Source organism: Homo sapiens, chromosome 10 (genome assembly GCF_000001405.40).
Source record: "Homo sapiens chromosome 10, GRCh38.p14 Primary Assembly".
Lineage (NCBI taxonomy): Eukaryota > Metazoa > Chordata > Mammalia > Primates > Hominidae > Homo > Homo sapiens.
Window position 1 is genome coordinate 31,593,824 of NC_000010.11, and position 71,459 is coordinate 31,665,282.

General features: G+C 43.3%; 1 protein-coding gene, 1 long non-coding RNA gene and 1 pseudogene across 3 annotated transcripts, besides 3 other annotated features; 2 read left to right on the forward strand and 1 right to left on the reverse strand.

Annotated features, from left to right (window-relative positions):
* Positions 3,176 to 3,225: a silencer, noted in NCBI's record as "silent region_2277". NCBI's record gives its function as "represses an Ori minimal core promoter by ATAC-STARR-seq in GM12878 lymphoblastoid cells {active_cell/tissue: GM12878}" and the evidence as "EXISTENCE:reporter gene assay evidence [ECO:0000049][PMID:35858748]".
* Positions 9,039 to 12,395, forward strand: LOC124906892 (uncharacterized). Its single transcript, XM_067756347.1, has 4 exons — positions 9,039 to 9,496; positions 10,433 to 10,591; positions 10,808 to 10,904; positions 12,103 to 12,395. The coding sequence occupies exons 1-4, from the start codon at positions 9,199 to 9,201 to the stop codon at positions 12,257 to 12,259; spliced, it is 711 nt and encodes a 236-aa protein (XP_067612448.1). The 5' UTR covers positions 9,039 to 9,198; the 3' UTR covers positions 12,260 to 12,395.
* LOC105376484 (uncharacterized) lies at positions 9,211 to 27,150 on the reverse strand. 2 transcript variants are annotated; one of them, XR_930803.3, is made up of 3 exons: positions 26,957 to 27,150; positions 17,130 to 17,214; positions 9,211 to 16,473 (listed from the first exon to the last, which is right to left on the reverse strand). It is a non-coding gene; the product is annotated as an uncharacterized LOC105376484 (long non-coding RNA). The 2 variants fall into 2 exon arrangements; XR_930804.3 differs by lacking the exon at positions 26,957 to 27,150 and adding an exon at positions 20,769 to 20,897.
* Positions 9,451 to 10,040: a silencer, noted in NCBI's record as "silent region_2278". NCBI's record gives its function as "represses an Ori minimal core promoter by ATAC-STARR-seq in GM12878 lymphoblastoid cells {active_cell/tissue: GM12878}" and the evidence as "EXISTENCE:reporter gene assay evidence [ECO:0000049][PMID:35858748]".
* Positions 23,344 to 23,473: an enhancer, noted in NCBI's record as "active region_3241". NCBI's record gives its function as "activates an Ori minimal core promoter by ATAC-STARR-seq in GM12878 lymphoblastoid cells {active_cell/tissue: GM12878}" and the evidence as "EXISTENCE:reporter gene assay evidence [ECO:0000049][PMID:35858748]".
* On the forward strand, positions 23,788 to 24,378 carry GLUD1P5 (glutamate dehydrogenase 1 pseudogene 5; annotated as a pseudogene).

Below are 71,459 nucleotides of genomic sequence, written 5' to 3' on the forward strand. Positions count from 1 at the left end.
GGGACGAGGGAAATGATGGGGAAGTATGGGGGCTACAGGAATCAAGGGCTAAGAGTAAGGAGGGCTTCTCAGCATTGGTGGCAAGTGATAACTAGGCAGATGAAGATGAATGGGAGGTAATCAGGGGAAGTATAAATGTGTTTCAGGCAGAAGAAAAATATGTGCAAAGGCATAGAGTCAAGAGAGGGTACAGCATATTTAAGTAACTAAAACAAGCCCCCTTGGTCCAGCTATTTAAGGTTGTGAGTAGTAAGAGCCAGGAATTGTGAGTAGAACCAAGGTTTAAGCCATATAAAGCAGTTAGAAGTGATCATAAGAGCAATGTAGAGCCCTGAGGGGTTAATAAACGAAGTACCATGAAAGGACAGGGATTTTAGAAAGATTTGTTTGGCTGCCTTGTAGATAATAAACTCAAGGTTAGTTAGGAGCTGTGACAGTAATGGAGACAATAGAAGGTGGTGATGTCAACTTGGATAGTGACCATGAGAATAGGGAAAAAAACCGAATGGAATAATTAAGAGACTGAATACATATTATGGAGCTTGATTGGACTGGATCGAGGGTTGGAAAAAGGAAGGAGACAAAAATGATCCCTAGGTTTCTAGCTTGAGCAACTGGTAGACTGAGGTGCTATTTACTGAAATCATCTTAGGAGCTGCAAGTGCTCTGCCCAGATCACTTTACAGGCCAGTATACCCATTTGCCAACTACCAGAGCATTGCCCTCAGCCAAATAGGAGCCAGGAGCTGCTTTGCACAGGAGGTTACACTGCCCCACCCCCACTCCCCAAGCTGCAGCTGATGACCAACTGCCAGGAGGGTGCAGAGGGCTGGCTCCTTTGCTGCAAGGGGAGACTGATTATGTGATGCTCCAGAGCTCCCTGAGGGGTCAAGCTGTATCTGGACTCCAGCTGAGATCACCTCTCTGCTTAAGTTACTTGCTTGGCCCATCCTGCTCCTTTCACTCTCTTTCTCCTAAGTGCACTCCCTCAGTAAATCACAGGCACCCCAATCCCTGCCTCAGATTCTGCTTTTAGGAAACCCACCCTAAGGCAGTTGGTTCCAAGAATATTCTTCAGAGTAAATTCTAAAGGTTGATACTCCAGAGTTGATTGCTTGCCAGCTAGCTGCCAATGTGAACCCCACTATTGGTGGTAGAGTGGAATGTTGAAAGGCCTCAGCCTGATCTAGCAATGCGACTGCTAAGACTTCCACCTGTGGTGAGCTGAAAGGAGTTACAGGTTAAGCTGGGTGCAATGTCTCATGCCTGTAATCCCAGCTACTTGAGAGGCTAAGGCAGGAAGACTGATTGAGACCAGGAGTTCAAGACCAGCCTGGGTAATATAGTTGGACTCTGTCTCTAAATTTTTTTTTTCAATTAGCCAGGCTTGAATGCTTGCACCTGTAGTCCTGGGAAGCTGAGGCAGAATGATAGCTTGAACCCAGAAGTTTGAGGTTGTGGTGAGCTATGATTGCAGCACTGTGCCTAGCCTTGGTGAGAGTAAGACCCTGTCTGGAAGGGAAGGAAGGGGAGGGGAGGGGAGGGGAGGGGAGGGGAAGGGAGGGGAAGGGAGGGGAAGGGAGGGGAAGGGAGGGGAGGGAAGGGAAGGGAAGGGAAGGGAGAAAGGAAAGACAGAGGAAGAGAGAGAGAAAGGAAGGAAGGTAGGTGATATAGGGCAAATTGTAATTATAAGAACTGCAGGAGTGATGACTATTGCTGAATACCACTGATGCATTAAAGAGAGAAAATGACAGGCTCTGGGCAATCAGTTACCAATTCGAAGCAAAGTGTAAGAAGATGCATTTGAGAACCTTCAAGTCCCCGACTGTCTCTGCACTTTTTGGGTTTGCAGAAGTGGTTCACTCCACCACGTTAGAAGAAGCCTCAAACAGTGAAAATGCCCTACAGATCAATGCTTGCTCTCTTAGGATCTTCTCCCTCCATTTTTTTCCTGGCCGCCAGGTCAATAACTAGAATTCAGTCCATGACTAGAATTCAGTCCATGATCGCCCATGTGGCAAATGCTTGGCCTACTAAAGGAGGAGAATTATGTACCAAAGGAGCTGCAGGATTCAACTGATATGTGCTAGCAGGAACTGGAGAAGTATGCCTGGGGTGCATCTTAAGGTGCTGATCAAGGGGGAAAGAATCTGAAAATAGACAAGTTTGTTGATACGGGAGTACTCTTCTGTGACATGGATTTAACATCACGGCAAGGGCCTAGGGGAGACCCACAAAAGAGGGAAGTCCCAATATGCTACTGAGATGGCTCTTAGAAGCTGAGAGAAAACAATGCCAGAATCATCATGCCTGATTATGGAAGAAGGGATCAAAGGCCACAGAAGTGAATGTGCTGGAACAAATTTGCTGAGTAAGACTAGAAAACTCAAGACCTGACTTTATTTTTCTGAAGAGAACCTAGAGGACAAATATCTGTGAAGGTGCTCAGGAGAGTGCTGGTAAGAGGAGCACGAACAAAAAATTTTAGTAAGTAGTGACTTTCTCTGAAGGCTGGGGCTGATGGTAGGGGATGTGGTTACAGACTAGGCTTTTTTAGTAGTAATGAGCACAATACTGCATCCTGGGATAACAGTGGGGGATGGCAGCACTTAATTGTCAAAAATGATATAGGCACAATTATTGTAATAGGGAACAAATTTAGGATGGCAGCCAGGGGTCTTGACCTACAGTGAGCCATGGGGATGATTAATAGGACATGGAGTTCCAGAGGCAAGAGAGATGGGCATCCAATAAAGGTACTGCCTAATATATATAAACAAAAGAGATCAAGAATAGGTTAGCAGAAAACTATCAGTAGCCCCAATGGATAATAAGAATTTCTTGTCCAGTATCCAGACCTAAGCCAGTTCTCAGACCCATATCCATCAACTAAAGAAAAGGGTGAGTCAGTAGTGATGCCTCAGTCCTTCTCCAAAGGGACCTATGGCCATTTGCCCAGGTAACCATACAGTGTGGACAGGAGAATACCCAGATATTTTTAGGGCTGTTAGATACAGAGCATGAATTAATGCACACACCCCGGGATCCTGTTACAGTAGTGTTATGTAAAGATCTAGTAATAAAGGGACTCTTGGCCCTTATCCAACTCAAAGTGGGTCCACCTGTGGTGGTTTCTGTCTCTCAGTAATTTCTGTCTAAGTCTGAAGGCCTGAGAACCAAGACAGTAGATGGCGTGAGTTCCAGTCCAAAAACCATAGGCTCAACACCCAAGAAGAGCTGAGGTTTCCATTCAAGCCCAAAGGCAGAAAAAGACTAATGCCCCAGCTCAAGCAGTCACACAGGAGGAGTTCCTGCCTACTTGCAGGAGGTTCAGCTCTTCTGTTTATTTAGGCCTTAAACAAATTGGAGCAGGGCCACCCACATTAGGGAGGGCACTCTGCTTTGCTCAGTTTACTATTTCAAATGTTAATCTCATCCAGAAACACCCTCACAGACACACCCAGAGTAATGTTTGACCAAACGTCTTGGTACCCCATGTCCCGGTCAAGGAGCTAACACATAAAATCAACCATTGCAGTCACCCAGCTGCTAAGTGGCAGATCCAGGATCTGAATTTCACAGTCAGATGGATATGAAGACCTTAAGATAAGATCTTCAGAAATATCTGGGCTAGAGAGAGAGAGACATTTGGGAGTCATCAACACATTGGTGGTAACTGATGCCATGGGAGTAAATGAGATAACAAAAGAGAAGATGTAGTTTGAAAAGAGAAGATGTCATAGAACAAAAACCCAAAGATTATCAGCATTCAAGTGATGGGCTGAAAAAAAGACCCAGGGCAGAACAGCCAGAGTAGAAGGAAATCTAGGAGAGAAACTAAGAGAACAAGGGTTGTTCTGAGGAAGAGGGGTTTGTCTGCAGGGTTCAATAGGACTCACATGTGGGGAGGGCTACAAAGTGTGCTTGGTATAAACGACTTTGGTGAGGCCATTCCAGTGGTTGGGGTGGAAGTGACATTGCAGTGACTGAGGAACCAGAGACAGGAGAGTAAGTCAAGCTTGGAAGGGTCTATGAGTTTCAAATTGGGTTTGTGAAGGGGAGTCAAGAGAGGGCTGAGAGCTGAAGGGAGACATTAGGGGAGGCTTATCAGTTAGCTTTTCAGGTGGAGAGACTTCAGCATCTTGAATTACCAGCCTGTCATTCCATGGAGAGAATCTCCAGGAAATGAGATAAGCCCACTCCCTCCTCAGGCTGATTATTTTGGCTCTCCAGGCGTCATTTGTATGACAGCCTACTTCACCATACTGTTGAGAGTAAGGCAGAAATGTACGTGGAGGCACCCTGTTGATAATCACCATTACTTCCAAAAGGAAAGGCAAAGGAGATGGCTGAATTAAAGATGACTCCAAGTTTTCAAAACGGAGCATCTGGGAAGCAGCAGTGTGGAAATCCTGGCAGGACGGGCTGAGAGCAGGAAGGACAACAAGGCTAGTTCACGCAGGCTGATGCTGGGGTCGCGGTAGGGCATCAAAAGTGGAAACACTGAGCAGATACATAGAGATGGGCACAGAATGTGGGAGAGAAGCCAGGATGGGCTGTGCACAGTGGCTCATGCCTCTAATCCTAGCAATTTGGGAGGCTGAGGCAGGAGGAATGCTTAAGGCCAGGAGTTGGAGACCAGCCTGGTCAACATAGTGAGACTCTGTCTGTACAAAAAATAAACTTAAAAAAAAAATAACTGAGCATGGTGGTGCACACTTGTAGTCCCAGCTACTTGGGAGGCTGAGATGGTGCACACTTGCAGTCCCAGCTACTTGGGAGGCTGAGGTGGGAGGATTGCTTGAGCCTAGGAGTTTGAGGCTGCAGTGAGCTATGATCGTACCACTGCACTCCAGTCTGTGTGACAGAGCATAACCATTTCTCAAAAAAAGGATGGAGGAGAGCTGGCATGCTGCACTTGAGGTGAGTAGCAAGTCAATATGGGGTTGTGTCATCTTTTGCAAAGTCATTCAAGAACACCTAGAACCTCCATGCATTTAGCAATTCCCTTGTGCCAAGCCTTTTACCTACAGTATCTTCAAACTTCATTGAACGTTTGGATGTTTGTCCCTTCCAAATCTCACACTGAAAGCTTATCCCCAGTGCTGGAGGTGGGGCCCAGTGGGGGGTGATTGGATCATTGGGGTGGACTCCTCATGAATGGCTTAGCACTATCCTCTTGGTGATGAGGGAGTTCTTATGAGATCTGGTTATTTCAAAGGGTGTAACACCTCCCCCCACCTCTTGCTTCCTCTCTCGTCATGTGACATTTCTGCTCCCCATTTGCCTTCCACCATGATTGTAAACTTCCCAAGGCCCTCTCCAGAAGCAGATGCCAGCACCACACTTCTTGTACTGTCTGCAGAACTGTGAGTCAATTAAACCTCTTTCCTTTATAATCTACTCAGGCTCAAGGTTTTCTTTATAGCAGTACAAAAAACAGCCTAACACACTTACGATCATCAGCATTTCACAGTTGAAAACACTGAGGCTCAGAGAGGTCCCCAGCTAATAAATGTTGCATCCCAGGAGCAAATACAGTTACTCTGGCTCCAAAGCCTGCATTCTTTCCACTACTTCATGCTGCTCTGAAGGATGGAATCTTAGGGTAGAACTATGTTTAGGAGATGAAAGGCAAAAGCTCCTTGGACAGAAGAACCATCAGAGGGTGTAATGTTACGGAGGCCAAGAGAAGAAAGAGTTTCAAGATGGTGGAACCGGAAACAGTGCCAGATGCCGCCAAGAGAACAGGGAAAATGAGAACTGGGAAGAGACTGCTAGATTTGGGGAGCAGATGATAATTAGCAGCTGTGGACCGTTGAAGGGGGCTGTGTTGGTGAAAATAAAGGTGTCTGCGTAGAAGCACGACCTCACCTTCTCATGTCCCCAGAATGGTACTCCTGTAGAGAAACTCCTACAGGGTCAACTCAGCCAGTGTCTGACAGTCACTGCATGTGGCTGATTGGGGAGTAAAATTCACAGCCTTCAGGCTCAAGCAGCTAACAACTTAACTGGGGACACTAGCTTTCGAATATGAAGACAACCAGAGAACACACATGGTAAAGGGAATGTGTGCCCCGACATTCCTCCCACTGCCTCAACTTCTGCCAACTTCTAGATGGGTGGGAACTGAGCTCCTGAGAGCAAGCTGGGCCAGCCATCTGTGCAGCATCTGTGCGTGACAGCGGCAGAGGCCATGGTGGCACACTGATCTCTCAGAGATCACGTGCAGCTGGAGAACTCTAAGTGGCTTCAGCAGTTAGGGGATAGGCAGGAAAAAAGTGAACCCCTAATGGACTCTGAGCAGAAATGGCCAGAGGGGAAGACAGAAAGCCAAGACTGTAGGAAGGGAAGAAGTTAGTAGCTGATTGAGCCCAAATGAGGTTCTTCTTTGTTCTCTTCTCCCACTCAACTACTCTTCTCTATTTTTTTTAGAGATGGTGTCTTGCTCTGTCACCCAGGTTGGAGTGTCACTATGATGACTCACTGTGGTCTCGAACTCCTGTGCTCAAGCACTCCTCCCACCTCAACTTCCCAAGCAGCTAGAATTACAAGCATGAACCACTGCACCTAGCCTTCTCTTCCTCTCTTAACAACCCATCTCACTCCTTCTTGCCTCAGTGGCTCATTTGTTTTTTTTTTTAAGAGACAGAGTCTCATTCTGTCACCCAGGCTGGAGTGCAGTGGCATGATCTCGGCTCACTGCAACCTCTGCCTCCCGGGTTCAAGCGATTCTCCTGCCTCAACCTCCCGAGCAGCTGGGACTACAGGGGCCTGCCACCACACTCGGCTAATTTTTGTATTTTCAGTAGAGATGGGGTTTTGCCACGTTGGCCAGGCTGGTCTCGAACTCCTGACCTCAGGTGATCTACCTGAATGGCTCACTTCTTCTTTCTCATTCCCTCCAGCCACAAATCCAGCCCTATATCCTCTTTATTGCTTCATTTTCTAAAATGGCCAGGCCAGCGAGTGTCATCCATGTGAGGGAACTAAGTCACCAGCCTCTTCCTTCCCACTCTGCTTCTGCCTTCATCCTGCATCCTCTCACCTCCTGCTTCTCAGAAGACACACAGAATTTCTCTGCTGGACCAACCACAGGCTTGGGTGCCCCCTGCCAAAAACACCTTTAGCTGCCACAGTGCCTGAAATGCCAGCACTGTCATCAATTCCTTTGGTTTCTGTCTTAAAATATTAATATGCCTGGAAAAATAAAAAATCTTGTTTCTAACATTCTAAATAATTGTTGAGAAGACCAACTACCTCTTTGCTGTGCCTTGGGAACCTTGGCCAGCTGGGGTTGGCATCAAGAGATGGTTTAGGGAATAGGGGGAGAAGGTGGAGAGACTGATGCAAAACTTAACCCATTATGCAATTTTGTCCTGGAGTAACCTCACCCTTGGCTTGGCTTTGGGGAAAGGAGTAGTAATTCCTCTGTGGCTGAAGCTGTAGGTGTTCCAGCTGTGTCCCCTTGGCTTCCCTTAGCATTTACCTGCAGACATTTTTCAAATAACAGTGGGGACAGTCAGAAGACCAGGAGTGGTGATGCCCCGCAGAAACTAATGCAGGACAATCCTGAGGAGTGTTCTCATGGTCTCTCAGAGTGCTCCAGCAATAACCCATTCAATAATGTACCTTTTATTGCTCACTGCTCAGAGCGCTTTCTGTATCACCTCTGAAAAATACGACTCATGCCCAGATTCTTGTTTCACATTTTGTTTCAAGGGGAATCCAAACTCAAACACCATATATAAGGGACCTTTCCCTTTGATTCCTACTACTCATAGGGGAGAAAATAAAGCCCACTGGCTCCTAAAAAATCCACTGACCCAGATTACAGGAATGTGCATTGAAAGTTTAAATGCATATACCCTTAGACCCAGAATCCTAGAAGTTTACCTAAGAAAATTAGCACACTGGTTGTGCAAAACTGTCTAAGGATGCATATCATCACATAGAAGGGTAATATTGGGAAGCCACTTAATGTCCAGCAATACCAAATAGGTTAATCATGGTATATCCCGTGTTGCCATTAGAAATGATGATATAGGCCAGGCGCGGTGGCTCATGCCTGTAATCCCAGCACTTTGGGAAGCCAAGGCGGGTGGATCACCTGAAGTCGGGAGTTCAAGAGCAGTCTGACCAACATGGTGAAACCCTGTCTCTACTAAAAATACAAAATTAGCCGGGCATGGTGGCGCATGCCTGTAATCCCAGCTACTTGGGAGGCTGAGGCTTGAACCTGGGAGGCGGAGGTTGCGGTGAGCCGAGATCGCGCCACTACACTCCAGCCTGGGCAACAAGAGTGAAACTCTGTCTCAAAAAAAAGGAAAAGAAAAAAAAGAAATGATGATACAGATTTTTAGACAGCTTTGCATGTCTGTGGTGCTTATATAAATACACCTACATACATATAGCTACATGTGCACATGAAGAATCTGGAAGAATGACAACGAAATGTTAACAATAGTTATGTCTGGGAAGAAGGATTGGGGGTTGTGGATCACTTTCCTTTTCTTCTTTACACCTTTCTGAATTGGAATATATACATATATAACTTGGGACTTTAAAATTTTTGAAACTTGAAAAAAAATTGTAATTAGAAATCAATGGCCTCGGCGCCAGAGAACTGAATTTCATAGCTCAAACTCGTTCTCCCAACAGGAGCTATTGGTCTCACCACCAAGGGGAGGTTGGAACAGACCCACAGAAGGGAACTGTCCCACTTAGCCAGGCAGTGGCTGTTCTAAGCAAGTCAGCAAACACATCTGCCAACTGGCAGCCATGGGAGAGCATGTCATGTCACGTGTCCAGCATGTGTGGCCCCATCTGACTCAGAGGCAACACGCACAGCTCTGGCGCCATAATCAGGGTCGCGGGTTGGGATCAGCTGTGCCTCCCCATCCCCACCCCCTACAGACCACCTCCCCTTACCCTGCCTGCCTGGAGCCCCAGCTGGCTCTTGGAAGGTCCCTTTCCAATTTGCTCCACATTCGGGAGTTTCTTATTCCCACGGGAAGAACTCGTTGCCATGGCGATGTGCGCCTCCCAACCCTGAAGCCCGCCCTGGAAGCGAAATCCTTGCCTGGGCTCCCAGGCTGAGCCGGAGGACCCCGGGGGTTCACCTAGCCCTCTGGGATAAGGGGCTTTAGTCTCTATATTCTTTGGGCTTGGGGGTTGGGGACAGTGGGAGGATTAATTATGGAGGCAAGGTCAGAGGAAAAGGGAAAAATGGGAAAGATTTTATTTAAAGCCCCTGGTCATTCTTGCCTTTCCGCCCGCCCACCACGACCCCTCAAGCCAGATGCCGTCTCTAGTTCGGGAGCGTTGGATGAGGATGCCAGGCACTCTGCTTTTCCTAAACAACTTCCAAGAACCCCGGAACATTTCTTAAAGTGTCTGGAACGAAGCTTTAACCTCGCCTGCTCCATCAGCCTGGGACGGAAAAGACGCGAGGGGCGAAGAAGAGGTGGGGCACGGGGAGCCCGGGCCGTTCGGCGTAAGTGATCCAGGCTTCCAGCGCCCCGGGCGCACCCCGCGGAAAGGCGTCTGGGAGTCGGGGACGTGCGGGGGGAGACCACCCGGCCAACCCCGGGGGATGAGCTGCAAGGCTGGCCACGCCCGGCAGGAGACTGCGCGCAGAGACCCGCCCGGGGAAGCACGGGAGGAGGGAGGGCGGCCATGTACAACCCCTGGCAGGTGGGAGCCTCCCTGGCGCCAGCTCGGGCAGGGCCACGCCCCTTCCCAACTCCCCGCGCTCGGCCTCCGGACTGCTCAGGGGGCCACGCCCCTTCCGGATTCCCCGCGCTAGGCCTCCGGACCGCTCAGCGGCCCCGCCCCTTCTCGAGTTCTCCGCGCTCGGCCTCCGGACGGCTCAGGGGGCCACGCCCCGTCGCCCGGGGCCCCGCCCACTCCTCAAGCCCCACGGGACTCCCAGCCTACCTCCCTCCCGCTGCCGCACTGGACTCCCAGACCTCGGCACCAACCGTATCTCCTGTTACTCGCCCCAGGGTGGTTGCCCGGGGAAAAACTCCAAGGGTTTCACTGGCTGGCCTGGAAACCCTTTCATCTTTGCTCCATCAGCAGCAGCTCTTTGATTGAGTTCTCCTGGCTTTAGAGCCTCCCACTATGGTCATGCTGCAAATTCCCGTGGCCAGCACCCGAGGCCTGCTGGCTCCGATCTGGGCCACGTGTACAACCAGGTGTGCCCCCTTAGCCTCACGCCCTCCTCCTGTTGCCTCCCCATCCCTCTAGCCTTCGGGACTTGGGGTTGCAATGAATCTTAGGTTTTTTCCAGGAGTCTTTTATTCCTCCAGCGTCTCCGTGCGCCTGTCCGCTCCAACACCTGACATTTTCCTTCAACTCCACCCTCCCCTCCCCGAGTCCACAGACACACACCCACCCACACGCCTCTTCCCTTCCCCTCCACCCTCAGTCAGCGGCAGAGTCAGTCCATCCAATAGGCAGGAGCCCAAAAGACTGTCCACGGACAGCTGTCCTCTCGCCCAGGAGAGTGGGGCTGCACACAGCAGCAGGCCCAGGAGGAAATCGTGCTTTGATAGCCCCAGGCATCGTATTTCATCGTATTTCACAAGTGAGCCAAATGGAGAAGGGATTAGCTGTTTCACCCAATAAGCCCACATCTGTAGTTACATTCTGACTGGGATAAAATTACCCTGGTTATTAATCCTTCTGCTTTAGGGCATAAGCTGATCACCAGCTGGGGTCAGGAAAAAACTCCACCCCAGCTCCTTCCAACTTGCTCCCCCATCCTCAGCTGCTCCATTTCCTGTGGTCTATTCTTGCACAGTTAGGTCTACAAGCCAGGTTCAAGGCCACCAACTGAGGCACCTGTCCCGAGACAGGACCATTCTAATCTGCCCTGAAAAGGACATCCCATTGATCATGTAAGTATGTACTGAGAATCTACTGTGGGCAAGACATTGGTCTTCGCTGTGGGAGATACAAAAACCATTCAGGCATGGCCCTTGCCTTTTTCATGCCAAGAAAAGCTGAAGTGTGTGGTCAGAAATTGCATGTGGTTTCTGGGACTTACTGCCCTGAAGCACCCTGGGTGTATCGGATGGCCTCAGGGAACACAGTTTGGGTATGGGCAGTATTTTCATGCCCATTGCCATTCCCTTCTGCCTCAAGTGTATGTGGGCTTTCCCTGCAGTCAGCCAGCAGGCCAGGCCAGGGTGGCTTTGTTTCTGTCTCTGACCCTTTCTCTTCAGACTCCAAATCTGCAGGTGCTGGAGACTTTGAAGGAGTCTCCGTTTCCCTTGGTAGAAACAAGAGGTAGGAACAAGCAGGTGGAAAGCCAGGGTTACTCCTTCCAGCCAATGGGTCTGGGGCTGCAGCACACAAAGTTGACATCCCGAAAGGCCATTTTCCTCGATCGCTTCAGACCTGGCATTGGGTGGACAGACCACATGATTCAGCATCCAAATTGGAGATCTCTCAATAACAGAAAGAGGTGCCATTGATAATTTCGTGGAACTTTCCTGAGCACACCAGGGTGTGCTCATTCTTCCTGAGGGGTCATCTCCCTTGGGCATCGTAAGAGGCACCACTGAGACACAACAGCTTTTGTCACCATTTCCCAATTGTGTCCCAAGCTCTCTGTCCTCTTCCCTGTGCTGGTCATCTCACAGTCTTCTTCTGCAGGTAGATCCCCCCTACTTCAGCCCTTCCTCCCACCTCAGCTCCTTTGTTCCCGCTGCCATGCCCAGAACAACCTATATTTCCACTCTCCAACCTTGGATCAACCCAACTGTGTTTTCACGCTACTATGTCCAGGATACTGGATGATACTAGAGATAGCCATCAGTAACATTCATTACATGAATAAGTCTGGGTTGATCCTGTGACACAGTTATGCCTTCTACCCTCTGCTGCTTCTCAACATTGCTCAGTCCTTATGTTGGTGTTCTCATTTCACATGATAGAGTTCCAAACCTTTTGTAGCCCGAATCGTCATCTATCCCCTAATTCTTGGAAAAGACCCTAACTTCACCAATAGCAACAACAATCAAAACCAACTGAACAAACAAAAAAATACTTAAGATACGAACCTCTCAGATTTTCTGAACTCTCCACCTCCAGACTAAATTTGTGGATGGATACCTATCTGTTGACCAGACCCTCCCTCTTCAATGAAAACTGCCTCTCCTTCCACTCCATCTGTGAGGCACCCTTGGATGCTGACATGTGCTTACATAGGACTTCCTGTCCACAGCCAGAATTAGCCAGAATTCACTGACCCATGGTTGGACTCCTAAAATACTCAAGATGAGAGACATGTTACTTTTCTTTACTATAGTAACTATCAAATGCATCCCATAACCTTATGTTGTAAATGTCAAATATGCACAATAAAATTTATTTGAAAAAATAAAGCTGGAAAATTGAAAGTAATGAATGTTCAGTTAAAATCTGCAAACAAGCTAATAAATAAATACTCAAGATGGCCCAGTGACAGCCTTTCTCTAGAGTTTTTGATTTGAGGCCAAGAAGGTTAGTGCAGCCTTTCTCCCATGGCTGTCACTGTGAAGATAAACATTTGGGAATTGATGGCAGCCTTGTTTCTCCACCAGGCTGAAGAAACTAGGACCTGCGGGGGCTGAGACTGGAGTGAAACAGATGTGAAGAGAAAAGTCCTGGGTCCAGGTGGTCCTGGGGCCCAGCCATGCTCTTGTTTTTTTTTTTTTGTTTGTTTTTTGTTTGTTTGTTTGTTTGTTTTGTTTTAATAGATTTAAATTGGTTCCTGCCAGGTACAGTCAAAGGCCTTTTTACCTGCTTCTCAGAGAATTTCCCTCCGCCTGCCTGTGGCTAATTCCTTCTCCTGCACCCTTGGTTCAGCCTCACCTGGCGACCCTTGTTCCATCACTTCCACCACTTCTCTAGAATCTTCAGTCATTTCAGCAATACATATGTTCATCTTCCTGCCCAAAAACTGAATAAGCAAAGACTTTCTTTCATCTCTGACCCTCTTCAACTTCTGCCCTTCCCTTCTACTCACTATCTCTATTTTCTCACCTCCTACTTAATGCCCAATCTGCTGCTGCTATCTTGCTCCATTTCTTCTTCCCATTTTCCTGAGGCTACTCTCTTGACAGGGAGTGCATTGCAGAATATGTCCAATTTCTTGTGTTTATGTTACTTGTCTGCAGCATCTGGCATCAGTAACCACCTCCTCTTTCTCAAAACTCCCACTGCACTTGATGGTTTTCCTGCTGGTTCTTGACCTGATGCAGAAAAGCTTGACCTGCAGAAGCTGTACTAGAAGCAATCAGGATCTAAAGCTCTAGACTTTTCCAACCTGCCTCTCATTGCCATAAAAATGCAACTGGCCTGTGTCTCCTCTCCTGGTGCACTGCTAAGGGAGGGCTGACTGATCTAATGAGATTACTGGAGCTAAGGCATTCACAGGTGAGTTATTTTGATATTTTAATAACAGCTCTCAAGACTTAGCTCAGTATCTCTCAAAGTTGGATTACAGTGGAAGGGAGTGGTGGGGAGCCGGTATAGGATGGAAGAAAGGGTTGAGAATATATTGTTGAGAGTCTAAGAGTTTTTGAGACATTTAATTTTTGTATTTTCACTTTAATGTTAATCAGTGCTTGATCATGCATTTTAATTTGCCATTCCACTGGCACCCAAGTAATCACCAACTTTTGGTGCAATATTTCAAAACTGGGGTGTAATCTCAAAGATTCAGATAATTTTTTTCTTCTAACATGAATTGCTTTGTTCCTCAAATTGGGAAGTACTAACTTAAGTACTTAAGGCATTGTAGGAATGCGAGTGTTGTCTATGTATCTGGCAGCATCAAGAGGAGAGACACAGAAATGTAAGACCTAAGTCCTGCCTTCAAAAACCCACATGCTCATTGGAAAAACAACACAGAAACACTTAAAAAATGAAATTCAAGCATGAAGTAACAGCGTGAGGTATGTCACAAAGTGGTATGTTATTATTTTTTTTTATGAGGTGGAATCTCACACTGTCACTCAGGCTGGAGTGCAATGGCATGATCTCGGTTCACTGCAACCTCCACCTCCCAGGTTCAAGTGATTCTCCTGCCTCAGCCTCCTGAGTAGCTGGGATTACAGGCGCCCACCACCATGCCCAGCTAATTTTTGTATTTTTTTATTAGAGACGGGGTTTCACCATCTTGGTCAGGCTGGTCTCGAACTCCTGACCTGGTGATCTGCCTGCCTCGGCCTCCCAAAGTGCTGGGATTACAGGCATGAGCCACCGCGCCCAGCCAGTGGCATGTTATTAAGAGATGTGGATACCAGTTTCTCCAGGAGATCACAGAGCTTTCCCTGTAGGAGTAATCAATGGAGGCATCCTTGTTGGGGAAGGGTCTTGGTGGTAGATGCTGGTCTGAAAATTGACCAAGGCCTTAAGTAAAAGTTAGGAGCTGTATTTCCAGAGTAGAAAAAGAGAGAGACAGAGAGAGAGAGAGAGGGAGATTCTAGGCGTGAAGAAAGCCCAAGAGCTCACAAAATCTTGAGCTTGGGATAGAAATCAGACTGGACCAAGTGGAGGGTTATAGTGGACAGTGCTCATTTAACAAAATATTTTGTTTATAAATTTATTATTTGATGTTTTAAAAACGTATCAAGAAAACATTATGGGCAAAATCAGAACACAGTTGGACTTCCTTACATTTATGTTATTTTTTTTCCTTTTTTCAATTGATACACATATTTGTACATATTTATGGAGTACATGTGATATTTTGTTACATGCATGGAATGTGGAATGATCAAGTCAAGGTATTTAGGGTAGACATCACCTCAAGTATTTATCATTTTTATATGTTGGGAACATGTCAAGTTCTCTCTTCTAGCTATTTTGAACTAGACAATACGTTGTTACTGACTATAGCACCCCACTGTGGTATAGAACATTAGAACTTATTCCTCCTATCTAACTGTATGTACCCACCAACTAAGCACTCTCTTAATCCCCTTCCCCACCAGCACACCTTCGCAGCATCTGGTATCTATCATTCTCCTCTCTACCTCCATAAGATCAACTTTTTTTAGCTTCCATATATGAGTGAGAACTTGCAATGTTTGTCTTTCTCTGACAGCCTTATTTCACTTAACATAATGACCTCCAGTTCCATTCATGTTGCTACAAATGACAAGATTTTATTCCTTTTTTATGGCCAAATAGTATTCTATTTGTGTATTTATATCACATTTTTAATCCATTTGTCCATTGATGGACACTTAGGTTGATCCCCTATCTTTGCTATTGTGAATAGTGCTGTCGTAAACTGAGAGCACAGGTATGCTGTGATGTACTGAACTCCTTTCCTTTAGAAAAATACCCCATAGTGGGATTGCTGGGTCATATGGTAGTTCTATTTTTAGTTTTTTGAGAAATCTCCGTACTGTTTTCCATAATGGCTGTACTAATTTAGATTCTCACCAACAGATCCTTGCCAGCATCTGTTACTATTTTTTTTTTGTCTTTTTAATAGTAGCCATTCTAACAGGGGTAAGAAAATGTCTCATTGTGGATTTCGATTTGCATTTCCCTGATGATTAGTGATGTTGAGCATTTTTTCATGTACCTGTTGGCCATTTGTATGTCTTCTTTTGAGAAATGTCTATTCATGTCCTTTGCTCACTTTTTAATGGGATTATATGGGTTTTTTTTCAACTGTTGGGTTGTTTGAGTTCCTTGTACATTCTGGATATTAGTCCTTTGTCACATTAATAGTTTGCAAATATTTTCTCCAATTCACCAGGCTGTCTCTTCACACTGTTGATTGTGTGTAGATGCTGTGCAGAAGCTATTTAGTTCAACATAGTCCCATTTGTCTAGTGTTGTTTTTGTTGCCTATGCTTGTGATCCTGTTTTATATTTATGGAGGATAGAGGTGAGACATCATAATCATATCAGTGTTAAGGACCTTGAAAGGTTGAATGCAGATCTTTAGTAGCACATAAAGCTGGGACTATATTTTGGAAGACTTGAATTCCAAGTGAAGCAGTTGGACCTTGCATATCTTGATGTGCAAAGGGCTTTGAGGACAATGACTACCTCAAGTTCTCTGGGTCTCTGGAGAAAAATATTTCTGATTTTACATACCTAGTCTAATATTGGATTTCGTATCTTTTACTGCATAGTGTACATTTTAAAAACTACATATGTAAGAGTTTTCTGGTGGTAGAAATTATGCCTCTTTGTTTCATTACTCTTGTTCATTGGTATTAGTTGGAAGAGATAATGTCCCTTTAAGTGCAAACCCTCCCTTGAAGAATAAATCCTAAAACAACTGGTGATGTTTATTGCTTCTATTAGCTTGATAATCTTAAGACAATCTTGATGCCATTTACACAACTTTTTCATTCCTCCATGTTACCGGGACACTACTTAGCCATTATGGGTTGTTACATTGTGCTTAGGATGGTGAAGATCTGACAACATGGTGTCCTGAGTCACACATATCTGTAAAATGAGTGAATACATGAATAATTAGGAAGGATTCATGATAGGTTAAGATATTCCAAGATTGACATTGAGAGGGAGGTTGAAATAGATGATTGCGCAGCTCTCTTCCAGCTCTAAGAATTTTCCTTGTGTTGAGGAAGGCGGGGAAGAGGCCATTCAATTTTCTAATGGCAGTCTCTCAAGAGAGACTGGCTTTATCCCCTTTCCCTAGAGTTTTCTTAAAAAGATACCACCACCCTTCTTAGTAGTATATTTCAGTTTCTCCACCTTCAGAGAAAAAATTTTTTCTAATGGCCAACTCAACTCCCTCAAACCACAGTTTAAGCCCATCCTATCTGCCTGGTTCTTCAATGACAACAATTCATCTCAGGGTCATGGTAAGACTACAGATGCTCTTCCGCTTACAATGGGGTCACCTCATAATAAACCCATCACAAGTTGAAAACACTCTAAGTAGAAAATGCATGTAGTAGATCTAACCTACTGAACATCATAGCAGAGCCTAGCCTACCTTAAACATGCTGAGAACACTTCCATTAGCCCACAGTTAGGCAAGGTCATCTAACACAAAGTCTATTTTATAAGAAAATGTTGAATATCTCATATAACTTATTGAATACAGTACATTGTAGAATACAGTATTGGTCATTTACCCTGATGATCGCATGGCTAACTGGGAGCTGTGCTCACCGCCACTGCCCAGCATCAAGAGAGGGTACCACGCCACATATCGCTAGCCTGGGAAAAGATCAAAAATCAAAATTTAAGTACAATTTCTACTGAATGCATATTGTTTTTGCACCATTGTAATGTCAAAAAATGTAAGTCAGGACTGTGTATTGCTAAAGCCAACCTAAGATTAAAATCCACAGAAGGACTTGATGGAGAGGAAGGGGAGGCATTTACAGAAAAGCCATTCAAGGTGATGCGGTTCTGCAGGAGGCTGAGGAGCCCCAGGGATTCACTAAGAAACAGTAATCACATTGAGCACCGCAGATCGCCAGGCTGGCGTCACTGCCCAGAGCATGGCCCGAATGAAGGTGGATTGCTTCAATTATCTGGGCATCTTGATGAATGGGCACTGCACACACTCTGGGGGAGATGGGAGGAAATGAGCCAGAGATTAATCACTTATGGCATCAATGAATGAAGAGTGTTTAGAGTCTGTGGTAGCCAGAGGGACAACAGGTTCACAAAAGCAGAGAGGAACCTAGAGTAATCGGGCCACCATTAGGAAAAAAAGTGGGCAAATATAACACCGAGACCCATCTTTGTTAGGCTGATTTGCATAAGGGTAGTGACAATTGAAGTAGCCCAGGTAGGGATGAACAGTGGAGTTCAGTCCTGGGAAGTACCCAGGCTAGAGTATGGTCAAGGTCTGGGAGCCCCAAAGGTAACCCCAAACCAGAGAAGGAGGGTCTCAGAGGCAAAAAGAGGAAGATACCAAAAATAGGGTAAGAATGGGAAATGAGAATGAATACAAGCAGCCTCCTGAGGGTTTCTAGAAGATAAAGCAGTGTGCAATCCCCAGCCTTTCCCAGAATTTCAACAACTGCTCATTATTAGTGGGATCTCAGTTCTTCTCTGCCCCCAAATTAGCAGGGGATGGAAGGAAAGGAAGGAAGGAAGGAGGAAAGGGAGGGAGGGCCTTAAGAAAGGGCTATGAGACGCAGCCTCACTTGGGACTGAAAGAAAATAAACCAAAGGCAGGATTTTAAACAAACACAGAGAACACAACATCAGCAATCCTAGCTGTTTGGGCTGCTGAATCCTGCAACCTTCAGCTATGGTGTGGAGACAATGGGGCAGAGGGATGCTCATTTCCCAGGTTGCTGATTGTTCAGAAACAATTCTGTGAACTTCACACAAGGAGATTTTGTTCGGAATAATAACGTTAAAAACCATTGAGAAATGGAAGGGGAACATGAATAGGAAAATAATGGTTAGATGACCTCACAGGAATGCATACCAAATGATATGGCTCACATGCAGAGAGGTGGCACTCGATTTTGACTCTAAGCTACCTAGCAGCATAAGCAATAAGGAAAATAGTTGCCAGAGCCTTCCTGTCCACAGGACAAAAACGAAGCCCTTGTTCAGAGGAAGCACAGCTTTTTCAGAGGCTGAAACCTTGGATATTTTTTTCTGGGCCAGTCTCCTCAAGAGCATCCTGCAGTGCTACAGTCAGGAAATTTCATGTTTATGTCTTTGGACTCCACGCTGGTGATTTCAGACCCACAGCAGTAGCAATGGCAGCATTCCCGGAGGGAAAGGAACCCAAAGGTATCACTGATACCCTGCCGGACAGAGGGGCTTTTATGGCTGCTACCATTACTGCCACTTCCTCAGAACCAAGTCCCAGAATCAGAGGAGTAGCAGTGGATTCCAAAATGAAATGCCACCTATGTGGTGCCACTGTGGGAGATCTTGTTCCCAACACATAGCTTCAGCCACCCCATGGCCCAAGTCAACCCAACACACCCCGGCACAGGAAGGATCCAATCACCTGGGAGAAAGCCCTGAATGAACCAAAGAATAACCCAGGGAAGAAACAGGTAGAAAGTAACAAAACACCCCTGAGATATTAGAAATGTCAACTCAAGAAAAGCAGCCACTAATGGTTGTAACAAAAGAAAGCAATAAGAGAAAAGGACCTGGCAGCTCCTTTCTAGATGGACGCTGGATGTATTTGTCTCCTGTGCTTCTGCCTTTGGGTAGAGAAATGCAGAAATGCAGTGCCTCAGTGGCTGGTTAGCTGGTTAGATGATGGCCCATTTTTCAGGGATTCTGGACAGGGTCCTACAGACGTTAGTGTTCAGATTTTGACTTGGACTCAATTAACCTGGGCTGAACATTTTACGTACACAGGACTGTCCTGGGTGAGCCACATGTACCAGTTTACTAATACGAAAATGGGCATTTTTATTATTCTCATTTTAAAGTTAGGAAATAGGCTCAAAGAGAGAGAGGCCTGGGAAGTACACTGTCATTAACTGTTACATTGCCATGGCCCCTGCTGTTGCTGTTGCTGCTGCTGCTGCTGTAAGTACAGAATCATCCACTCTCTTCATTTCCCTGGTTGATGGAGACAAGTTTGGCTGTGGCTCCCTTTAATAGCCCCCTTATAATTCAAAGGAAAAAAGACTTGGCCAAGCATAAACACACCTTTCAAAACAAATATATTGAACTAGATCACTAGATCATGAAAATGTCCATAAATTACTGCACCACAATAAGTAACTGTCTCTCCTTCCCTCTTTCCTTTCCTCCTTTGCTCCTTCCTTCCAGCCCAGGTGTCTGTGAAGTATTTACAGTAGATACAGTGTCCCCTGACCAGGCCATGAGGGGTTTGAAGCTGAGAATTACACAGTTCCTGCTCTCAAGAGCTCACACTCTGCTGGGGAGACAGAATATGTTGGGTGATTTCCACACACTTAGTGAAGTGCTGGCACAGGAGGCTGTAGGGTCAAGGAGAAATATAGCAAACAGACATGAGACAGGGCCTGGGGAAGGAGATGCTGTGGGAGTAACCAGAGGCCAGGGTGGAAGGCCCAAGAGTTTTGGCTGGTTCCAGTAGGGAGAGATTTTGTCTAGAGATATTTTTGGTTGATGCAATTCGGTATGTAGGTGAGGACCAAGGGAGTGCTACCAGCATCTAGTGGAAAGAGGTCGGAGATATTGCTAAACATCTTACAATGCACAGGACTGCCCCCAACAACAAAGAATTATCCAACTTGGAATGTCCAAAGTTGAGAACCCCTGCCCTGGAGTCGGGAGGAGCCCCTGAAGCTTCTAGGCAGGGCAGTGAAAGAGTCAGATGTATTTTCAGATGTCTTGTCAATATTGGAGAAATTAGGAAACTGCTGTTTCTTTCAAGTGGAATTTGTCTAAGGGATGGCTGTTGGAGCCAGTGAGCTGAGGGTCTGGAGGGTGAGAATTCCACCCAAAGGAGCGTGGTGCCATGGCAAGTCCTGAACCAGGCATCAGGAGTCCCGGCCGGACTTCAGCTCCTCCAGCCACAGGCTGGGTGACCATGGGCAGGCATGACAACTCCCTGAGCCTCCCTTTCCTCATCTACAAAATAAAGCACAAGAACATATACTGTTCTGGCCTTATTCCTGTGTTACTGTGATACCAAATACAATCATATTTATGAAAGACAGTGAGAAAACATGGATGAATGATATTATTGTACTATAAAGAGCATCTTTTAAGCAATTATACAATGAATATAGGCTAATTATAGCAAAGGAGAAAATACAGTTAAGCAAAAAGAGAACAATAAAACTCACCCATCAGCCATCCATCCCTTCACCATCCAGAAGAAACACTTAACATTTAATTGTATATTGTTAGCTTTCCAGGCTTGTGTGTATGTGTGTGTGTAATTTTTCATTTAAAAATCAGATTATGCTTTCCCCACAAATAGGCATTACAAATAGCATGTCACATCACTAAATTGTTTCTACACTATTATTTTGACACAGAGTGTCCTCTGTTGTTAGATTGTTGTGTCATTTTCAAATGTCCCACATTGCCAAACATTGCTGGGAGTTACATCTCCTTATGGGTTTTAATTAAATTAAAGTGAAAGATGTGGAGCTGAGAAATGCCTTACATTGGGGCACACAGCACAGCCAGCACCCAGACCTGGCCCTGTGCCCTCACGGCTGCTGGTAGGAACTGTAGGAGTAAAGAGAATTTTCCCTCCCCTCTGAAGGTTTAATCTACTGAAATAAACAGACAATCGACAGATTAACAGAAAAAGCATACAAACGTATTAATGTGCAGAAGCACAGGAGCTGTACAAAATACGAGTCTCGAGGGAAGGGTCAGATGGTTGAGGCTTAACTACCCTCTTCATAGGGAAGAGGGAAGAAAGGGGATATAGGCAATTTTGAGAAATAGTAAATGATTTGTAAGGGAATTGAATGAGCCCAAAGAACAGACAATGGCCTGGGACAGTGTTCCTCTGAGCTCTGGGGAGGTAGTGGGAAGGTAAGGGGCAGAACTGCACTGTGAACAGAGGTTGTCTTATTATGCAGATAAAGTCTCCCAGGAGTTTTCCTCAGAAGAACAGATGACATATCTATCTGGGTGTGATGACTTCAGGTCTTTTCTCTTGTGGTCACTCTTTCCTGGTTATTTGATAAGATTTCTAGGGAGGGAATCTTAAGACAGTTGTATTTCTTTTGGAAGAAGATTTTTCTCAGTCAGATAAGGGAACTTCCAGAGAGAGAGAGTCCCTCCGTGTGCTTAGGGGAGGAAGGTTAAAAGATCCTTTGTTCTGAGGCTTGAAGTCTAAGGCCTTTTGATTTCCTTCAGTTCAAAGTGCTCAGTAGCCCAAAGCACCATAGTTTGGGGTATTGTTTTCAGAATATTTATGTGGGATCCTAGATTATCAGGCAAACGAGGAGTAATAAATTCTTGCCACCTCCCCCCCTGAAGATTCAAGTTTACTGAACTAAACTGACAATAGGCAGATTAACAGGGAAAAAGGCATACACATTTATTAACTTGCGTAAGCACAGGAGCCATACAAAATGTGAGACTCAAGGAAGGGTTAGATGTTGTGCTTGTACCTTTGTCATTGTAATTTTGCTTCCTGTTTAAGAACTGGGGGAAAGGTAGGCAGGTGGTTCACCTGGAGAGGCACCTGATGCATTTCAGAAGCCCTGGATGGAAGGAGAGGGACAAGGGTTGAAAATATACTTGTCAGGTACTATGTTGACTTCTTGAGCAACAAGATCATTAGAAGCTCAAACCTCAGTATTGCACAGTATACCCATGTAACATGTACCCTGGAATCTAAAATAGAACATAAATAACTGAAAAAGCTCCACAAATGTCCCCTAAAACCCATCTCAGTAGCCCCAGCTGAGGCCACATCACCAAAGCTCAGCTAACTGAGAATGGTGTGCCTATTACTTGCTTTACTTCAGCGGTTAACCCAATGACTTAGAAGCTACAACAACATAATGACTGCAGCATCCTTCATCTAGGAAGGGGCTGAGCTGACCCAGCATTGGGGTGGATTGACACTGCTCCACCCACACTCTCTGGACCACTTTCCCTTGTGGCTGATGGCAGAGGGCTGGAAGATGGAGGCCCCCATTGGCCTCATGTTAGGACTCAAGAAACTTGTAGTTCATCTGTCCCAGAGACAAATTTGAAATACGATAGAAGCTCCATTGCAGTACTCTGTGGGCCAGCAAAACAACAACAGCAACAACAAAACAGCAATCACCCAAATGTCCAAAACAAAATGGGGGACTCTTATCTAGGATACATTGATTTCCTAGAATATCAATTTCTCATTTTAAATGATAATTGTTAAGACTATACAACCACATCTAAAATTCTTATGAAATCTTATTTTCATACTAAGACAAACAAGGCACACAATTTTATAGAGAATAAAACTACTACTGTGTTTAAAATTGCATTTGTATATGAAAAGGGAAATAGTTGCAGCAGCTCTATTAGGTGGAATGGGGAGACTTTTTCCTCTTTTTTTCTAAATGTTCTGTAATGTGGTTATGATTGCACAGTGACTGTAAGTGTGTTTGTGTATGTGTTTGTGTAAATGTGCAAGGAGCTAAGTTCTGGGTCCTCTCTTTGCACATCCACACCCTGTGGGCTCGGTACTTGTCTCCTTCAGACCAGCACTGAGGGCTGGGCACCTACCCCAGATCCCAATCCTGCCCTCCCATTAGCAAGGCATCCCAGGGAAGAGATACAGAAAAACAGGCAGGGAGGAAGAGGGAGGGGACATAGGGACATGGAACAAGGGAGGGGCAGAGAAAGAATGGAGGTGGAGGCTGAGGGGAGGGGAGCAGCTGGGCCTCACCAGGGGTGTCACTCAGTTGAGGAGGTGACCAGGGAAGTCCCAGCAAGGAGCAGTATGTCCCCAAGAAGCCTGCTTATGCTGTCCTCGGAGATCACACCTGGCCTGACAGTCCCAAGATTGAAATACTGAAATTTTCTCCCTGTAGCGGCAGCTCAGAGACCAATGCAGAAGTGAATACCCAACTGGGTTCCATAACTCCTACTGGGGTAAACCACTCCAGTTTCACAGACACAGCTGGGACCACCCCAGGCTAGTCCTGATTTCCTGAGGTCCTCTGTCCACCAGAGGCCCCTGTGCCCTCCACCTGGATCCAGACCAGGCAGGAAGAGCAGGGAATCTTCTGAAGGCCAATGTCTGCATGCTGGGAGCCCTTAGCTGAATCTAATGAACTCTAGAATCTTCCCACTCACTTGGACACAACTGCTTGGGAGGCCCCCACACCAGCTCCAAGAGGCCCCTCTCTGCAGGTGGGCCCTGAGGTGGGCAGGGTGGATGGGGAAAGCATTGTTCCCTTGGCTCCAACTTGGGCTGGCATTTCTGGAAGTTGGTGTGTGGACGGGTGTGTGTGTGTGTGTGTGTGTGTGTGTGTGTGTGTTTGTGTGTGTGTGTGTGTTTGTGTGTGTGTGTGTGTGTGTTGGGGGGGTCCTAGCCTCCAGGTCCCTCCCCAGAGTCCAGACCCATCAGGCAGTGGTGAGGTTGGCTCTGGGGTGCTGGGCAGGGGGTGTGGGGCCCTGGAGCCTCCGCCCTCTTCCTCCCTCCCACTCAGCCTCTCTGCGGCTTGCACCCCTATCCCTGTGTCTCCACTCTCCCACTTCCCTCTCAGTTCCTCTCTGGCCATTGTGGCTCACTGATGATCACCTTCTGATGTGCTGATGTTCATGTACTTGGACTCTCTCCTCCTCTGTCTTTGCTTTGTTGCCATCTATTGGCACCTGTGTCTGTGTCTCCCTCACTATGAACTTTGTGTCCATCCTGGCCCCACTCAGGTTTCTCTGGGAACCCAGGGCCTCCCAGTCGGAGTGAGCAAGGCCCACCTCCCACCCTTCCTGCAGGGCCAGGCCCTGTCCCTGCTCCTACCCAGCCTCTCCTCCCCCCAACTCTCTCCATGAGGTGCTCGAGGGTCATGCTGGGCTTCCAGCAGGTCACAGAAGGACACCAAGGAGGAGGCCGCCATGTGCCCATGCTTGCTGCAGAGGGACAGGCGCAGGGGCTGCTCTCACAGCCGGTGCACTCTGCACTTGTCTTCTTCAGGCCAGCACCAGGGACTGGGCACCTACCCCAGATGGACTCCTGCCATCCCAGGAACAAGACCTCCTGGGAAGGAGAGCAGAAAATAAGGCAGGGGAGGAAGCGGGAGGCAAGATAGGGACATGGGACATGGGCAGAGCTGGGAAAGAACAGAAAATGATTTTGCATCTGTGGAAAGATGCTGCCTGGCCAGCGGGATGGTGTGGATAGGCCCATGTGTTGCTGCCAAGCCCTGCTCCCCTGGGTGATTAACAGAAACGAGGCAGTGGGGAGGAGGGAAAGAGAAAAATGCCTTCTACCTCCATGTGTCCCGAGTTTGAGCCCCGCGCCGGCTTGAATGGCCCAGACACTGGGGAGGAGGTTCAGCATGGGAGCATCCCCATGCTGAAATAAAGCTCCAGGAATCCAGGCCTGGGTTTTGGGGTTCAGACAGTATGTGTTTTTCTTACCACAAGCCAGAACCATGATCCCTCTGGAAAAGGTCGACTCCACAGCTGTTTAAAAATCCCCTGGGACTTGGAGATAAATGATCTGAGTCAGGCTGTGCTAACAGCTCCGTTTTGGAGCCAAGCAGGAGGTGGGCCACCGCTCCGTCCTCAGGCCCATCCATCACTGCGCGGCCACAATCTCAGGGGCCACCAGCCTCTCTGACCATGCTGTTTCCATTAGAGCATGATTGTGAAACTTTCAGAAGAGAGAGGCTGGCAAAGAACTCAGGCCAGGAGAGCCGCCCGGCCCACACCAGGGCAGAAGGCTTTCAAGGTCTCACCCTTGCCCCTCATGGGTGGGGCTGGGCTGGTTTTCCGCCAGATGGTCCCTGTGGAGATGCAGGAACATTCCCTAACCCGGGAGCCACCTCGGAGGGGAGGGAGAAGAGGGAGAGCTCACCTAGATGGCTCCACGCACCTGTCCCGGCCCGGCTTCCACTGGGCTTAACACATTCCCCCATGAAATCATGTGCATGCAGCCAAAGCAATACCAACAGGGAAATACTTTTTATTTTAACCTCAGGCTCTCACAACCAAAGTGGGTTTGCTCAGTGTGGTAAGGGAGTACGGTGTTTGCAGTGGCCCAGGACAACTGGGGGTGCCAGGGAGGCCCCGCACAGAGGAACATTTGGGGAGCATCAGAGACAGGAGGAAAGTGCCCCTGCAAGGGCCCACAGAGATGGGGAGCCCCCAGCTGCTGCGGCCTCTTTAGCTTGGCTAAAGAGGGATTATGCACCTGTTTAATCTGGAGAGAAACGCTGCCTGCAAGTTATGGCTGTTTTGCTCTAACACACGCCATTAACTATTCCTGGAATCCAAATGGAAAAGGAACAAAATAAACCACTTTGAAGTCCCAGGCTAGGGCTGATCTGGTGGGGGTGGGGTTCGGGTCCAGTTGGATGGTCTGGGCAGTGAGGGCTCTGGGCGGGGGCCGCCCCTTGCACTCTAATTGGGTGTGTCTGGGCACCTGTTTGTCCTGACATCTGCAGGAACTGGGGGGAGAGAAGGATGGCCTCCTGGGTGCAGCTACCGCCTACACTGGAGGAGGGAAGGAAGAGCCTCTGGCCAGGGTGTGCCTGGGTGGATTGACTTCCTGAGAGCTCAGGCCACCCCCATCTGCAGTGAGGCAGATGCTGTCACGGCACTAAATGCTGCAGATGCATGAACTCATTTAATCCTCGCAACAAACCTACAAAGTGGGTATCCTGATTGCCCCCATGTTACAGATGAGAAGACCAAGGCACAGAGAAATAAAGTGGCTTCCCTAAGGCACACAGCAAGGAAGCAGCAGGGCCAGGATTTGAACTCCCAGTCTGGCTGCAAAGTCCCTGTCCTTAACCAGGACATGCCCCTGTCTCTTTAACTGCATTTTAAAACCAGTTATTTGGCCCAAGAGATGTTCAGTAGTCATGCCCCGCCCCAGCTGGCTCTCAACCCCTGGAAGATTCCCCAAAGCCTGGGATCAGCTTTCTCTCCGGGCTAAACACCCCCTCCTGGCCCCAAATCACCCCAGCGCCTGTTTCCTGCGGTATTCCCCACCTCGGGAAGTGGAAGAGTCATGCAAAGCTTGACGGCCCCTATGAAGCAAACACAGGAAAGGCCAACGCCCCCCACCGGCCAGTCCCAGGATTTACTGAGATCATGAATAACAGGTTTCTTTAAGGCAGCTGTGAAGGCGGTACCCCCCCCAACCACCTGTCACCCCCAGCCTTGGGTGCCAATGGGAGACTCCGAGGACCAAAGGGCTGGCGTGGTGGAGTGAAACTGCCCCCTCTAACCTCTCCAAGGATCAGACACCACGTCCTGCATTTCCTTACAGCTGTCTTCCTTTCCCCAAGGCCAGAGCTAGTCTTTCTTGGAATCCTGGGAAGAGGCCTCTTTGACCCAAACTCACCCTCACCACCTGCTGAAAGTGTCCACATCATGGAACCCTCTGGAATGTGGTCTTCTTTTCTCCAAGTGACTCATCCAGCCTCCGCACTGTTACCAGAAATACCTTTCCAACACACAAATCAGATTAGGCCTCTCCCCTGCTTCAAACAATTTCAAATCTCTTGGCGCCAGCTTTCCACAGGAAACAGCCCAAATGTCTTATGATGTCCTACTAGGCCAATCCCCTGGCCTCTGCCTACTTTAGCCAGAGCAGAATGACCATCATTGTTTCCAGGCATCAATTATGCTGCCTTCCCTGCCAGTGACCCCTCAGCCTGGTATACATCTCTTACTCATCCCTCAAATACCCATTTGAACATCTCCTTCAGGGCCTATACTCATCCACTTCTCTCCGTGGGCAAAAAAAAACCTAGCAGAACCCTTTGCACATACATCTTACCATAACCCCTTGTGTCTCACTCATTCATTGAAATGTCTGTTTTTCCACTCTAACGAGCTTAAGAGAAGGAGGCTTAATCTTTGTATTTTCAGCACCCAGTATCAACAAGGCTGTTGAAATGCAAATATTTGGGAGAAACCCCTTGAACCAATAATCTCCAAAACCAACAATATGAATGCATTTATTTAGTTAGCTCTAGCAGAGAACATACTTGGAGACATCCACTTCTGGGCTGTGGGAGTTGTGATGTGACGGGAAGGAAACCTGTGCTCTAGGATAGAGTCTTGCCGTGGGGCTGGGACTCCTGAGACAGCTACAGGGACTGGGCAAGCTAGAGGGCAAAAACCACCCTTCATTAGGCTTTCCCCAGCCCAGCCCTGCACAAGGGAACCCATTCTGCCCCCTGACTCATCTACTGAAGGCCCTTCCTCTCCCACCGAGGCTTAAAACCTGGCCATTGGTGTCTGCCTCCTGACATTACAGAAAGCAGCCCTGGACACCTCCTCCAGGTACCTTGCAGGTAAGTATAGGCCCTCCCCATCTCCAGCTCCTCTTGGTAGAGGCAGGGGGCAGACAAAGGCCTAGGCAAATAGAGAAGGGTCCCCAGAGAATCTCTGACCTGCCCCAAAAGTGTTTACACCAGAAGTTTTGTGCAGGTAAGGGAACCTGCACAAGGGGCCTGCCTGGGTCCACCCACAGCAGACTGGAGGCCCACATGTGCTGGGGTAATGGGGTGGAGTCACCAGGAATTGTCACCTTATGCAGGGGGAGGAGCCTGGCCTCTTCAGCTCATGTTGGGGGGCCCTGGTATTCAATTTGGGAGCTGGAAACCTGCTTGCAAGACCCCCTCTCTTTGCTGAGAGCTTTTCTTTTGCTTCATAAATTCTGCCCTCCTCACCCTTCAATGTGTCCGCATGCTTAATTTTTTCCTGGTCGTCAGACAAGAACTCGGATTTAGCTGAACTAAAGAGCAAAACTCCAGCATCTCTGTCCTGTGAGCAGCATGTTCCTTTCCCTGATGTCTCCACCTCAGATGCCTCTGGTCTGGAAGTCATTTCAGCTGACTAGCTGGAGACTAGCTGTGGCGCCATAGAAAACACTGCCTTTGGAGCCAAATCAATGGGAGTTTAAATTCTGTCTCAGCCTCAGTCTCAGTTTCCTCATCTGCAAAGTGAGAGTAAAGAATCACTCCTTTTTGGGAGGCCGAGGCAGGCAGATCACCTGAGGTCAGGAGTTCGAGACCAACCTGGCCAACATGGTAAAACCCCGTCTCTACTAAAAATACAAAAATTAGCCAGGCCTGGTGGCATGAGCCTGTAATCCCAGCTACCCGAGAGGCTGAGGCAGGAAAACTGCTGGAACCCAGGAGGTGGAGGCTGCCGTGAGCCGAGATTGTGCCACTGCACTCCAGCCTGGGTGACAGAGCAAGACTCCATCTGGGAACAACAACAACAAAAAAAGAATCACCCCCAAGGGTTGGTGTGAGAAGCAGAGATGATGTGCGCAGAGCCTCGGTGAGCAGTACCTGCTCACTCTGGGGTCCCATGGCCTCCTTGCCCTTCCCTTAACGATGGTGAATGGCAGCTAACCATGGCATTAGGACCATGAGCCTGGTCAGAGAGATACGTATGTCCAGGTCACCCCTGAGCCATGCCATGCACAGCACGGACACGAAGGATAGTGTACAATCCCATTTTTGCAAGAAAAAATAAACATCCACATTCAAATGAATATGCCTAGAAAACATCTGGAAGGACAAATACCAAAATATTAACAGTCTTGGGGTTCTGAGTGACTTTTTTTCTTTTAGTTATGTATTTATCTACTTTTTTCTCCGTGTGTTGAGTAACAATAAGAACAAAAATTAAACCACATGTGATAGAAATCTGGATGCAATATGGTCCTTAAATTCAAAGCACCATCTGGGATTTGCATGCCAAAGAATCGTGGTTTACAACCGCAGATGGCCGTAGCCTCCATGTGGAAGGAATTAGGATATCTGAGCATGTCCTCATCTCAGGAAAGTCCTTGTGTAGACTTAAGGCAAATGCCACTCCCTAAGTCAAGGCTCCCCCATAGCCGCTGCATATAAAGAGGTTTTGTAACAGTGATAGCACTGTTGCTTAAAACGAATTTTCCATTAGATAAGTAGTTTTTTGGATTTAATTAAGTTGTGGTTCTAATTCATTAGGTAAGCTCTGTGTCGAAAACTCTAGGAAAACTTGTAAAACAAAGTCATTCTGCAGTTCAGACTCTTGCTTCCTTGTATCTTTCTATTTTATAAATTTCCACATTAGTTGATTTTCTTGAAGCAAGAAATGCCTCCACTCACTAGTGAAAACTGGTCCTATTAGGACAAACTCCACCACATTTATTTCAGGATAAATCTCTGACGCTGTGGCCTCCCTCTTTGGCATCGATATGCTGGAATGCACCACAGCAAGGGAGGTGATGACATTTCTGTGTCTATGAAAAGCATATGAAGCAATTTTATGGGGTAGTTTCTCATCAGGCCTGCTCAGAGTCAAGGCAATAGACTAAATTAACTCTTGACAGCCTTTTCGGTTCTGCAAGTCTATCAGATTTATTGTAGAGAGGCATTTTTTTTTTTTGTAGTTTCTTATCCCTCCATGAAAATGAAATCAGAGAAACATTTGGCCTGAATTATTTTAGCATAAAGATCAGCCAAGTTCAGGTGCCAAAGATTCAAAATAAGAGTTATGAATCATAATAAAAATAACCTCTTCAAGAGGCAAAGTAATCCTCAAAGTAAGACCATCTAAGATCTATCCACAAATAAAAATTTTACAGCATAAACTATTTTTAAGGCCTATTTAATTCAACTTAGTTATATCTTCAATAACCTAGATTCTTTTAGTTTCTCTGCTACGTCTAACATTTTGCCCTTCTTCTCATGGTCACAAGATGGCTGCAATGATTTAGAATCATCACATCCTCAAGCAGAAATGTCCAAAAGCATATTCCTAAATCAATCACAGATGAGAAGAATGGATTTACAGTGAAATGATTTATGAATCCCTGTCTAGGGCTAGGAAGGAGACCTTCCTTTTTCTAAACAGTGGTGTTGGTACTTGAACAAAATCGGCATTTGTTAAGAAGGAAAAAGGAAAGATGGGATGGTGGGTAGCCTACTAGGAAGAACTGTCACAAAGATGGATATGAAATTTATAAGTGACAACACTAGCCAGAAGACAACAGAGACATTCACTTACAGTTCTAGGAAAGAAATAATCCAAACCTGAAAAGCTATACCCAGCCAAACTATCAAATAGGAGAGAAAAATAAAGTCAGTTTCAGGTAGGAAGAAATCAGAAAATTTGTCTTCCATAACCTTTTTGAAGAATAAAAAAAAGTATCTGATGATGTATTCCATCACAGCAAAACAGGAATCCAAGAAAGAGGAATATCTATGATCCAGCAAAAAGTGAAATTAACCAAGAAATGCAATGGAAATAAATCTTAGCTGGAAACTCTGCAGCAGGTCTAGAAAACAATAGTTCAAAACTAAAATGAGAAGTACCAAAAGACTCACCATGTATGTCTTTAAATGCAAGTGGGTTTCATTATGCAATTCTATTATTAGGAACCTAGAAATTTCTGATCAGATGAGAGCATATGTTTCTTCTGTCAACAACAGCAACAAAAGTAGAACAGCTAGAAACTCCAGGGAACATAAGTAGCTGTACAACATCAGAGTACAAACATGAAGCAGAATTAAAAGTGGCCCAATATTGAGCACTTGATTTTAATTTTAAAAAGAATCCATTTGGCCGTGAGGATTACAAAGTTTCCTCCAAGTGGCCCAGTTTAGTGAAATAAGATAACATTTTTTTTCCTATGAACATAGTCATACTTTTGGGGGGTTCATCAGCAGATGACATTTATATCACTGTAACCTTGCAAATGCCATTTTTTGCTTTATAGCTTTATAATCAGCATATAGACAAAGTGAGGGAGATTTATAGTCACAGAACAAAGTGTCAAGGTTACAAATCTTGAAGATTTAAAATTAATGTTACAGCTGATAGAAGCTGAGAAAGTTAAGGAAGAAAGTAGGAAAAATGAAGGTGTGTCAATTTCTTATTTATTTAGGGAAAGGAGTGAATAAATATGGTCTGAATGTTATGAATTTGGAAATAAAAATTTAACAATGAATTTAGAAACTGAAAATTTTAAAATTTAACAAAGTAGTATCAATGGACACTTAAATGCCCTAATTATAATCTCTCACTACCATTTTCTACCAAAAGTAAACATAACTTCTTGGAGAAATAGTTAATCCAGGCCTGTGGCACCCACAAATGTATCCCATGAGCCTGGACCATCTATTCATACCAGAAAATGAGGAAAGTGCCAAAGACCTGAGGTCAGAGGGAATTGGGAATGACTTGAAAACGCTTTCATTGGCCAAAGACGGGACAATTTGAACATCAATAAGAATTGAAATGCAAGGGTCTAAAACACATCAAACATGAGTTCATCGTGATACTAAATGAAAAAGGAACTCAGCAATAACCATTAGAGGAAGCTAGGGAACAAACTCATCATTTAAAAACCGGTAATGAAACAAGTTTTAAAGGAATTAAGAATCAAGCAATTATTTCTGCTTTTTCTGTATTTTAGGATAACCAAATAATCAAAGGAGAAATTCTTTCTAGAGAAGCATTTCAACTATTAAAGAAATAAGGACTGAGAGAAGATCACTACCCTTTTCATTCTTTATTTATTTGTATTTGTATACATTTGTGGAATATAAGTGCAATTTTGTTACATGCATAGATTACATAATGGTCAAGTCAGCTTTTAGGGTATCCATCGCCCAAATAACGTACATTGTACCCATTAAGTAATTTCTCTCCATCCACTCCTCTTCCACCCCTTCACCTTTCCAAATCTCCATTGTCTATCATTCCACCCTCCACTTCCATGTGTATACATTATTTAGTTCCCACTTATGAGTGAGAACATGTGGTATTTGTCTTTCTGTGTTTGACCTGTTTTACTTAAGATAATGACGTCCAGTTCCAACCATGTTGCTGAAAAAGACATAATTTCATTATTTTTTGTGGATGAATAGTATATCATTCATATACTATGAAAATGTAGTGTACATAAACTACATTTTCTTTACCCAATTATCCATTGGTTGACACTTAGGTTGATTCTATGTTTTTGCTATTGTGAATAGTGCTGCAGTAAACATAGGTATGCAGGTATCGCTACCCTTAATGAATGAAAGGATCAAGGCAACAGTCATCAAGTGCTGCTGGAATAATTCAAAGAGAGACAACCAGACATGACGTACCTCCTGGTGGAAGGCAACAGCATTGTGTATAAAGTATTCCAGCCAGAAAATTAAATCTCAATCTCAGCAAGTCTTTAGAGCTAATTACCAATTTATAGGAAGTCTGAGGGATAGAAGAACACGTTAAATGACACCACTGAGTTGCAATTATCAAAATCCAGATGGTGGAAACTCTACAAGTCAAATAACACAGTGTCTTCAATAAATAATATTGCCATAGGAAGAAAAAGAAGAGTGAGGACCTATAGATTAAGAGTCTAAAGAGACGTGTAAATTGATTGTAGTATAAGGACTGTATTTAGATACATCTTTGAACACAGAGAAAAAGAGAGTAAAATTTCAATAGTCACTGGCTATTAAGGAATTATTTTTTTTAGGTGTGGTAATGGCATTGAGGTTATGCTTTCTTGAGCATCCTTTTTTTTGTTTTTTTATTTTTGGAAAATGTAGACTTTTTTTTTTTCTTTTGAGATGGAGTTTCGCTCTTGTTGCCCAGGCTGGAGTGCAATGGCGCGATCTCGGCTCACTGCAACCTCCGCCTCCTGGGTTCAAGTGATTCTCCTGCCTCAGCCTCCCAAGTTGCTGGGATTACAGGCATGCACCACCACGCCCGGCTAATTTTTTGTATTTTTACTAGAGACGGGGTTTCACCATGTTGGTCAGGCTGGTCTCAAACTCCCTACCTGAGGTGATCCACCCGCCTTGGCCTCCCAAAGCACTAGGATTGTAGGCATGAGCTACCGTGCCTGGCCTGGAAAATGTAGACTTTTAATAACTGCTTTTATCACCAGGTTAAGTAATGCAGTTACAAAGTAGTTAGAAATTTCTGAAAGGGAGTTATAGTTAAAAAAAAAAGAACTGATTTGTACACATTTATTATCTAGCACTTCATTGGGACACTACTGCTCTAAAGGCCCTGGCCAAATAACTCCCAAACGAAACACTCAACCCAAAGTTGTTTTCAGCCCACTGTTAATGAAGCTAGCTGCAGAACGCAAGGCCTCTAAAAGGAGAGGACACAAAGTCAGGCGAGTAGGGGCCATTGGCAATGCTCAGAGCCAGCCAGACTCCAAACAGGGAGCCCAAGTGGTTTCTTTCTGGGACACTCCACTTGATTATTGTTCAATTAGTCAACAATAGATCTTCAAAAGAGAACAATTGGTTAACATGATAAGGAGGTTACTGCTTTCTTTGGCCCATGTGTCATAGTTAGCAAATTCTGACAGTTTTAACAAAAATAGCCTCTATCATTTTTGCAAGTATGAAGATAATTATCCACAGGGCTTTTAATGTTTGCTGGACAACAATGCATGACTGATAAGTTATAAATGACATTGTTTTATGATATAAAAATACTAGTTTTTAAAATTTCTTATTTTTATAGGCATTCACTGTTTGAGTCAAGGTTAGGCTTGTTAAGTGATTAAAGGCAATTTTATTACAGCAGCATGTACTTATTTTATTCTGAAAGATAAAATTCATAAATAGAAACAGCTTTTATATTTGTTTGCAACCTGTAAAATTGAGTTATTTTGCTGATATAAAATACTAAGAACTCACTTGAGGACTATGCCACCTTCCGAAAATGCCACACCCCTACTTCTTAAATATGCTAAAGTTATAGCATGTCCCAGACTTGTCCAGAGCAACTGACTGCTCTTGACTGTCCCTTCCCCAGCAATAGCACTGATTGTGTTGGGAAAAGCCACAGAGCAAGACTGCACAGCCAGATGGAGATGGAGGAGAGTTTAAAGGCAAAATACCAAAATGGCTCTCTGGTGTAGGTGATTTCTACTTTCACACTCAGCTTTTACATGATCCCCTAACCTTAATTTGTTTCTCCTTAAGGGGCTGATTTGGATTGACTTGTTGAGAATGGTATCCATTATCTAATGAGTCAGGAGGGAAAGGGATTTCTGTGGTTACATGTAAACTTGTGATAGGTCTGCAGAAGTTACAGGTGAAGAGGGTAGTGAGGAAGTCAGCCACGATCCATCTATGTAAAGGTCACACCAGCTTCATTGTACACTTTGAAGACTTTCTCAATGGCATTGACCTAGATGAGAATGCTTATTTTTTTAAGACATACATACTGAAATATGTAGATAAAATGATACAATGTCTAAGATTTGTTTCAAAATAATTGGTGGAGGGGAGTGCGTGGAGATACAGATGAAGCAAGTTGACTATGAGTTTGTAATAGAAGCAGAAGGCTGGGTATATAGAGGCTTACTGTAGTCTTTTCTCTGCTTTTGTATATGCTTGAAAATTTCCATATTTAAAAAATTTAAGGAGATAAAAGCCTAAGTATGTTATTTAAAGCTAAAAGTTAACCACTGGAAAATCCAAAGTATGATGTAACTATCAAATATCAAGAGACAGAAGCAGAGGGTTGGTAGGACTTAGTGGAAGTGCAGTCAATTCCTCATCCTTTGAGAGGAGGTTGCAGACACTACAGAGGAACAATCAAGGTATAGAGAGTTACATCAATGATTTAGAATTACAGAGACAACCACTACAAACACTTGGTATTTGTTAAGGGGAGGAGGACAGGAAAAAGGAGGTTTCCCTTCTCATTTTCTATAATTTTCTGGTGTGTGATGCTTTTAACTTATGCACCTATTACTTTTTTATAGTGGTAAAATACATGTAACATAAAATTTACAATTTTAATCATTTTTAGGTGTATGATTCAGTGGCATTAAGTACATTCACAGCGTTGTGCAACCATCTCCAATATCCATTTCCACAACTTTTTTCATCATCCCAAATGGAAACTCATTAAACAAAATAACTCAATTTCTCCCTTTCCTCAGCCCCTGGTAACCACTATTCTTGCTGTCTTTATGAATTTGCCTATTCTAGTGCCTCGTATAAGTGAAATCATACAATATTTGTCTATTCATGTCTGGATTATTTCACTTAGCAGAATGTTTTCAAGGTTCATCCATGTCATATCATGTATCAAAACTTTATTCCCTTTTCATTGTGATAAAGTCAACATTACATAAAATTTACTATTTTAATTATTTTTAGCTGTACAGTTCAGTAGCATTAAGTATGCTCACATTGTTGTACAACTGTCACCCCATCTATTTCCAGAACTTTTTCATCTTCCCAAACAGAAGCTCTGTATTCATTAAACAATAACTACCCCTTCCCTTTTCCTCTTCGCCTCTGGCAGCCACCATTCCATTTTCTGTCTCTATGAATTTGACTACTCTAGGTACCTCATGTTAATGGAATTGTACAGTATTAGTACTTTTCTGTCTGGCTTATTTCACTTAGTGTAATGTTTTCAAGGTTCATCCATGTTGTAGTATGTGTCAGAATTTTATTCCGTTTTAGGGCTTCATAATTTTCCATTGTATGTTTATGTCATATTTTGTTTATCCATTCATCTGTTTATAGACATTTGTTTCCACTTTTTGGTTATTGTAAATAATGCTGCTATGAACACTGCTGTGCAAATATCTCTTCAGGTCCCTGCTTTCAATTCTTTTGGGTATATGCCTAGGACAGGAATTGCTGAATTGTATGGTAATTCTATACTTAACTTTTTGAGGAACTGCCATGCTGTATTTCACAGCGGTTGCACTATTTTATATTCCCACCAGTGAGGGGGAACCCCACAAGGGTTCCAATTTCTCCACTTCTTTGCCAACACTTGCTATTTTCTGGATTTTATAATAAGAGTCATTCTAATAGGTGTGAAGTGATATCTCATTTTGGCTTTGATTTGCATTTCCCTAATGACTAGTGATATTTAATATCTTTTCACATGCTTATTAGTCAATTGTATCTCTTCTTTGAATAAATGTCTATTAGAGTCCTTAGTCCATTTTTTAAATCAAGTTATTTGATTTTTTGTTTTTGAGTTGTAGGAACTCTTTACATATTCTGGATGTTAATCTCGAATCAGACATGATTTGCAAATATTTTTTCCCATTCTGTGGGTTGCCTTTTTACTCTGCTATTGTGTCCTTTGATCCATAAGAGTTTTTAATTTTGATGAAATTCAGTTTATTTTTTCTTTTGTTTCCTATGATTTTGGTGTGAGGTCTAAGAGTTATTGCCAAATCCATTGTTATGAACCTTTCTTCCTACATTTTCTTCAAAGAGTTTTATACTTTTAACTTTTATATTTAGGTTTTTCATCCATTTTGAGTAAATTTTTTTACATGGTGCAAGGTAAAGGTGCACATATTACTTTTAAAGTTTAAGATAAACAAGAAAATAATATGTAAAATTATTTGTGTCACTAATTCAACAGAATGATGGTTATCTTTATGAAATAACATCTTTGTGAGATTGAAGCAATGCAGTTACTTTTGTTTTTCTCCTCAGAAACTCATAGCTTTGAAAATTACATTGTTCTAACTTTTCCTCCTTATGTTTTACAATGACCTTTGTTTGAATTGTATTGGAAAGTCCAAAATAGCCACTGACCGAAAGGTTAACAATGACTGTCTTCCACAGTGCTCTGAGAAACCTCAGCCCTTGACAGAAGTAGGTAGTTTCCAGCCTGCTTGCTACCCAGAAAGTTCAGCTTCTCATTTGGTCCATGAACAGGGATAAACATAGATTCTGTAAACCTAGTACACTATACACAGTAGGTGATTAGTAAAATCTGTTTAGTGTTTGTCTGGTTGGTTTGTTGACTATCAGATTCCTGGAACTGAGCACATCCCATTAACTGTGATGCCAGCAGTTGACCAGCCCACCTATGTGCCAGGATATATCACGGGACACAGAGAGGTCAGCGTTGGCCTCTCTTGGCAGATCTCCCAGTTCAGGGAAGGAGGGACTCTGCAAGTTTGTCAAGACTTGCAGTTCTCTCCTCCCCCTTGTCTCTCAGGCTGAGTGTTTAGAGTGATCCTATACCCAGGGTACTAGGAGGACACCAGCAGTCCTCACATTAGCAACCCGTGCTGGAGGCCTCTTCTGGGAGACTGTCACCTTTCTGTAGAACTGTCCTGTGAAATGCAACAGCTTCCTTTTAGTGTGCACTTCATCATTTCCTTATTACTGTGTCATCTAATGCTAATAATAACCTGGGAAGGTCGGTGTTTTGGTCCCATTTTACAGTTGAGGAATCTTAGGGTTAATAAGCATGTTTAAGATTACACAGATGGAAGACAAGTCCAAGTCTGGCTGGCTTCAAGGCCCTTCTCTGGACCCTCACAGTATCTAGGCAGTCCCTGATTTCCAGCTTGCATGTCACTGCACTCAGCCTCCAACACTGTCAGGACATGTTATGAAGGATCATTACCCAGAGGCCTATCATCACTCCTTGATTTAGGCTGCAGGGCCTCCACCGTTCAGCAGTAATAGGGGGAAACCACGCCCCAAGTTTAGAGGCAGGTCTTCAGGTCTGCCACCTCCCCTCTGCCCTTACCCATCAAGCTACCCCTGGTGGTGGGAAATGGTGAGAAAAGACAGAAATAAGAAAGATTAAAGAGACCCTGTTCCCACATCCTCCCAACTGAAGTCCCTTACCAATTGTATTAGTCCATTCTCATGCTGCTATAAAGAAATACCCAAGACTGGGTAATTTATAAACAAAAGAGGTTTAATTGATTCAAAGTTCCACATGGCTGGGGAGGCCTCAGGAAACTTACAATCATGGCAGAAGGTGAAGGGGAAGCAAGGCACGTCTTACATGGTGACAGGAGAGAGAGAGACTGCAGGGGAAACTTCCACTTTTAAAACCATCTTATCTCGTGAGGACTCCCTCACTATCACAAGAACAGCATGAGGGAACCACCCCCATGATCCAGTCATCTCCCACCAGGTCCCTCCCTTGACACGTGGGGATTATAATTCGAGACGAGATTTGGGTAGGGACACAGAACCAAGCCATATCAGTGCTGTACCCAGTTGCCTGGTACCTGGTCGTGGGTTTATTAGGGCAGGTGGATAGTGGCCCCATAAAGGATTTGGCTGGGTGTGTGGGCTCTGGATTGGTTGGTTTGTATGCAAAGAACGCATTCACAGGTGAGTTGTTTACTATCTGGGAATTGTCTAACCCTGGAAGGGTTGGTCCCCTCCATGGTCAGTGAGACCCCAGATGCCAAAGCATTGAAATACAAAAATAAAAGACATGGTGATACAGTGGGGCACTTATCATATGCCAAGGCTCTATGTCACCTAAGCCCCAACAACTCCAAGAGGTTAATAATACTGTCACCTTCTCTTTAGACATGAGATGATAGTCCCAGAGAGACGAAATAACTCTTCCAAGGTCACAAAGCTAGTACATAGTGACATCTGGTCTGATTCCAAAAGCAGTTTTTTAACCAGTTTCCAAAGAAGCTCCAATATTGAGGAGCTTCTACCAAGGAGGGAGGTATGACTGATATCACGGTTCCTGGCCCTTGAACCTGAAGGCCTGGGTGTTCCCTGCCCCATTCCTGATCTCCAACATGTAGGACTTCCCTGGTCTCCCTGGGACCCATATGACTCAGTCCCCTGGTTGGTTTCTTACCAGGGGGCTGAACCCCCACCCAAAGGCCTGCCCAAGCAAAATTTCAGCCCACAAAGCCAAAAACCAATGAGGCTGTTGTCCCTTTGGTCAAGCAGATAACCCAGCGGTCAAGGCTATGAGCTCTTAAGGCCAATCACGAAGTTCCAAGCCCCAGAAAGAGTCCCTGTAGTCAAACCCACCCCACTGCTCTACTGATGCAACTTGAAGCAACACTGACCAGCCTACTAGGATACTAACCCAAGCACCATGAGGGCTCACAGTGCCAATGACATTCCTCAGTGCCCTCAGTGCTGGGCATTACTGATTTTGCAGTCATCCACTTCTTCGTTCTACCTCCTCCCTCCTTCCATGCACCTGCAGAGACCAACCCAGAGCAGGGTTCCCCAGCCCCCACCCCCACCACAGCCCTGGCACTGCTGAGGAGCAGGTGGGTGGCTTTGCAATGCATTTACTCTCAGATGCCGCCACTGAGGCCCAGAAATACAGGCACACCTAGTTTCATTGTGCTTCATTATATTATGCTTAGCAGATGTTGTGTTTTTCACAAATTGAAGGTTGGTGTCAACACGGCTTCAAGCAAGTTTATCAGCACCACTTTCCAACAGCATGTGCTCACTTAATGTCTATTTATCAGATTTTAGTAATTTTTGCAATATTTCAAACTCATTATTATTATATCTGTTATGGTGATCTGTAATCAGTGATCTTTGATGTTACTATTGTAATTATTCTGGGGTCCCACAAGCTGTGTCCATATAATACTGCAAACCTAATCTGTAAATGGTGTGTTTGTTCTGACTGCTCCATGTACTGGCTGTTCCCCAATCTCTCTCCTTCTCCTTGGGCCTTCCTATTCTGTGAGACACCAATATTGAAATTAGGTCAATTAATAACCCTACAATGATCTCTAAGTGTTCAAGTGAAAGAAAAAGTCACATTTCTTACTTTAAACCAAAAGCTAGAAATGGTTAAGCTTGGTTATGAAGGCATGTGAAAAGCCAAGATAGGCTGAAAGCTAGGTCTCTTGCTCCAGACATTTAGCCAGATTGTGATGCAAAGGAAAAGTTCTTCAAGGAAATTAAAAGTGCTACTCCAGTGAACCCACAAATGATAAGAAAGCAATATAGCCATATTGCTGATAAGGAGAAAGTTTGACTGGTATGGATAGAAAATCAAACCAGCCATAACATTCCCTTAAGCCAAAACTTAATCTAGAGCAAGGCTGTGACTCTCTTCAATTCTATGAAGGCTGAGAGAGGTGAAGAAGCTGCAGAAGAAAAGTTGGAAGCTAGCAGAGGTTGGTGCATAAGGTTGAAGGAAAGAAGTCATCTCCACACCAAAGAAGTGCAAAGTGAAGCAGCAAGTACTGATGGAGAAGCTACAGCAAGTTATCCAGAAGATTTAGCTAACATCATTGATAAAGGTGGCTACACTAAACAGCAGATTTTCAATGGAGACAATGTAGACAGCCTTTTATTGGAAAAAGATGCTACCTAGGACTTTTGTAACTAATGAGAAGTCAATGCTTGGCTTCAAGGCTTCAAAGCAGTCTGACTCTCTTGTTAGTGGCTAATGCAACTGGTGATTTGAAGTTGAAGCAAATGCTTGTTGACCATTCTGAAAATCCTAGGGCCCTTAAAAATTATGCTAACCCTACTCTACCTGTGCTCTAGAAAACAAACCCTGGTTGGCAGCACTTATGTTTACAACATGGTTTACTGAATATTTTAAGCCCACTGTTGAGACCTCCAGCTCAGAAAAAAAAAACAGTTTTTTCAAAACATTGATGCTCATTGATAATGCACCCAGTCAACCAAGGCTCTGATGGAGATGTACAAAGAGATCAATGTGTTTTTCTTTTTTTAACGCCTGCTAACACAACATACATTCTTCAGCTCATGGGATCAAAGAGTAAATCTGATTTTCAAGCCTTATTATTTATGAACTGCATTACATAAGGCTATAGCTGTCATACATGGTGATTCCTCTGATGGATCTGGACATGGCAAATTGAAAACCTTCTGGAAAGGATTCACCTTTCTAGATGCCATTACAATCATTTGTGATTCATGGAACATGGTCAAAATATCAACATTACCAGGAGTTTAAAAGTTGACTTCAACTCTCACGGATAACTTTGATGAGCTCAAGATTTCAGTAGAGGAAGTAACTGCAGATGTGGTGAAAAGAGCAAGGGAACTAAAATTAGAACTGGATCCTGAAGATATGACTGAATTGCTGAAATCTCAAGGCAAAACTTGAAAGGATGAGGGATTGCTTCTTATGGATGAGCAAAGAAAGTGGTTTCATGAAATAGAATCTTCTATTGGGGAAGATGCTATGGACATTGTTGAAATGACAATGAAGACTTTAGAACATTCCATAAGTTGATAAAGCAGTGACAGGGTTTGAGAAGATTAACTCCAACTTTGAAAGTTCTACTGTGGATAAAATGCTATCAGACAGCATCACATGCTACAGAGAAATCTTTTGTGAAAGGAAGAGTCAATCAATGTGGTCAACTTCATCGTTGTCTTATTTTAAGAAATTTCCACAGCCACCTCAGTCTTCAACAACCACCACCCTGATTAGTCAGCAGACATCAACGTTGAGGCAAACAATTATGACTCAATGAAGGCTCTGATGATTGTTAGCATTTTTAAGCAATAAACTGTTTTAAATTAAGGTATGTACATTTTTTAGATAATGCTATTTCACACTTAATGGGCCACAGTATAAAGTAAGTATAACTTTTATATGCATTGGAAAACCAAAAAATTTGTGTGACTTGCTTTATTGTGACACTCACTTTATTGCAGTGGTCTGGAACAGAGCCCACAGTATCTCCAAGGTATGCCTTCCTGTCCAGCTGCCTCCTGGGCCACTCAAAGACACTGGAAGTAGCTCCTTAGCCAGTGTTATAGCTCAGATCCCTTCACTGAAGTTTGCAAAGTCCTGGGTGCAGAGAAAACTAGCAGCAAAGAGATGGGAAGAGAGTGTTTACAATATCACCCCATATCTGTCTCTCTTACTTTTCTGGGTGTTAAAGATGACTCTCTGCAGCCACCCCACCGCTCAGCAGCCAGGGCCTGCTTTCCCACTCTCTGCCCTTCATGGTTTGGTTCAAATATCTTCCTGGGAAGTGCAAATCCCCATATTTAGGCCTAACCCAAGCTGCCTGATTTTCAGTGATGGCCCTGGAAGAGATCTTGGAGACAGTACAACTGAATTATCTTGTTTTACAAACTAGTGAATGGAGGTGCAGAGGGTTGAAGGATAACTGGTGCAAGGAAAGAGATGAGAGATGGAGTGAGTGCCGTGTGCACGTGTGCACGTGCACACACACACACACACACACACACGAAGACATACACAGGGACACACATAAAGGTACACACACAAAAAAAACCTAGAGGAAGCTCTAAGGCAAGGAGTCACAGAAGCCTACAGTAGGACCTTGTATCAGTCAGCATTCTCCAAAGAAACATAATGAATAGGATATATATTTTTTCTTTAATTTAAAAAGTAAAAAAATATATAAGGACTTTATTATAAGGTATTGGTTCATGGAATTATGAAAGCTAAGAAGTCCCATGATCTGCGAGCTGGAGACCCAGGAAAGCTAAGGTTGTTATTCAAAGGCTTAAGAACCAGAGAAACAATGGTGTAGATTCCAGCTCAGGTCTGAAGGGCAAAGAACCAGGAGAGCCAAGGGCAGAAGAAGATTGATGCCCCAGCTCAAGCAGTCAGGCAAAAGGAAGATGAATCCAATCTTCCTCTGCCTTTTTATTCTATTCAGTCTCTCAATGGATTGGAGGATGCCCACCCACACTAGGGAGGGCCATCTGCTCTACTTATTCCACCAATTCAAACACTAACCCTGTCCATAAACACCCTCAGAGACACACCCAGAAATAATGTTTCACAAGCTACTGGGCATCCCATGGCCCAGTCAAGTTCACACTTAAAATTAAGCATCTTGCCAGTCCACCTCTTGTCAATTTGGCACCCGTATACATTTCCTTAAACCATACTTAATTCCCAAATAAAGACAATAGCAAGGTCATAATTCCACCTATCATGATATAACTATCCTGCATGCAATAGAAAATACTCTAAGCCCTTCCCCAGGAGAGAAGGTAAAGCCTTCAGGTGATGTTTACTCTTCTTAATATCCCATAACTTCAGAATTATAATGTAAAACTAATAATACTTAAATACCAGGACACAAAATCAGTACATATTATGTTACATGTTAAAGGAATAAGAGTAAAGAAAACCTACATATAATACATATATGTGTGTATCCACACACATATATCCACACACACGTATTCATAATAAAGTAGGAGGAAATATTCATGACAATTAATCCTTGTTTCTGTAACCAGTCATGTGGTTATAGCTAGTATTTATAACTACTTTCTTCCACTACCCATTCTGTTTTCCCTCTGCCTTCAGTAAGCACCTCAGCTGGTCATGGTTGTTCACCTGGTGGGCTGACCCAAGCCTTCATTCCTAAAGGTCTGGGTCATTGGTAGTCCTGCCTGGATTGGCCGTTGTAGTTTTCTACTGACATTAATCACAGGGCACGGTAACACCTAACATGGCAGTCTTTTTTTTTTTTTTAAATACTTGAAGTTCTGGGGTACATGTGTACAACTTGCAGGTTTGTTACATATGTATACATGTGCCATGTTGGTGTGCTGCACTCATTAACTCATCATTTACATTAGGTATATCTCCTAATCCTATCCCTCCCCCGTGTCTCCACCCCACAACAGGCCCTGGTGTGTGACGTTCCCCACCCTGTGTCCAAGTGTTCTCATTGTTCAATTCCCACCTATGAGTGAGAACATGCGGTGTTTGGTTTTCTGTCCTTGAGACAGTTTACTCAGAATGATGGTTTCCAGCTTCATCCATGTCCCTACGAAGGATATAAACTCATCCTTTTTTATGGCTGCATAGTATTCTATGACATATATGTGCCACATTTTCTTAATCCAATCCATTATTGATGGACATTTGGGTTGGTTCCAAGTCTTTGCTATTGTGAATAGTGCCACAATAAACATACATGCACATGTGTCTTTATAGCAGCATGATTTATAATCCTTTGGGTATATACCCAGTAATGGGATGGCTGGGTCAAATGGTATTTCTAGTTCTAGATCCTTGAGAGATTGCCACACTGTCTTCCACAATGGTTGAACTAGTTTACAGTCCCACCAACAGTGTAAAAGTGTTCCTATTTCTCCACATCTTCTCCAGCACCTGTGGTTTCCTGACTTTTTAATGATCACCATTCTAACTGGTGTGAGATGGTATCCCATTGTGGTTTTGATTTGCATTTCTCTGATGGCCAGTGATGATGAGCATTTTTTCATGTGTCTGTTGGCTGCATAAGTCTTCTTTTGAGAAGTGTCTGCTCATATCCTTTGCCCACTTTTTGATGGAGTTGTTTGATTTTTTCTTATAAATTTGTTTAAGTTCTTTGTAGATTGTGGATATTAGCCCTTTGTCAGATGGGTAGATTGTAAAAATTTTCTCCCATTCTGTAGGTTGCCTATTCACCCTGATGGTAGTTTCTTTTACTGTGCAGAAGCTCTTTAGTCTAATTAGATCCCATTTGTCAATTTTGGCTTTTGTCGCCATTGCTTTTGGTGTTTTAGTCATGAAGCCCTTGCCCATGCCTATGGCCTGAATGGTATTGCCTAGGTTTTCTTCTAGGGTTTTTATGGTTTTAGGTCTAACATTTAAGTCTTTAATCCATCTTGAATTAATTTTTGTATAAGGTGTAAGGAAGGGATCCAGTTTCAGCTTTCTACATATGGCTAGCCAGTTTTCCCAGCACCATTTATTAAATAGGGAATCCTTTCCCCATTTCTTGTTTTTGTCAGGTTTGTCAAAGATCAGATGGTTGCAGATGTGTGGTATTATTTCTGAGAGCTCTGTTCTGTTCCATTGGTCTCTATCTCTGTTTTGGTACCAGTACCATGCTGTTTTGGTTACTATAGCTTTGTAGTATAGTTTGAAGTCAGGTAGCATGATGCCTCCAGCTTTGTTCTTTTGGCTTAGGGTTGTCTTGGCAATGTGGGCTCTTTTTCGGTTCCATATGAACTTTAAAGTAGTTTTCCAATTCTGTGAAGAAAGTCATTGGTAGCTTGATGGGGATGGCATTGAATCTACAAATTACCTTAAGCAGTATGGCCATTTTCACAATATCGATTCTTCCTATCCATGAGCATGGAATGTTCTTCCCTTTGTTTGTATCCTCTTTTATTTCGTTGAGCAGTGGTTTGTAGTTCTCCTTGAAGAGGTCCTTCCTGTCCCTTGTAAGTTGGATTCCTAGGTATTTTCTTCTCTTTGAAGCAATTGTGAAAGAGAGTTCACTCATGATTTCGCTCTCTGTTTGTCTGTTATTGGTGTATAGGAATGCTTGTGATTTTTGCACATTGATTTTGTATCCTGAGACTTTGCTGAAGTTGCTTATCAGCTTAAGGAGATTTTGGGCTGAGACAATGGGGTTTTCTAAATCTACAATCATGTCATCTGCAAACAAGGACAATTTGACTTCCTCTTTTCCAAATTGAATACCCTTTATTTCCTTCTCTTGCCCTGTGAGTTTGAGTGAGTTTCTTAATCCTGAGTTCTAGTTTGATTGCCCTATGGTCTAAGAGACATTTTGTTATAATTTCTGTTCTTTTACATTGCTGAGGAGTGCTTTACTTCCAACTATGTGGTCAATTTTGGAGTAAGTGCGATATGGTGCTGAGAAGAATGTGATTGCCCTAGCCAGATCTTCCAACACTATGTTGAATAGGAGTGGTGAGAAAGGGCATCCCTGTCTTGTGCCTGTTTTCAAAGGGAATGCTTCCAGTTTTTGCCCATTCAATATGATATTGGCTGTGGGTTTGTCATAAATAGCTCTTATTATTTTGAGATATGTCCCATCAATACCTAGTTTATTGAGAGTTTTTAGCACGAAGGGCTGTTGAATTTTGTCAAAGGCCTTTTCTTCATGTATTGAGATAATCACGTGGTTTTTGTCGTTGGTTCTGTTTATATGATGGATTACATTTATTGATTTGCATATGTTGAACCAGCCTTGCATCCCAGGGATGAAGCCAACTTGATCATGGTGGATAAGCTTTTTGATGTGCTGCTGGATTCAGTTTGCCAGTATTTTATTGAGGATTTTTGCCTCAATGTAAATTAGGGATAATGGTCTAAAATTATCTTTTTTTGTTGTGTCTCTGCCTGGTTTTGATATCAGGATGATGCTGGCCTCATAAAATGAGTTAGGGAGGATTCCCTCTTTTTCTACTGATTGGAATAGTTTCATAAAGAATGGTACCAGCTCCTCTTTGTACCTCTGGTAGAATTTAGCTGTGAATCCATCTGGTCCTGGACTTTTTTTGGTTGGTAGGCTATTAATTATTGGCTCAATTTCAGAGCCTGTTATTGGTCTATTCAGGAATTCAACATCTTCCTGGTTTAGTCTTGGGAGAGTGTATGTGTCCAGGAATTTATCCATTTCTTCTAGATTTTCTAGTTTATTTGCATAGAGGTGTTTATAGTATTCTCTGATGGTAGTTTGCATTCCTGTGGGATCAGTGGTGATATCCCCTTTATCATTTTTTATTGCATCTATTTGATTCTTCTCTCTTTTCTTCTTTATTAGTCTTGCTAGCAGTCTATCAATTTTGTTGATCGTTTCAAAAAACCAGGTCCAGGATTCATTGATTTTTTGAAGGGTTTTTTATGTCTCTATCTCCTCCAGTTCTGCTGTAATCTTAGTTATTTCTTGCCTTCTGCTAGCTTTTGAATGTGTTTGCTCTTGCCTCTCTAGTTCTTTTAATTGTGATGGTAGGGTGTCAATTTTAGATCTTTCCTGCTTTCTCTTGTGGGCATTTAGTGCTATAAATTTCCCTCTAGACACGGTTTTAAATGTGTCCCAGAGATTCTGGTATGTTGTGTCTTTGTTCTCATTGGTTTCAAAGAACATCTTTATTTCTGCCTTCATTTCCTTATGTACCCAGTAGTCACTCAGGAGCAGGTTGTTCAGTTTCCATGTAGTTGAGTGGTTTTGAGTGAGTTTCTTAATCCTGAGTTCTAGTTTGATTGCTCTGTGGTCTGAGAGACAGTTTGTTATAATTTCTGTTCTTTTACATTTGCTGAGGAGTGCTTTACTTCCAACTATGTGGTCAATTTTGGAATAAGTGCGGTGTGGTGCTGAGAAGAATGTATATTCTCTTGATTTGGGGTGGAGAGTTCTGTAGATGTCTATTAGGTCCAGTTGGTGCAGAACTGAGCTCAATTCCTGGATATCCTTGTTAACTTTCTGTCTCGTTAATCTGTCTAATGTTGATGGTGGGGTGTTAAAGTCTCCCATTATTATTGTGTGGGAGTTTAAGTCTCTTTGTAGGTCTCTAAAGACTTGCTTTATGAATCTGGGTGCTCCTGTATTGGGTGCATACATATTTAGAATAGTTAGCTCTTGTCGTTGAATTGATCCCTTTACCATTATGTAATGGCCTTCTTTGTCTCTTTTGATCTTTGTTGGCTTAAAGTCTGTTCTATCAGAGACTAGGATGGCAACCCCTGCTTTTTTGTTTGTTTGTTTTCCATTTGCTTGGTAGATCTTCCTCCATCCCTTTATTTTGAGCCTATGTGTGTCTCTGCACATGAGATGGGTCCCCTGAATACAGCACACTGATGGTTCTTCACTCTTTATCCAATTTACCAGTCTGTGTCTTTTAATTGGCGCATTTAGCCCATTTACATTTAAAGTTAATACTGTTATGTGTGAATTTGATCCTGTCATTATGATGTTAGCTGGTTATTTTGCTCATTAGTTGACGCAGTTTCTTCCTAGCATCGACAGTCTTTACAATTTGGCATGTTTTTGCAGTGGCTGGTACCAGTTTTTCCTTTCCATGTTTAGTGCTTCCTTCAGGAGCTCTTGTAGGGCAGGCCTGGTGGTGACAAAAATCTCTCAGCATTTGCTTGTCTGTAAAGGATTTTATTTCTCCTTCACTTATGAAGCTTAGTTTGGCTGGATATGAAATTCTGGGTTGAAAATTCTTTTCTTTAGGAATGTTGAATACTGGCCCCCACTCTTCTGGCTTGTAGAGTTTCTGCAGAGAGATCCGCTGTTAGTCTGATTCCGACTTTTAAAGGGTGCTAGACTCTCAGTTAATCTCTTTAGCACTTGGAGGCTCTGGAAGGGAAAAGATCTAATTATATTAATAGAGATTCTTTACAGATACAAATTTTCTCCTCATGAAAGATGGTTTCTTCCAGGGCCATTTCAAATTATGGCAAAGAAACACATTTTGGGGTAAAATATTTGGACTTCCTTTTTTATATGTCATGTGCTCTTATGCCAGGAAACCCTCTGATGAGATTTTGTGGTTTGTAAAATCATAAAATGCCTCCCTAGACTCCTTAGATAGGAATTTGGGCAAGACAGAAAAAAGGTCAGCATTTAGTCCTCACTAGGCAAGGGACTGCCATTTTTCACACTGTAGCCGACATTAATCTTCTGCTTAATCTCTCATGATCTCACTTGATATCATAAGTCAAGTGATATCCTACTGGTTTCCTGTGTATCTTGCCACTGGGACTCAGTGGTTTATTCACTGTCATCACAGATCTCTGTGGGCCAGTTCCCCCAAGGGCCATTTTGTCCTTGCTATCTGTTACAGTGATGACTTGCCTGTCATGTTTACCTGTTGCTCTCTGAGCTCTGCTGTTAAGGACTTCTGTCCCAATTGTTAATACTGGGGAGCTCAATTTTATAACAGCATCTCCTCCCATCAACCAAGGCCTCCAGAGGACAGTCACCATTAAGCCATTGTTCTTAGCACGTTAGTGAAAGAGGCACCCTCTCAGGCTTCTGGTCTTATCCAACAAATCCATCCTAACATTCTTACCTCCCTGGGAATATTTATCCCTTTCTTAGGCTCTTCCAGTCCAGTTCCAGCATCTCCACCTCACTGACTCTGGGCCATGATTGGGTCTGAATTCAAGAAGCCTTCCCAGCAGTGTACAGGGCCTGGTCCAGGTACCCCTTTGCCAGATGGTTAAATCCTCAGTCACAGAAGTGTGGCACCATATCAATGAGCTCTCCACTGCCCAGGCTTATCCTTCTTCCTCCCTGGTCTTCACAACCTCCCTCACGATCCATTCCCAGGCACATTCTACCCAGTCCCTGTCAGTATCCGTGAGGCAGGCCCTGCAGCACTCAGGAGAATAACTCCTTTCTTCCAGTAGCAGGGACAATGCTTTTCTGCTCAGCCCAGGCTGTGTAAAGATGCCAGTTACTGGCATAAAGCTATGAGGGAAGGCAAGAGAGATCATGGGGAAAGTACACATCATCTCACAAGGCATCTGGCCCTGGGGAGGGCTACAAGGTCTCCAGGCAATGGGACAGTGCCCTCCCCTATCAAGCAGGGAACCCCCACCCTCACCCCTGCCAGTCCCAGAAGGCCTCATCACAGGCTCTAGTTTCCACTCCTTCCCTAACAGGGTCCTGACTGTAGCAGAGAAGACCTACCAGGACCTTGTGCCTCCACATCTTTACAATCCAATTTGGGCCTGGTTTTCAGCATCTCCCTTTGTCTAGGAGAGGAGGAACTCTTTAACTACTTCCACAGAAGTCTCCAGCTTTCACGTGGTGCCCTCTGAGTTGGCAATTGCCTGAACTGAGCCTGTTATTTTTTTCTCCTGGGTTTTTATGGCAGCTACAACCAATCCTTAAAGTGATGATCACCCCTATATTGTTCAATCATTAGAGCTATTGCATAAGCCGGTGCACCCCGCTTTTTGTCTGTAACTGTCTCCATCCTCAGCAAGTAAAGACCTTAGTAAATGTGATTCTGCAGCAACCTGGAAATCATCACCACTTGGTGGCAAGTGATCCAACTCCAGATTGCAATGCTCGAGATCTGCCTCCAAGGCCTCTCCTGGCACCAATGGCCTTAGGCAGATTCCCCCACAAGCAGACCTGGAGACAAAAATTCAGGTGAAAGTGGGCCAGGTGCAGTGGCTCATGCCTGTAATCCCAGCGCTTTGGGAGGCTGACGTGGGTGGATCACCTGAGGTCGGGAGTTCGAGACCAGCCTGACCAACATGGAGAAACCCCATCTCTACCAAAAATACAAAATTAGCCCGGCGTGGTGGCACATGCCTGTAATCCCAGCTGCTAGGGAGGCTGAGGCAGGAGAATCACTTGAACCTGGGAGGCGGAGGTTGCTGTGAGCCAAGATCACACCATTGCACTCCAGCCTGGGCAACAAGAGCAAAACTCCACCTCAAAAAAAAAAAAAAAAAAAAAAATTCAGGTGCAAGTGATTGGGTCCAAACAACCAGTCATTATGCTTAAGGAGAGAATCTTTATTTGGCTGGTAGTACAGGAAACACCAGCAAGGGAATGGGAAGTGAGACAGGGAAGGGCAGCAGGAGGTGCTAAATGTGGGTTCATAGCAATTTACCACTGTCAGCAACTTGGGCTCCACCTTGTCGGGAATCTCTGGGAGATGACATGGAACATGCCTTGAAGGTGAGGAGGCTAGGGCATCGATCCTCCAACCCCCACTAGCTCCTGGGGCGTGTCAGTGACAGCATCTGCTATAGACTGCATGTGCATACTTATTTATTTATTTAGAGACAGTCTCATTCTGTTGCCAGGCTGGAGTGCAGTGGTGCCATCACAGCTACTGCATTTAATTGAGCTGAGGCATATCTTCATCTGTGCAGAGACACATCAGTAAGCCAATACGAGGCAGGCACTGGGGTAAACGACATCAGCTGAAGGTGGCTAGTGGTCAGGTAGCAGAGTGCATAATGGAAAAGGGAATGTGGACAGGACAGGTGGACAGTGATTGGGAAGCAAGACTGAGAACATGGAGCAATGTCTTAGGCAAAGAGGAGTGACCGTGGTGACCGTGAACATTTAGGTACTTTGTGGGTGAAGAAGAATGTCAGAGAATGCCCAGAGGAAAGGAGGGGAACATCAAACAGGCATTATTCATATCCTAGCATGGCCAAGGACCAGCCTTGGCGGGCAGGGGGTGATTAAGCTGGTAAAGGAGCTTTCATGAGCTGGCTCCTCACTTACTCACATGGGCTAAGCATGTGACTTGAAGAGGTCCTATTAGAAAAGCAACCTGTTTCCACACAACAAAAGCCAGTAGTTGTCCCACACAACATCAAAACAACTGTTCCTTTCAGGCAATTCTCTGAAAGATCAATTGGTTCAGTAGGAAAATAAACAAATACACAAAAACAATAGCTAACCTCTCTAGGCAATATACCAAACAGCGAGTGATTATGCCTAAGGAGAGAATCTTCCCCATTTCAGTCAGCTATTTTGATGTGGGCTGACTCAGTCAGTGCTGGCTAGAGTTAACTCAGGGCTACCTCCCAGCCCAGGGATCTGCTGCAAGAGACATGGCTTCAGCTTGGAACAAGCTAACTGGTCAGCAGTTACCATGAATGAGGCACCAAAGAGAACTCAGGGCCAAGGCTAAGGAGCCCTGGGTCACCCTCTTTAACAGTTAACAGTTAAAGAGGGTGACCCAGGGCCCCAGGACTCCCTAACCTTGGTCCTGTGCCTTTATTTTTCTTTTGAGACAGAGTCTTGCTTTATTGCCCAGGCTGGAGTGCAGCAGCTTCATCACAGCTCACTGCAGCCTCAACCTCCCAGGCTCAAGTCATCCTCCCACCTCAGTATCCCAAGTAGCTGGAACTATAGGCATGCTCTACCATGCCAGACTAATTTTTTTTATATAGAGAGAAAGGGTCTCACTGTATTGCCCAGGCTGGTCTCTAACTCCTGGGCTCAAGCAACCTTCTGGCCTTGGCCTCCCAAAGTGTTGAGATTACAGGTTTAAGCCACCGCACCCGGCCTGTCAGCCCTGTCTTTGATCTGGAACATGACTCTGGAACATGCTTCTCCAGGGAGACATGCCTAATGCTTGAATCATATCCACAAAGGTACTGGCGGGATGAGCCACATAATTTGTGAGGCCCCGTGCAAAACTAAAATGTGGAGAACCCTTGTTGAAAAAGTATTAAGAATTTCAAGGTGATGACAACAGAGTATTAAACCAAAGAGGGGGCTGCTGCACAGGTCGCATGCCCGTTAAGCCAGCCTGAGGACTGAGCAACCAGGCAGGGTGCAGTGAGCACTGGACTGGGAGTCAGCAGCTGCAGGTTTGGTCCTTACCTTGCCACGTGCTTGCTGTACTACTAGGGGAAGTCACTGGGTTTCTCTGGGTCAAGGTCCCCCATCTGAAAAAAACCTAAGACAAAGGTGTGAGGGAAATGTTAGGCTTCAAATCTAGTTTGCTATTCAAAAATTGATCTTTTAGGAATCAATATTTCAATATTTCCGTACCGAAACCCTGAGAAAGCTTTGTTTCAACCAACATCAGTGGCATTCCTGCCAGCCACTGTGCCAGATTCTGGGAACGATGATTAGGAACATTCACTTCCTTACAGGGCCCATGCTTTCCAAATCCCCATACCAAGAGTGGGGTACAACACTGACAGGCAGAGCAGTTCCACGAAAGGCGCCTTTCCTAGGGATCACCCTGCAGAATGATCCCAACCTTGAAGGCTGCGTCTCCTGGAATTGCCTTTGGCAAGAAGTTTAAACCACTAAGAAAGTCAATGCCATTATATGAGTCACCCTTGTCTTTGCACCTCTTACTATATTACCAAGCTTGATTATCCATCTTGTTTGATAGTTTTAACTCAGAACGACTTTAGACCATTTCAGAAATCTAAACCCACTTTCAGAGAATTCTTAAAAACATAAAATTGGTTTAGAGTTTCACATTTTGCAGAGTACATTTTACAAGTGCTTTCTTTCTTCTTCAGGAAACAGAAGTGTTATTTCTAATCCCCATTTTATGTATGTAATTTTTGTCTCTAGTGAAAATAGCCAAAGAAATACACATTTAGCTTTGAAATCAATTACTTAAAAATGCCAAGAAGTTTTTGAGAAATGGCAGCATCATAGGGATATGTCTATAGTGTCTTAATGTGACAACTTCAAAGGGGACCCACTCACATAAGTACATAAATGCGTGAGTTCTCTCTGACTAAAATAGTTACATAATTTTAGTCACACTCAATGATCTGCTAGGTGTGGGCACATATAAAATGCATCTGAGGCCAGGCGCAGTGGCTCACACCTATAATCCCAGCAGTTTGAGAGGTCGAGGCAGGCGGATCACCTGAGGTTGGGAGTTCAAGACCAGCCTGACCAACATGGGGAAACCCCGTCTCTACTAAAAATACAAAATTAGCTGGGTGTGGCAGCGCACGCCTGTAATCCCAGCTACTCGGGAGGCTGAGGCAGGAGGATTGCTTGAACCCGGGAGGGGGAAGTCATCGTGAGCTGAGATTGTGCCACTGCACTCTAGCCTGGGCAGCAAGAGCAAAACTCCATCTCAAAAAAAAAAATGCATTTGAATAGTTGTTTGGGAATAGTAGGATTCTTCCTTCAAGTGAAATCTCATGCAAAAGTCTAGTATATTACATAAAACTTGGGTTGATTGAATTAAAACAAGAGAGGGTAAACTTGTTCATCTGCCCCCTCTCTGTCTCTTCCTCTTCTCTGTTTGCCCTGGTCCTGGGAATGCTAGGATCCCTTGCAGCACAGCTGGAGGATCTTTAGAGAATTTGAGAAACCTGTGCAAAAATTAGCTCTAAAACATTATGTTTGACTAGGAATAATGGCTTTTTGACTCAAGGAGAAATAAAGGTAGCTAATCAACTCAGAGAAGCAATAATTAGTTAATGGAAAAATGCAACCGATTAAATTAAGATTAATGGCATTTTGAAAATTAATCATATTTACATTCCTGGAGCACAAGTATAGCTTAAATTTGTTTTAAAATATGCACAAATCTTCCCAACCCACACTTACAGCTGTTCTCCTGAACAGAGTTTACATTAAAAACAGTGGCCCACAGCTCATTGTGGTTTGTGAGGAGAAAAGCAATATCCTGTTTTCCACCTGATTCCTCCAGGGCGGAGTGGGTGGGGCAGGCAGCCGAGGCAGCCCGAAGCCCCAGATGCAGTGCAGGCCCGGCAAATACTAGTGGTTTCTAGTGGTTCCTTTGGGTGGCATCTTTTTTCTGTGGGTTGCTGGGGGAAGGTAAAGAGTGGAGAAACTCCAGTTCACCCAGAGCCTCAGAGCCCTCGCTGCTGCCTCCCAACCAGGCATTGGAGCCCCTGGAGAGATGCATTCTTTAATTGACATTTGTGCAAACAGTGGCATTCTTGGGATGGGAGTAGAAATCAAGACCCAAGAAACCTTAAGAGACATAGACATCTATTGGAAATTATGGCATTCACTTGCAAGAGTGTCCCTGTTGGGGTTGGGCTTGGGAGTAGGGGAGGGATAGTACAGTTCTTGGAACTTGGCCCAGGAGCAAAAATGTGGGCTTGCAGATTTGCCTGCTAATGGAGTCCCCTTGGCCTTGATGGTCTCAAATGATGAAATAATGCGAAGAAGAATAACACTGTATTGAGTACTTACCTGTGATAAGTTTTTATATCCTTGTTTAATTTCTGCAAGACCCTTCACAAGGGCCGGGGACTTCGGATTTCATTTCATGTTTAGCCAAGCACCCTGAGCTCTGGAAAGACGGAGCAGCGTAAGTTGCAAGGCCATTGAGTGCAGGTTTTTCTCCTGACCTTTGCACCATTCCTGCCACACTGTATGGGCAGACTCAGATGTTTTGTCTATTTCATTAGGGAAGGTGGAGGGTGGCTGGGTAGGAATACACTCTTCGTACCGCCTCCAAGCCCTAAGACCCTTTTCCGCAGACCCAGCGAGGCCAGTGCTGGGAAAAAGGAGGAGGAGGAGACCACCAATACATTCTGGCTCCCAAACCTTCTCACTCAGGCCCCCAGGAGAAGCCAGTGGGGGTGGCCGGGCATGCTGGCCTGGCGGGGGCCCTGTGGCCCTCAGGTCACCTCTCTCTGGCCATTTTTACCTCTTGGCTCTTCCCAGAAAGCACCGTGGAGCAAAAAAGCCACGGAATTTCCTATGAACACATGGGTTTTACTACTTGCTTCCTGCTTCAGGGATTTGGGATACATTTCTATGGTTCTCGTAAATGCTAAAGATAAGGCATGGAATGCAGCACTTACCCCCTCCCTCCCTTCCTCCAATTTTCAGTCCTCTTAATACAGGAACGGGCGAGACCCCACCCATTCGAATGTACTACCATAAAAATCTGAAAAAAATTCAGACCATCTTGCCAATACCTTCAGAAATTTAGACTTTCCACAGGGAGTGGAAAATGTTCTGTGTTCTACTTTTAGGTGAAAGAAAAATAAAAGGAGGTGGGAAAAATAGTTAAACAAAACATTTATTTCTGTTCAAAGAATTTTTGAAAATTAACAGCAGCTTTCAGGCTTTGGGTCAAAGTAATATTGGGAGTTTATCCTTTGAATCTCTCCTGTTCTCCAAGCCTAGCAGTTATAAATAAATTTTTTCTTTACATAAAAAAGACAGAGCCAGCTGGGCACGGTGGCTTGTGCCTGTAATCCCAGCACTTTGGGAGGCCAAGGTGGGTGGATCACCTGAGGTCAGGAGTTTGAGACCAGCCTGGCCAAGATGGCGAAACCCCGCCTCTAGTAATAACACAAAAAATTAGCTGGGCTTGGTGGCGGGCGCCTGTAATTCCAGCTACTTGGTCGGCTGAGGCAGGAGAATTGCTTGAACCCAGCAGGCAGAGGTTGCAGTGAGCCAAGATCGCTCCATTGCACTCCAGCCTGGGTGACAGAGTGAGACTCTGTCTCGAAAGAAAAAAAGAAAAAGAAAGTGCAATGTATCAAGGAAGGAAAGCCCAGCAACACCGCTTAGGAGAACAGTATTTTAAATAATAAAAAAGCATCTTGGTATCTTGCATGTCACCTTCCCTTGTTATCAAAGCAATATATTCTCTGGATATTCTGTTCATGAACATATTGTGTAGACAACTCCTGTTGGTAGAGGCTTTTCTTGGGAACTGCCAGTGAATGCTTCTCCTTCCCCTTGGGAGGCTGCCATTCCACGTGGCTCTGGTGAGTCAGAATCCGGCGGTCACGCTGATATTCCATTTGCTCCCTTGACAGGAGAAAAATGTTTCAGAATGACTTAATCCTTTTACTCTCTAGGGTCTTCCTTCTAAGTGCTCCCTCTTAATTCAATAAAAACTTATCTGTGTTAATACATGTCTGTGTCTGCTGCAGCCTCGCTCGGAGTGTGTTCTGCCTGGTGTTCACCCATCGTCTGATAAACGAAATGCCCATGTCTGCTCTTCCTGCTGTTTAGTGGATGTGATGCTGTGGCTGATTGTGGGGAAGGGTTCATTTCCAGTAGTTGATACCTAATCCCCACAGGAAAATAGGAACCCTGATTGAATAAAACACAGCAGAATTAGATTTCTCAACAAAAATAGAACCAGAAACACCTGTGCACAATTGCCTAGGGTGGAATAAGTGACCTTCAGGAGAATAGGGTTAAGGTGAAGAATTCTGAATGCCCAAGGTGGCCTTTGGGTCAGAACTGGAGGAATAGCCTTAATACAAGGAGATAACCTTACAATATTTTTCCTCTTTATTTATTTATCTGCAACTTTTCTAAAATTATGAAATATTTCAAACACTCAAAATAATCGATGTTAACATTTTGCCAGATGTCCATCGGGTTGACAAATCTAAGAAATAAAATGTAATAGATGCAACTAAAACCCTGCCCCCAAACATCCCCCATTCTCTTTCCCCAGAAATCACTGCTTTCTTGAAGCCAACATGCATGTTTTTACTACATATTTATTATCTTTCCATAATCTATGTGCTGTGATGTGCTTTAACACTGACATGAATGGAATCCATATCCTTTTACATCTTGCTTTTTTTACTCCGTATCATGTTTTTGAGATTCCATTTATTTATTTTTGCCACAAATAGTTATAGGGTGCCTATGATGGGCTAGCAGTGTTTTAGGTACAGGGGAAGTGGCATTGAGGAAAAAAAAAAGACAGAGACAAAACCCCTCATGAGACAGACAATAAAAAAGATAAGTAAAATATATGCTATGGTACAAATGAAATATAGTATGGATGAAAAACATACTATAGCAGTGGTAAATGCTAAGGAGATCATTTAAGGAAGAAAAGAGCATAGGGAGTGTGTGCATGTAAGCGGAGCGTGCGGTTGGCATTGGAGACAGACCACGTTGCTTCAGGTTATCCGATGCATGGTATGATCTCTGGGGAGGTGACGACTATGGCACAGAGGGCTGGCTGCAATGTATTAGGTTGGTGCAAAAGTAATTGTGGTTCTTACCATTACTTTTAATGGCAAAAACCGCCATTACTTTTGCTCCAAACAAAAGTGTCCTTGCTCACTGCTCCGTTGGGAATGACCGAATCATACCATATGCACATCTTCAGTCACTTTCACACCACCTCCCTACACCATTGTACCAATATATACTCCCACCAGGAGTGTATTGGAATTCCTATTTCCCTGTGTACTTGCCAGTTCTTTTCGGATTTCTGAGTCTTGCCTTTTTGAAAGGCATAAGTGATTATTTGTTGCTTTTTAAATTTTTACTTCCCTGACTACTAGCATGACCAAGCATCTCCATGTGGACCCCGTAGTTTTCCTCTCTGGAATTATCTGTTCACATCCTTTGCTCCTTTTTCTATGGGATTGTTTGTCTTAATTTTATTCACTTCTATAATTCTTTTACATAGTGTGGATTAGTCCTTTTTCATTTACGGGAACTGCAGATGTATTCCCCACCTCTGTAGCTTGTCTTTTTACTTTGTCTATGGCGTCTCTTGTGATGTAGATTAACACCAATGCCATCAAAATTATCAAGTCTGTCTATTGTTACTTATAGTTTTTATTTCCTAAGAACTGATTTCCAACCCCAACGCCATAGAGGCATCCTGCTGTATTTTTTTCTAAAAGTTTTTCTGTTTCCATACAAGTCTGTAATTTATCCAGAATTCAATATTTGTGAATGAAGTAAGATTTTTAAAACTATTTTTCTTTTCATCTGTAGATAGCCAGTTGTCCCAGCATTGTTTATTGATTCTCTGTTAATGTAATGAGACCTCTGTTCATGGATTCTCTGTTAATGTAATGAGACCTCTGTCCAATGGCAGATTTTCAGATATGGGGCCCATTGGTCTGTTTATCTGTCTATCACTAGTTCCACCATCCTTATCATCATAGGTTTGTAATAAGTCTTGGTGTCTGGTACAACCCCCTCCCTCCATTACTAGTCTTTCACAAATCTGCCTTGGCTATGCTTGCCTTTTCTACTCTACCGTAATAATTCTAGGATCAATTTGGAAAATTCCCAGTCAGGAATTGTATTGCATTGCATTTATAAATTAATTTAACAGAACTGTTAGCTATATATTGAGCCTTTCCATCATGAACATATTTTTTCATTGATCTGGGTCTTGTTTAATAACCTTTGATACATTCCATATTTTTTAATGAAGACCTAGCACATTTTTTGACACATTACATCCTACTGCAATTTTTTGTAACTACAGAAAATGGTGTTTGTAACTGTTTTTATTAATAGTTTTTTGCTGGCATATCGAAGAACTATTTTTTTTACATTGGCCTTATATTTAGCAATGTTGCTGAATTCTCCTACTAGTTTATCTGTAGTTTCACTCATTTACCTATTATTTTATCAGCAGATAAACATATTATCTTGAAATATGACTAGAATTTTTTCTTTTCCAATCATTTTAGGTTTTATTCTTATCTTATTCTATTTCTTTTGTATTTCTTATGATTTTAGGCTAAATTATTAGTAATTAAAAGCTCAGACTTGTTATGTCTTGTGTTGAATTTTCCTTTGACCATTACATAACAAACTTCTTTATTCCTGACAGTGCTTTTTTGCCTTAAAATGTATTTTATCTGCTATTAATATAGCTGTAGCAGTTCAATTAGTATTTGCTTTTACTATGAGCTTTTCTGTGTCATTATATTTTCAATAAATTTCTGTAAACAGCATATAACCAATTTTTTTTTAAAGAATCCAGTCTAAGCCTCTGCATTGTAGCTGGTGGCAAAATATATTAAAATGTATTACAATTAGTAAAGTATTGGGATTTACTTTTATCACTTTCATTTTTTGTTTAATTCTCATTTGATACAAACAAAAACTAAAGAATTTATTGTCAGCACATCTGCATTACAGAGAGTATAAAGGAACTTCTTCAGGCAGAAAGAAAATGATACCAGATGGCAATTTAGAAATATAAAGGAGTGAAACAGCCTCTGATGGGTAAAATACAGAAGATACTTTTTCCCATATTTTCCATTTTTTAAACTGATAATTGATTGATTAAAGTAAAAGTAATAACAATGTATTATGTAGTTTATAACATGTAGGACAATTTATGACAACAACAGCATAAAGGATGGGAAAGTAAAGGGAAATGCACTGTCTTAAATTTTTTACACTGCGCAAGAAATGATTTAATATTATTTGAACTTAGACAGTTATAAGTTAATGATATACATTGTAAAGTGTAGATCAACCACTGAAAAAATGGCAAAGAGGCATACATAATAAGCCAATTGTGGAGATAATATGGAATCACTAAAAATACTCAATCCAAAAGAAGTCAGATAAAGAGAAAAAAGGAGCAGAACAGATGAAACAAACAGAAAATAGATGGCAAGATGATATGTGTAAATCCAGTGACATATTAACGTATGCCAAATGTATATAGTCTAAATACTGCCTTTCAAAGGCAGATACTTTCATATTGAAAAATAAAGCAAGATGCAACTACATCCTTTCCACAAGAAACCCAAATGCACTTCATGTCCAAAGATGCAGGTAAGTTAAGAGGATGGAAAAGATATTCCATGCAGATAATAATCAAAAGTAAGCTGGAGTGACTATGTTACTGTCAAACAAAAAAGTAGATTTCAGAGGAAAAAATATTATCAGGTCATATGAGATAAAGAAGGACATTTCTAACAATAAAGGGGTAAAGTCATTGACGAGAATGTTAAAAACTAAATGTGATTGCACCCATTAGCAGGGCTTCAAAATACATGAAGCAAAAGCTAGTAGAAGTGAAAGGGAAAATAAACAATTTCACAACTATTAATTGGAAATTTCAACACTCCTTTCTCAGTAATTATTGGAACAAATAAAAGTTAGTAATGATCTAGAATACTTGACAACAGTATCAATCAATTTGATTAATCAACATTTAGAGAACAGTCACCCAACAATAGGATTACACATTCATTTAAAAGGCACATAGATTATTCATGAAGATAAAGCTAATTCTGGGCCATAAAACAAATCCCAATACATTTAGAAGGATTAAAATTATACAAAATACATTATCATTATCTGAGCATAATGTAATTCTCCACAACTAGAAATCAATAACAAAAACATATCTGTAAAATGCCCAGATATTCAGAATTTAAAGAGTACACTTCTTTAGGTCAAAGAAAAAATATTTGACCTAAATGTAAACCAAAGCACAACATAGCAAAATCTGTGGGATATGGCCAAAGAAGGGCTTAGAGGAAAGTTTATAGTATTGAATGATTATATTAAGAAGAAGAAAGATCTCAAATCAATTAACTAGGCATTCACCTTAAGAATGCAAAAACAAGAACAAATTAAATCTAAAATAAGTAAAAGTTAGGAAATAGTAAGATTGAAATAAAAAGGAAATTTAAGAATAAACTCAAGGCTGGGCATGGTGACTCACGCCTGTAATCCCAGCACTTTGGGAGGCTGAGGCAGGTGGATCACGAGGTCAACAGTTCGAGACCAGCCTGGCTAACGTGGTGAAACCCCGTCTCTACTAAAAATACAAAAATTAGCTAGGCGTGGTGGCGGGCACCTGTAATCCCAGCTGCTTGGGAGGCTGAGGCAGGAGAATCACTTGAACCCAGGAGGCAGAGGTTGCAGTGAGCCGAGATCGCGCCATTGCACTCCAGCCTGGGTGACAGAGTGAGACTCCGTCTCAAAAAAAAAAAACAAAGAAACTCAATGCAGCCAAAAGTTTGTTATTTGAAAAGATTGATAAAATTGGTAAGCATTTTGCTAACCTGATTTAAAAAAAAAGGACACATTACCAATGTTATTAATGAATGAGGAATCATCACTTCAGATCCAGCAGTATTAATAGGATAATAAAAGAATATTAAAACCAATTTGTGCCAGTGTATTAGACAACTTAGATGAAATAGACAAATTCCTTGAAATACACAAATTGCAAAACCTCATTGAAAAGCAAAGATCACTAGAATAGCCTTCATATTCATTTGTTTTTAAATGAATTTGTAGTTACTTTCTCACAAAGAAAACTTCAACTCAGAGGACTTCACTGGTGAATGCTACCGCATTTTTAAGGAAGAAACAATACTCATTTTGCACAAACTTCATCACCTGATAAAAGGGATCTATAAAAATCTGCAACTAATATCACATTTAATTATGAAACACTGAATGCTTTACCTCTAAGACTGGTAACAAGACAAGAATGTTCACTTTTACTACTTCTGTGCAATATTATGTAGGAATACATAGCCAAACAATTAAACAATAAAAAATAATAAAATAGACAATATGATCATCTATGGAGAAAAAACTAAAGAATCTACTAAAAAGTTGCTAGAAATAATTTTAGCAAAGTGTCAGAATTGAAAGCCAACATACAAAATATAGGAACTAACAGTTGGAAATGGAAATTTAATAACAATATCATTGATAATGGAATAAAATGTATGAAGTACTTAGGGATACATTTAACAAAATATTTGCAAGACTTGTGCACCAAAAATGCCAGACATTGCCAAATTAGAGATGACCTAATACATTGAGAGATATAACATGTTCATGGATCAGAAGACTCAATGTTGTTTAAATGTCAATTTTCCCTGAATTTCTCTATGAATGCAAGGCAACTTCAATCAAATCTCAGTTTCCAGATTTATTTTGTCAACTTTGCTTCTTGTATCCTATTTCCTTTCATCTGAATTGTTTCCTTCTTAGATACATTTTTTTTTAATTCTTTAAATGAAGGTCTGTGAACAGCAAATTCTCCAAGTATTTGTTAACTAAAACTCCCTTTGTTTTTTTCCCTCACTCTTGATTAATAGTGTAACTCTAAGAAGATATTATATTGTCCTCTGATCTTCAATGTTGGTGTTAACAAATTTGCTGTCATTCTAATCTTTGCTATTTTGTGTATGATATCTTTTCCCTCTTTCCTTTGCAGAATTTCTCTTTTTATTTAATGTTTAATAGTTTCACTAGGAATTCTCTAGGCGTCTTTTTTTAATACTCATCCAGCTTGAGATGCCCTGGGATTCTTTCATTTGAAGGTTCATGTCTTTAATCAGCTCAGAGTTATCACCCATTTTCCTTCAAATATCTTCTCTAATCCTTTCTCTATCATCTCCTTCTGGAAATCTTGTTAGATTTGTAAAATCTTGGATTTTTCCTCACCTTAAACTCTGTCTCACAGTTTCCATCTGGTCTCTCTATGCTGGATTCTGGGTAAAATCCTCTAATCTTCAGTTCAGTGATTGTCTCTTTAATTATGCTAAGGGGCTGCAGAACCTATCCATTGAGTTTTTCATTCACTGAGTGTATTTGTCATATCTATAAGGTCTATTTAGCTAGTTTTTCTACCTTCCTTTCTTTATTTTTAGTGTCTTGATCTTTCCTCCAGTATTTGACTCCTTCTATTATATTTTTAGGCATTCTTAGCATACTTTTCCCCTCTCTGATGGTCATTCTGTTACCTCAAGTTCAGGGGACTTGAACCTTAACTGTTGTTGTGTCTGCTGATTCTTCATCACAGTGAATTATTCCATTACATATTTCTTTTTTTAAAAATCATGAGGTCATCTTTAATGGGGGTTATTTTCTGAGAAAATACAGTGAGCCTATGTTGTTAGAATGTCACTTCAGGGTGATTTGGGATTTCAGGCATTCCAGGGACATCCACTTTGGAACAGATTATGTTTATTTCTCTGCTACACGTTTCCTGAGCCATGTAGATATTTGAATGCTTTCTGAATGGATTAAAGGCATATTTTGGACCCAAAACCTAAGGGCAAGCCCAGGGCTTAATTTTCTCTAAAGAGATTGTTTTCCTAACCTCAAGCTGGGACAGCTTCCTTGTCTTCTTCCTGTGCCAATAGACAGATTTCTTCCAATTTCTCTTCCCACTGGGGTTCAACTCTTCCAAAGTCCCTGACTTATACTTCTCAGGATTACAAGACTTTATCTCCTGTCCTTATATGGGTGTCAAAACCCAAGCCCCTAGGTTTATTGGGAACAAAAATAAATTCCCAGGTCAAGTCACAGACATATTGCTCTGATTTTTCAACTCCTCCTCATTTCCAAGGCTCAGAATCTCTGCTATGCAATTTTTAAAGGGTTACATGTATCCCGAATTTCCGCATATCTGTGGCAGGAATGATTTCAAGTTTCTTAGTCCATTATCTTTCTGGAACTAGAAATCCCCTTCTGCACTTATTCATGTGGCCACATCCCAAGAAGTATAATTTCAGAGTAATCTGTGACTGTTTATACAGCTCCAAAACACATTAGTTAAATTGAAATATTTGGCCCATAATCCAGTTGTTTTTGTCTACATGGTGCCAAATATCCAGATGTGTGTGTCCAATTCATCTGTTGCTTCAAAATATAATAAACTTGCATTATTAAGCACATTGCTATTTCACAAATGCAGGGGTCCTCTGGGTGTAATTCTGTCCCTTATTTGCTGAGACTTATTATATTAGAGTACATAACTTTCATTCTGCCACGTTGATTTATAATGCTGTAATTCTCTTTCTTGTTGTTATTTTTATTTTTTCACAATACAGTATTGAGGTCAACAAGTATTTATTAAGCTCCTGGCTGAGGGTGAAAAGAATAAAAAATCACTCTGTCCTTTGGGGATATTAAAATCTAGTTTATGCATTCATTCCCTCAGTCAATAATTTTTTACTGAGCACACACCATGTTCCTAGGGAGACAGGGAAGTACCAGATACAGTACCTGTCCTTGTGGAGCAGACAGTTTAGTGGGACACAAATAATCACACAAGTAATATAAAAAATTATAAAATACTAAAAAATTAAAAATAAAAATTATAATACATTTTATGTAGAAAAGTACAATTGCTGTGATCGAGTATCACACATAATCTCAACTTAGTTTGGGGAAGTTAGAGAAGGGCTCTCTTAGGAGTGACCGAAGCTGGAACCTGAAGGAGACAGGCAAAGAGTGAGGAGAAGAAAGTTCCAGACAGAGGAACTGTGGGTGGACAGAAGGGGTGTGACAGGCTTAAGGAGCATGAAGATTGTCAGTGTGTCTGGAAGTGCCAGCTGGAGAAAGAGTCAGGAGTCCAATCATGTCTGAGTAGGACAGAGTTTGGATTTGGATTTTCTTCTAAGTGCAATAACCCACCATTAGAGTGTGGAGCTGAGGGATGATATGCTAAGATCCCTGGCTGCCCAACAGGAAAGGGGTTGGAGAAGGGTGGGTGTGGAAAAAGAGAAAGGCGTTAGGGTTTGGGCTAGGTGGAGGACACGGTAGTGTGGAATAAGGAGGTGACAGTGGAGACGGAGAGGAATCGATGTCTATGAGATGTTTTATAGCTGTAATCAATGGAACTTGAGTAGTGAGGGAGAAGAAACTGTCAGGGTTGATCTGCCAAAAGCAATGGGGAATATAGAGCTGCCATTTGGGGAAGGCTGGAGGAAAGAACTCCATTTCTAAGGAAAATTAGTTCATTTTTGGGCATGTTAACTCAGAGATGTCTATGAGACATACATGTAGAGATGCCAGAGGGACAGTAAGATGTATGCATGGAGTTCAGAAGAGCTGGAAAAAGTTATAAGTGTGGGAGTTGATGGCATTTAACTGACATATAAAACCATGGAAATGGTGAAGATTAACCAGGGAGAGACTATAGACAGAAAAAGGACAGGCGGACTGGTCAGGTAGAAAGAAGACCAGGAATCTATTTTTTTTTAAAAAAGGCGGAGCAGGAGTATCTAAGGTGGGAAGAAACAAGGAAAGCTTGGTGTCACAAAATACAAGAGAAGAGAGGGTTTAAGGATGTAAAAGTGGTCAGTGGTATCGAATACCTCTGAAGGTCTAGTAAGATAAAAACTAAGAAATGGCCATGGGGTAGTGTGGATGCTATGAGTGAGTCTACCAAAAGCATTTTGGTTAAGAGAAAGAAGTAGAAGCCAGACTGAAATGGGTTAGCATCAACTCTCCTCCCAGGAAGGGGAGAAAGGAAGCATGTAGAAACAAGACTTAACTCAGGACACATGACGGAAGAAAATACAAGGCAGTTCTACAATCGCAGATGTGGGGAAACGAGTTTCAAATGGAGGCTAGAGCAGTGGGGAGAACCCTGATGAGGTTTGGCCCTTGGATAATGAGCCAGATTTAGATAAACAGAGAAGAAGGAGCATATGCCTGGGAACCAGCATGAATAAAAGCAAGTGAGCAGAGATGTTCAGAGGATGAGGGGGACGGAGAAGAGCCCAGCATGAAGATGGCTGAAAGGACTGAGAAATGAAAATGGATGGGAAGGGTTGAGTATATCTATGTTTTTATGTACCCACTTCTGAGAAATGCACTCTCTGGCTGCTGAAGGACCTCTCCTGCATTCCATCCATGAGGCAGTGGAGGGGCCACCATCAAGGTACCTAACGACAATGGCATGGGAATCCAGCCAGGCCGGTCAGCATGCCTCCAGCAACCCTCGTTGACAGACATTCCAGAAATGCTCTTGTGGAGGGAATGAAACTGGCCTTCAGAAGGCAGCAGATGAAAGAGAGGGAGTGGCAGCACCCCATGGTTCCCAAGGCCCACCAGGGGCCCACTTGCACCACTGTCCTTCCTGTGGTTTGGGTACACGAAGCTTCCAAATATACTCTCCCCCTTTAAGCCTAAGACTCACCTGCCACCAGGAGTCCTGCCATACAATGAGATGGTGCCAGAGCACAAGAATTCCCTGTTTGGGGTTAAGCGATGGACCAAGAGGTAGAGGAACCCCCACCAGGAACCAGACAGACACCCCACATCTCAGAAGTCATCCAGCCTTATTTATCAGTAACAACTTTTGAAATCTCTAGCCTTGGTTAATAAATTGTGGTTGATTCCATTAACATTATTTTGAAATGCCATCAAAACCCTTTTTACTGAAGCCTCAAGGATTAGTTTGTGTCTGAATCAGCACACCAAGGCTCACTGATCTGAGCCAGCATGAATACACTTCAAAACAGAGGGATCTCGAGGTTGCTGGTGAAACGAGGGCACAAGTCTTTTATCCGCAGGCTGGAGGTCTGGTTGCTATCAGCCCTCTAAGGGAACTCCGTGGCAGGTTTATGGTAGGATGGAGGTAAGATGATGGTGGAAGATCATTCTCCTTGCCAAAGAAGTGACAAGGAAGCATTTCCAGGCCCCCCGGGCTCTGCTGTCCGTTCTCTTTGCATGTTTTTATGCCTTATTTGGATTGCAAATGTACACACACAGCAAAGCGTCCCTGCTGGTTGAGATGTCAGACAGCATTTGTTATTCCAGTTCACTTTTATGAAGAAGCCACAATAACTCTGGTTCCTATTTAGTGCCTTTGAAAGCTGATTTCTTACATGTGGAGCTCCAGTAGCCAATTCAAGCTTCCTGAAATCACAATATACCCAAGGGGTAGACACAGGGGCCAGACCTCTTTGGAGGGCCACACTGCTGAGGCGCTGTAAATGTCTAATGTGGAAGCAAGTGTTCCTTTATAAAAAGACACAGTGCCTCAAAGATTTAATAACTTAGAAAATGTTCATGAGATAGTATGTGAAAAATTCAGGTTATATAACTGTGCAGTGCAATCCCATTTCTATAAATAAACATATGCATACGTCTATACACATATAGTCTGTGTGTGTATGTGTGTACATACATTTAAAAGATACTGAAGTGATACACACCAAAATGTTAACAACAGTTATCTTGCAGGACAGCAGGAGGGGGCTTGTAGGTGACTATTTTATTTCCTTTTCTTTGCTTCACCACATTTTCTCTTTTTTATTTAATTTTTATTATTATTATTATTATCTTGAGACGGAGTCTTGCTCTGTGGCCCAGGCTGGAGTGCAGTGGCTTGATCTCTGCTCACTGCAACCTCCCAGGTTCAAGCAATTCTCCTGCCTCAGCCTCCTAAGTAACTGGGACCGCAGGAGTGTGCCACCACACCTGGCTAATTTTTGTATTTTTAGTAGAGACGGGGTTTCACCATGTTGGCCAGGCTGGTCTCGAACTCCTGACCTCAGGTGATCTGCCCACCTTGGCCTCTCAAAGTGCTGGGATTACAGGTGTGAGCCACCATGCCTGGCCTACTTGGATAATTTTTTAAAGCTATTTTTGAAATGAGCATCTCTCAGATTTCCTGTAAACAAATATTGAAAGCCCACAGTTGTAGGAGTTTTGGAGGGTAGGGGGAAAATGGGGGTAGGCATGTATGTTGTTTGTTGCTATATCACTTTATTGCAATGTACAAGAGGGCTAGGAGTTGCCCAGTGTCTGAGAAGCTCATATCAACCACATAAAGGATGGTTCTCCAGTTCTTATTCTCACTTAACCATAAATAAACCCACTAGATAATAGCTGGCTGGTACCAGAACACATAACCCCTCCATAACCAGGCTTTTATACTCAGTCCGGATAACTCTATGTGCACTACTTGCTGCCTGAGGTTTGGTGGAAATCACTTAATCACAATACTCCAAGACATCACCTTTCATCCCCAGTAGATAGAATCCCCAGCAAAGCCAAGATGCTAGCACTTATTAGCAGTTCTTAAATGGCCTTACCTGCCCCCATTCAGCCTATTAGCTCTATTGTAAGACTGTCAAAACCGAAAAAGTTAACCTTAAATGGATTTCTTATTTTTATTTATTTACTTAGATGGAGTCTCTCCCTGTCGCCCAGGCTGGAGTGCAATGGCACCATCTCAGTTCAATGCAAACTCTGCCTCCCAGGTTCAAACAATTCTCCTGCCTCAGCCTCCTGAGTAGCTGGGAATACAGGTGCGCACCACCATGCCTGGCTAATTTTTCTTATCTTTAGTAGAGACAGGGTTTCACCATGTTGGCCAGGCTGGTCTTGAACTCCTGACCTCATGATCCACCCACCCCTGAGCTCACTGCAATAGAAGTACATGCTCACACACGATCATTGCACATACACAAGTAATGCCCAGTGCCTAGGCGTGTGGATTTTGGAGCCAAATAGTCTTCAGTTGATTTGCTTCAGCTGCATTATCTGATTTATCATAACAACCCTCTGAGGGTAGAATATCCTCCATTTTAACAGATAGGGAAACAGGGGCCTGCAGAAGTGAAGGAACTTGCCGTAGGTCACGAAGACAGAAAGTGAAAGCTGGAAACCAAGTGCATATTTCCCTGACTCCAGAGCCTGGGTTTTTAAAAAGTCTCCTGCCAGGTTATTTCCACCACTCCGACAAGAATATGACTGTGGGGATGTGTACATCTTCAGGACCCATGTCACCAAGCTGTTTGAGATGATGATGGTTTGTTTCCCAGCAAGCTCTTCCAAGCAACAGCCTAGACTGTCTTTCCCTTTTCTTGTACCTTCTCTACCTCCCACTTTTCACTGGTGTGCTACACACACACACACACACACACACACACACGGAGTCTTCATGAAATAACTGCTTGCATTTGACGCTACCAATGTGGGTTTCAGACCCTGTTGCGGCTGCAACAGAGCCCGTTTCAAGTGGCACAGGTGGGCGTCCACTCACTGCTCCAAGTTATGAGGCACTGAGGTCTCTTCTAAAGGGTCTGAGTTGAGGCCAATGGCTTATTTGTTAGGACGGTCGGTGAAGAGCTCAGCCATCTTCCCTAAACTTCCTTGCAAACAGCAGCTGCAGATGCCCACGAAGAGGCTGGGGGAGTGGCCATTTTAAACAGGCCCCAAAGAGCTCTTGGGACTTGGCTTCCCTACCCTTTGTGTCCCTCGTAGGGTGACTGGGAGGCTCTCAGGAGTTTTCCCGGGCAGATTAACTTTGACAGAACATAGCACATAGCCTGCACAGAGTATGTGACCCATCTCCTCTTTATAGAAGCTGGCCACGGCCGCCATTTTCAGGATCTATCAAGGCTCCTGAGGGAGGCGGCAGTTCAGAGCCTGCAAAGATTGGGGAAAGTGTGGGGCCAGAGAGGCTGGATAGAAGTCCTTGGGTCACAGCCTTCCTCATCTGAAAAATAAGTGTGTGGATGGATCCAGCAGGAGCCTGACTTAGAGTGGGCCTTCCAAGAATCTCTAGTAGAGCAAATCTAACTTAACTTTTTAACTTAATTTTTTAAACTTAATATCAATCTCAAGACCTAAATATGAGTCTAGCCAGCTGCCCTGCCTGCCACCAGGTTTACTTGTAGTGGCAAATCATGTTCCCCTAGTAAGCAGGATGAAGCTGACACGAGCCATTGTTCATGAGGCAATTATTCTAAGGAGGGAAAGCAGGGGTATGGGGAACATAATATGGGAGGCTGCTGTGGGGCACACAGAGTTAATGCGCACTTTTCTCCACAAGCATACACCACAACCGCAACAGGAGCTAATTACTCTTGTTAATTACCTAGCCCTGGGTCAGATCCCAAGGCTGGTTAAAGATAATCAAAGACTAAGCTCATCAATTCTTCCTTAGAGTATTACAGAAAGTCTAAGTTTGAATGCATAAATCTTTTTCATTGGTTCTGACTACCTCTGAGATAACTTCTCTGCACAAATGAAAATAATTTTGCAGTTGAGCACAGCAACTTCCCCACTTCCTCCTTCTTGTCTTTTAAGATACCCCCTGCCCCAAATATTTCTTCTGGTATTCTTCTCTCTGCATGTAACATGATATCAGTGGGAAGTTTGGCAAAAATAAGTTAATAAATTAACAATTAATAAACTAAAAGTCTACATACAAAATGATTCCATTTATTTAACATTCTGGAAAAGACAAAACTGTACAGATGGAGGACAGATCAGTGGTTGCTGGCTGGGGAAGGATGGAAGGTCTGACCACAAACAGGCGGCATTGTGGAATTTGAGAAATGATAGAACTCTTCCGAGCATGATCGTGGTGATAGAAATACAATGCTATGCGGCCCAGGCGCTGTGGCTCACGTCTGTAATCCCAGCACTTTGGGAGGCCAAGGCGGGAGGATCACCTGAGGTCAGGAGTTCAAGACCAGTCTGGCCAAAATGGCGAAACCCTATCTCTACTAAAAATACTAAAAATAGCTGGGTGTGGTGACGCATGCCTGTAACCCCAGCTACTTGGGAGGCTGAGGCAGGAGAATCACTTGAGCCCGGGAGGCGGAGGTTGCAGTGAGCTGAGATCACACCACTGCACTCCAATCTGGGCAACAGAAAAAAAAAAAAAAGAAAGAAAAATGTTCTGCATTTGTCAAAACCCATACGCCATAAGGAGTGAATTTTGCTGTATTTTACTGTGTGAAAGCGAAAAAGAAATGTGAAAAGAGAACAAGAAAACTTATTCTCACTCTTTTGGGCAGTTTTTTTGTTGTTGTTAATTTGTCTTTATTACTAGAAATTACAAAGATATCTTTTTCTGACAAACAAAATCTTTGAAATTCTAGCAGAAGCAGGGCAGGGGCAAATATTGGCATGTTTCACTAATTTGTCCTAAATGTCCTGTATCTACCGGTTTTGAAAAGATTCAGCAGGTGTAGATTTTTTTCCCCTGGGAATGGGACTGGTGTCTACAAAAGCAGAGTGTAGCAAATGCTTAGACAATTTTCCAGTGAGATCAGTCAAGTCTTAATCTCCATGACGCCAAAATACTGGGCTGCAAAGTGGAAAGGTCAGTCAACCGCCCAGCTGTTTTGTGTCTGTGTGTCCCCCCAGTGTATGTGACTGTTCGGAGACAGGTTGCAGATCCTGTGGCCGGTGCCAGGGAGGTGCCATCATAGTTGGAAGCTTTCCCCAATAACAAATTTCTTTACACATCCACAACTCCCTTCACAGGGGCAGCTACAGCCTGTTCTTTGTCATCTAATTTCAACAGCAGTTGCTTACAAAAAAACAAATCAGTGACTTTATGATGAGTTCTAATAGGCATCTTTCTTTTCTTCTTCTTGGGGCCCGCCTAGCAACT

Excerpts from the sequence above, each read along its gene's own strand:
- LOC124906892 (XM_067756347.1), top strand. The coding sequence starts at position 9,199 with ATGGAGGCAAGGTCAGAGGAAAAGGGAAAAATGGGAAAGATTTTATTT. Across the intron at positions 10,592-10,807 it reads TATTTCATCGTATTTCACAA|TTAGGTCTACAAGCCAGGTT; the intron begins GTGAGCCAAATG and ends ATTCTTGCACAG. Across the intron at positions 10,905-12,102 it reads AAGGACATCCCATTGATCAT|ACTAAATTTGTGGATGGATA; the intron begins GTAAGTATGTAC and ends CTCCACCTCCAG.